The sequence below is a fragment of the Trematomus bernacchii genome, unplaced genomic scaffold (assembly GCF_902827165.1).
Source record: "Trematomus bernacchii unplaced genomic scaffold, fTreBer1.1, whole genome shotgun sequence".
NCBI classification, from domain to species: domain Eukaryota; kingdom Metazoa; phylum Chordata; class Actinopteri; order Perciformes; family Nototheniidae; genus Trematomus; species Trematomus bernacchii.
In genome coordinates, this window is record NW_022987728.1 from 35,441 (window position 1) to 107,065 (window position 71,625).

At 41.3% G+C, this 71,625-nt stretch overlaps 14 gene segments (V, D, J or C); 7 read left to right on the plus strand and 7 right to left on the minus strand.

The window, feature by feature from the left end:
• Positions 1 to 11,321: 11,321 nt before the first annotated feature.
• Positions 11,322 to 12,012, minus strand: LOC117494663. The segment is given in 2 exon segments: positions 11,322 to 11,727; positions 11,835 to 12,012. Coding segments are annotated over 2 exon segments (420 nt in total).
• Positions 12,013 to 12,619: 607 nt separating this feature from the next.
• LOC117494669 lies at positions 12,620 to 14,315 on the plus strand (the record flags this gene model as incomplete). The annotated part of the segment is given in 2 exon segments: positions 12,620 to 12,680; positions 13,834 to 14,315. Coding segments are annotated over 2 exon segments (390 nt in total), but the record flags the coding sequence as incomplete, so codon positions are not given.
• A 4,982-nt stretch (positions 14,316 to 19,297) lies between these two features.
• LOC117494662 lies at positions 19,298 to 19,929 on the minus strand. The segment is given in 2 exon segments: positions 19,298 to 19,644; positions 19,752 to 19,929. Coding segments are annotated over 2 exon segments (423 nt in total).
• A 600-nt stretch (positions 19,930 to 20,529) lies between these two features.
• LOC117494668 lies at positions 20,530 to 22,240 on the plus strand (the record flags this gene model as incomplete). The annotated part of the segment is given in 2 exon segments: positions 20,530 to 20,599; positions 21,759 to 22,240. Coding segments are annotated over 2 exon segments (399 nt in total), but the record flags the coding sequence as incomplete, so codon positions are not given.
• Positions 22,241 to 26,998: 4,758 nt separating this feature from the next.
• LOC117494667 lies at positions 26,999 to 28,182 on the minus strand. The segment is given in 2 exon segments: positions 26,999 to 27,459; positions 27,567 to 28,182. Coding segments are annotated over 2 exon segments (414 nt in total).
• Positions 28,183 to 28,356: 174 nt separating this feature from the next.
• On the plus strand, positions 28,357 to 29,604 carry LOC117494597 (the record flags this gene model as incomplete). The annotated part of the segment is given in 2 exon segments: positions 28,357 to 28,414; positions 29,204 to 29,604. Coding segments are annotated over 2 exon segments (387 nt in total), but the record flags the coding sequence as incomplete, so codon positions are not given.
• Positions 29,605 to 38,853: 9,249 nt separating this feature from the next.
• LOC117494664 lies at positions 38,854 to 39,559 on the minus strand. The segment is given in 2 exon segments: positions 38,854 to 39,271; positions 39,379 to 39,559. Coding segments are annotated over 2 exon segments (414 nt in total).
• A 606-nt stretch (positions 39,560 to 40,165) lies between these two features.
• Positions 40,166 to 41,864, plus strand: LOC117494670 (the record flags this gene model as incomplete). The annotated part of the segment is given in 2 exon segments: positions 40,166 to 40,226; positions 41,386 to 41,864. Coding segments are annotated over 2 exon segments (390 nt in total), but the record flags the coding sequence as incomplete, so codon positions are not given.
• A 4,993-nt stretch (positions 41,865 to 46,857) lies between these two features.
• On the minus strand, positions 46,858 to 47,486 carry LOC117494623. The segment is given in 2 exon segments: positions 46,858 to 47,201; positions 47,309 to 47,486. Coding segments are annotated over 2 exon segments (420 nt in total).
• Positions 47,487 to 48,093: 607 nt separating this feature from the next.
• Positions 48,094 to 49,726, plus strand: LOC117494626 (the record flags this gene model as incomplete). The annotated part of the segment is given in 2 exon segments: positions 48,094 to 48,154; positions 49,314 to 49,726. Coding segments are annotated over 2 exon segments (390 nt in total), but the record flags the coding sequence as incomplete, so codon positions are not given.
• Positions 49,727 to 58,333: 8,607 nt separating this feature from the next.
• On the minus strand, positions 58,334 to 59,018 carry LOC117494624. The segment is given in 2 exon segments: positions 58,334 to 58,733; positions 58,841 to 59,018. Coding segments are annotated over 2 exon segments (414 nt in total).
• Positions 59,019 to 59,618: 600 nt separating this feature from the next.
• Positions 59,619 to 61,323, plus strand: LOC117494625 (the record flags this gene model as incomplete). The annotated part of the segment is given in 2 exon segments: positions 59,619 to 59,688; positions 60,848 to 61,323. Coding segments are annotated over 2 exon segments (402 nt in total), but the record flags the coding sequence as incomplete, so codon positions are not given.
• Positions 61,324 to 67,331: 6,008 nt separating this feature from the next.
• Positions 67,332 to 68,022, minus strand: LOC117494657. The segment is given in 2 exon segments: positions 67,332 to 67,737; positions 67,845 to 68,022. Coding segments are annotated over 2 exon segments (420 nt in total).
• Positions 68,023 to 68,622: 600 nt separating this feature from the next.
• Positions 68,623 to 70,333, plus strand: LOC117494658 (the record flags this gene model as incomplete). The annotated part of the segment is given in 2 exon segments: positions 68,623 to 68,692; positions 69,852 to 70,333. Coding segments are annotated over 2 exon segments (399 nt in total), but the record flags the coding sequence as incomplete, so codon positions are not given.
• Positions 70,334 to 71,625: the final 1,292 nt, after the last annotated feature.

Consider the following 71,625-nt stretch of genomic DNA (forward strand, 5'->3'; position numbering starts at 1 on the left):
TCGAGTTTGCCCACAATACTCTTCCTACGGCAGCCACAGGTCTCTCTCCATTCCATTGTGTCAATGGTTTCCAGCCTCCATTTTTCCCTAACAACGAGGAAGAGGTGAGGGTTCCATCGGCTCATGCCATGATCAGACGTTGTCGACGAGTTTGGGCTGGTGCTCGCCAGGCTCTTCTCCGAAGTTCAGCTCGGATGAAGGCTGTTGCAGACGTCCATCGCAGGGTCGCTCCCTCCTACAGACCAGGCCAAAATGTTTGGCTTTCCACTAAGGACTTACCACTCCATGTCGCCTCAAAGAAACTGGCTCCGAGATTTGTGGGTCCTTTCCCGGTGTCCAGAGTCATCAACCCGGTGTCTGTACGCTTGCAACTCCCCAGAACTATGAGAGTACATCCGACGTTTCACGTCAGTAAAATCAAGCCGGTGTGCGAGAGCACACTTGTTCCCGCCTCCAAGCCCCCTCCACCGCCCGAGTTCTTTGAAGGGGGTGAGGTTTACAAGGTCCGTAAGCTACTGGAGGTCCGTAATAGGGGGAGGGGGAAGCAATTCCTGGTAGACTGGAAGGGTTACGGTCCTGAGGCTAGAAGCTGGGTAGCTGCGTCATTTATCGTAGACAAGACGCTTATCCACGATTTTTACAATCAGCCTGGGCCATCAGGAGTTGGCCCTAGAGGGGGGGGTACTGTTGTGCACCGACAGAAATGCTAGAGAGATGCATGTTATTTACGTTTGCTTTCTCTCATTCCAGGCTTCCTGATTATTTTCACCTGTGTCTCCTGTGCTCATCAATGTCAGCCCCGCCCCTGATTGGTCCCACCTGTGTCTAGTTACCCTGTGCTTATATTCCCCTGTCTCCCAAGTGTTCTTTGTCAGTTCGTATTGTCTCTTGCTATGGTCAGGTCTATGCTCTTTGTACTCTTGTAAAGTTTGATTCCTCACTACGTGAGCGCTTTCATTTTGTTCCTCTATTTTTGTCATCTCGGTTAGAGATTTGATAGTTACCTTTTTTGTTGTTCATTGCTGTATTTTGGAAAATAAAGTATCTTACTAATACTTTACCTCTGTCTCCCGGGTCGTGCAATTGGGTCCTACATCCTAAGTGTCTGAGTTCGTAACAGATGACCTTGTATGTGTGTATATATTTTTTTCTTTGTGGGGGTCTGCCCCCAAAAAACAGTTTTAAGTCCTGAGAAAGTAAAATAAGACGTAAAACTTCACTGCCCAGCCAAAAAAAAGTAACCACTTTGATTTAACTAGGCCAGTAGGTAAGGACTTTCCGCTGGATAATAACTGCAGCGAGCGATGTATATGTTTTAGCTGAATACACGTTTTTTAACCCTAGCTGATGCAGTTAGTCACTTCTTTAATGTTTGTTCTTTATGATGTAAAGTCAAGGTTGTAACTGTTTGCAGTAAAGTCGTGGGGCGCTGAACTGTTCGTTTGAATCTTTTGAAACATGATATAATTACTTGTCTTTCAAATTTGAAGGAGGGTGAGCAAGCATCTTGAGGAACATTCATCAATAGGCGCGTTCCCACCGGAGTACTTTTCCCACAATAGTTCATCAGAACTACGATATATTTGCGTTCACACCAAAAAGCCCCAGGAACTAAAGTAGTTCAAATGAGTTCATCTGACCCGCTTTTCAGTCCCTGCTCTGGAGCACGGACTGTCGTGGGAGAAAATAGTTCATACGTCTGATTGGCTGTGCGGAATGCAAACAACGCCCCGTGAATCTCTAGAATCTTTTTTGAAGGCCGCCATATATTTGCTCACATTAAGCTCAGCACAGCGCACCAACGAGTGGATTACTTTTGTGAAAGCAGTTATTATGGCAACACTAAATAAATCATCGGAGCGGGGGAGTGATCAGGATGTGTCGGCGCTTCTGGCGATTTACTCGGAGCAAGCGAAGCGCCGCATTCAGAAGCTTCTACTGAATGCAGTTTCCGTGGTTCAGCAAAGTTAGCAGACCTGGCAAAGTCATGTCGGGACGAAGGTAAACTAAAATACATGCACTGCACTGTTTTAATCTGCACAATACTGGTCTCAGATGTACTTTTATTTGCTCAGTAGATCGAGCTAGCCATGCTAGAACTGGCTAACATAGGTCCACGCTGGCTAACAACATCTAGCTAGCTAGCTATTCTCAGCCGTGCCCGCTATGAACACGTTTTGACTTGTGAATAAGTGTGCAATGTTCTGTAATTGCTTCACTAACTCATGGCACTAATCGTGTGTTTCAGGCGAGGTGTTTCTCTCTGGATTGGAAACTAGTTAGCTTTTCCCTCCGGTATAAAACGGTAATATAACGTTAGCAATTAGCATGCTAGCTGGACATAATGCTACCTCTAACAATACATTGTAGTTGCTATAATTTCATAATTTGCAACATTCATTCTACATGTTAATGGTAAAAGCTTAAAAAGTTGATTACCTGCATGCCACAAAGACTGATGTTCTAATATTTTTGCACATTTAAACAAAAATGTAATTGAAATTCAATTTATTTTTCCTTTTTTTTATTGATTGTTATAATTGTACTCAGCCATGTTATGTTAGATGTCAATCCACTTACACTGTAACTACTCTGGCCTTGAAAGAAGGCTACGCATCTAACTGATGTCCACTAATCCCTATAAAACAAAGTTCAAGCATACAATAAGCACAAAACAATAAATAAGGGCACTTTGATATTTATTTGATCCTATCTTATCTTCTACTTTACACCTGCATTTTGTACACTGTCCCTGCCTGCACCATGTCCAATGTTGTCTCTGTTGACAACCTACTGGGCGATTAAACTGATCTTGTATCTTGCTTATTTCTCCTCTTAGGAAAGCGGGCACGGGATGACAGCTTCCTTGACACCATCATGGCGATGGACCGCCGTGCCATGGTCAGCAAGGAGAATGAGGACCTGCGTGCCAAGGAGATGCACGACGAACGGTTGCTGCATTCACACAAGGCCCAGGAATCGGACGACCAGCTGCTCATGGTGATGCCGCGCCATGCTGACTCGGCGGCGCGCCAGGTGGAGGTGTCGGCGCGCCAGGTGGAGCAACAAAATACCTTTCAGGCTGGGCTTCTGGCAGTGCTAAGCGAGCTGATTAAATCCAACAGGCCTTCAATAAAAAAATAAAAAAATACTTGTCGTCGTTGATAAACTGTACAATGACTTGTTGGGAGGCGTGTGGTGCAGTGGTCTGGTGCGTTGGTGTTCGGATCAGGGGAGCACAGGTTCAAACCCCACTGCAGTCAGCATGTCGTTGTGTCCCTGGGCAAGATGCTTCACCCCAAATTGCCTACACCTGGGACAGTTCATTTTGTATTATTGTGATTATATATATATGCCACTGTTATTAATACTGACACTTCACTTTGCACTAAGGTGTGTCTGCTGAGCCTACCTATCAGAGGTGGGAGTAAGTCCTACATGTGCAAGTCATGAGCAAGTCTCAAGTCTTGACCTACAAGTATCAAGCAAGTCCCAAGTCACTGTGGTGAGAGTCAAGCAAGTCAAGTCAAGTCATTGCTCAGGTCAAGCAAGTCAAGTCAAGTCATACGAAATTCTGATGAATAAGCCCAGTTTCCGCATTTAAATCAGTTAAAAGACAGTGGTTATGAAAATGGATTCAACCCACACTATGATCTTCATTACATACACAGTTAATCATTTGAAATCTAATTTAGACCGATGACAATCATATTAGATTAATATTAACCCTAGAACTGCAGACAATATAGCTAGGACTCAGTCAAAAAGGCTGTTCAAAAAGGCAGAATTCCAGGTAAGAAAATCATATATGGCATTTGCCATTACACAGATTTAATTTAAATGTCTGTTAACACTAGAACCGCCAACAGCGTCAGCACCTACATAGATATCATTTTCAAATCATTTAATTTGTTCCTCTTCATTATTTCCTTATAAACTAAGTAGGACGATTTAAAACTCACTTAATTGGGTTAATTTAGAAATTGCTTCAGTTTATCATCATAACAGATCAAAAAGTTCAGATTCATTTTACAATAAATCAAGGAATGATGCACTTCTACAAACACAACATAATTAAAACATTTAAACAAACTACTAAAAGTAGATGAACTACATTATTCAACAGTTTACAGTAACTTCTGATAATAACACAGGGGGAATAAACGAGGCATCTCTTTTCCTCTCTCTCTCTCTCCCTCTCCTGACAGCACGTCAGTATCAGGGTTAGTCAAAATGAATCCCTTGGAGGTTCTAGTGTTCATTTACCGTTTTGTCTTCTCTTTGTAATGCTTAATCGATTTGAAACCAAGTCTAACGTAGCTTAAACTTAACGTTAGCTTTCTAGCTAACACAACACATTCACGCACCTTTCTCTGTGGGTTTTTTTGTAGTGACGAATGAAGTTGGATGTTGTGGTGGTCGTGTCACTGATCTTTATGCTGCAGACCAGGGGCGTCGCCTGGACCTGAAAACATTCGGGGCTTAGCCCACAGTGGCATTTTTTACTGCAACACTCCCCACACGCACACACACAGTACACCCGCGACTGTTACAATGAAGGCTCGATAATCAGCTCACGGCATATAGGCAGGGGTAAAGTGCTATTTATGAGTGGGGGGCTCACCTCCTCTAGGGGGTCCGGGGGCCCCCCGGGAAGATTTTTTTTAAATATTGAAGTTAAAAGCATCAATCTGGTGCACTTTGAGAGCAACATTAAGAGATCTATGGATACCTCTCTCAACACCCATATGAAGCAGAACTGTAAACAGATGTACTTTTTCTTTATGGATATTTTACTAATCACTCCCCTTTTAAACTCTATTCTTGTTTTACTGCCATATAGTATTTCCTAACTGTTTTTTCTTTATTCTCTTTTTTTTAATAACTATAATGATCATATGAAGGTGTGCCGCGGAAATAATCTTTTGAATAATTTATGACCAAACCGTTTGAGACCCACTGAGATAACTGAGACTAAAGTTAACTATCTAAACAATCATACCCCTTTCACACCAAGGCTTTTCCCCTTCTAGCTCCGTGCTAGAGCTTTTCTGGTTCAGAACCGGTTCTTCGGTTTAGCGCCGGCTCTTTTCACACCGCTCAGAGCCCGACTGGTGCTGCCGCTGCTGCGTCATGACGTCACAGTTTACGTCGCTGAGTTTCTCCCCAACGGAGCTCACCTCACAACAACAACAGGCCGGGGACTGCGTCGGGTCGATGATCGTGTTGCTTTTAATCATACGAAGCCAGATTAAATTAAATAACGACTTCTCCAACCTTATACTTTTCTCCAGAGTGCCGTGGTTCATTGTTTATTAATGTGTTTCAGCGGCATTTACCGACCGCTGCAGTGCTGCTCGTCCACCGGAGTTTATTCTCCCGTTAGCTCCGGGTTAGCTCACACGGCTCTAAAGTATTCACTGTCTGACTGTCACACAAGCAGCTGATACATATCCCCAGTTCCCCTTAAGTGAATGTGTGTCAGTCTGAATTGACGCTGTTTGGCATCACAACGCTGTTATGAAAGTTTCTCTGGTATAACATGGGTGATGTTAGCATAGCAACCGAAGCTAAACTGACTACTTGCTAAGCCGTTTTATACAGGCACTTTTTACCGGCGTATTTTTCATTATGATTCTACTTGTGATAGTCGGACATGACAACCTGTGCAGCCCATGTATTGATTCCATCCGATAGCTGCTATAATAACAAACAAAACGTCTGCCTGCTCTCCACAATGATCAATAACAGCGAACGGATGGTCAAAGTAAGGTACAAATAAACAGAATCACACGAAGCCTGGTTAGTGTTGCCTGACTTTATAAAGTGTGTTTTTTTTTTACAAGTGTGTGGTTGCGTTCTAGTCACTTTGCTCAGCACTACTGCTGGTTACAACTTGTATTTGCCGTACTCGCCTTAACTGTTATCTCAGGTTAATCTCGCCCCCCTCCGACGTAAGCGTGACGTATGCGGTTCTTGCTTCTAGACGGACAACTTTTTGGTGCTCGAAACGAACCGGATTCCGGAGCTTAGAGGCTGCTCCGCTGCGGTGTGAACAGGAAAACCCGGTGCTTTTCAAGCTCCAGCTCCGAACGGCCCTGAAACACCGTTGGTGTGAATGGGGTATCAGAGAGTCCTTTAGCTCACCTGAGTCTCTCAGTCTGTCAGCAGAGGACTCTCCTCCAGCTTCTTGTGGAACAAACAGCTCCTTATGTCCGTTAGTGCAGCTAGCTAACCAGATGCTAACAACACGGTCCATGCTGACATCGGTCCCTCCCTCCCCTCTCTCTCTCTATCACACTAAATGCGCTATTGCCACACGCACACACACAGAGCCGAGCTTGAATGACACAAGCACACGTTTATTTCCATGCAACTCTCTGATTGGTCTGGTGTCATGCCTCTGTTGCATTCACTGAACACGGGAAATTACAGTGCTGCCGTCCTCTCTTGTGTCATGATGAGGTTCACGTAAAGCACGGTTAATGTATTATATTATTGAGGGAGAATTGTCCGGGGCTACAGAAAAAACATTCGGGGCTAAAGCCCCGGATGCCCAGGCCAGGCGACGCCACTGCTGCAGACCCTGCATACCGCTGTTCTCTTATTATTATCGTCATCGACAACATAATCCTTGAATCCAAACTTCACTATTTTTGGAGTAACGCTAGCCGCTGCCATGTTAACTGACGTTCCTGCCGTCTAGTGGGTTGCCAGGTTTGCGCGCACGGCGCTATAATCACCCAATCACATTTTTCGAAAAAACTAAACGTAATATCTCACTACAAAAACAAACGCAAATATTTAATTGTAAACAGACAAGTCCTTTCAAGTCATCCGTCTCAAGCTTAAGTCAAGTCTCAAGTCATGAATACCAAGTCAAAGTCAAGTCAAGTCTTTTATCAATGTTAGTCAAGCAAGTCTCAAGTCAAAAAATATGCGACTCGAGTCTGACTCGAGTCAAGTCATGTGACTCGAGTTCCCACCTCTGCTACCTATTGTTATTATACCTATATATATATATATATATATATATATATATATATGTTTTGATACTACTGACACTTTATTTGATATTGAAAATGTTAACTTCTATTTACATGCATACGACACACATGGGACAGCGTGATGCTGTTATTGATATTGTCTTGAGTGTGCAATAAAAGAGAACCTACATGGCGACTAAACAGAGCCTGTATCTTACATTTTTCATTACATTTCATGTAACTAAGCTTGCTTATTTCTCCTCTGACACTTTATCTTTACAGTGACCTGTGTAGCATCCTATACATCACATGCAGTGGCGTTTTTATATGTACAAAAGTGATGGGGCACAAAAAACTTAGATGTCTATATATAAGCTTCTGCAGTGACGTGCAGTGAGGTTCATGGCTGGTGAGGCACTGGCACTGACTCTTCAGGTTTACAAATATTATATTTTGACCTAAACCAAAATATTATATTATTTTCAAAAGCTTTTTTTGTCTGATGCTTCGATTAATTTTAAACAGACAGTTCAACAAAAGGATACCCAAAAAATGTAATTTTATCATTTAAATATTGAATTGTTCTCTCTTAGTAAGATCCCATTTTCAAAAAATTGCGGTCTTACCTTGACTTGAAGATGAAGTCCATTTGCCTATCCTTCTGGACAAAAATTTCTATAACTTTTTTGTAAAAGTCCTCCTTATCTTCTTGTAGTTTCAAAAGTCTATCATAAATCTAATCGAAAGATTTGTGATAAAAAAATGATAAAAGTAGGGTAGACATGTGGATGTTATCCGGCTAATCAAAACGTGCATTTATCTAACAGGTACGTTTCCCACAGATCTTATTTCGAGCTATTTTCTAAAATCCTATGGAGAAACCTCAGTGCTTTTTTACAGCTTACTTCCTGGTTTTAGGACGCGTCACTGCAGCTCTCTCGTCTCCTCTTCACACACCACACTTTTCGCGGCACACATACTTACAGCCAATCAGCTCTGAATGATGTGAGATGATGTATGGTGGGGATGGCAGCTCTGTGCCCCTATGGTCTTTTTTTTTTGCCACACACATTACATTGAAAAATACTCTGAGCATGCACAGTGTAGTTTTTACAGTCACCGTTCACTTTGACAGTAACGGGCCGTCTCCACGGCAGCGTTAAAAAAATCTTGGAGGTGGGCGTATCTGAGGCTTGGGGATTTTTTTGCGATCAACCAATCACATGAATCTCCCGCCCGCGACATATGAAGCCAAAAAGCCCGAAGTAAACTGGATATAAACTCCCCAAAACAGGCGAAAACATACCACTGTCTCTGCCACCTCCCTCCATGCCTGGCTCCTCCGGTTTATATCCCGGTAGGTCTGGTCATAAAGCACCGGGTGATTGATTCGCTACCGCTAATTTCTCCTCCATGTTTTGGAATATGAGGAAATGACCTGCGGTCTGTCTCTCCCAGCATACACGCCGTTTGATTGGCTAGAGCTTGAACTGTCAGATTTGCGTACACGGGATTTGATTGGCTGACGCTTCCTCCTCAGCTTCAAAAGTTGAACATTGTTCAACTTTGGATCTTGAAAATCCTGAGAATCTCCGCTCGCCTGCCCACAATGCATTTCGGCGAAAGCGAAAAATAGTGACGTCACCCCATTCAAAGTGAATGGGCAGAAGCGTTTCAAGATTTTTTAACGCTGCCGTGGAGACGGCCCGTAAGAGGGTGGGGCATGATCAGGTTTTGTCCCACATGGCTCAAAACGGCACTGTAGACACTAATTAGAAGAACACAGACTAAAACAGCAATGTACAGACGAATCAGATGATTAAACATGATCTTAAAATATATTTTATATTTTTTTTTATTTCTTTTTTTGCAGCTCTTTGCATTTTTTGTAATCATTATGTGTAATACTTTCTGCTGACACTAGGTGGGGCTGTGCCCCACCTGCCCCTAATGACCAGTCGCCACTGATCACATGTAAGTGATTATTCTGATACCATCATGTTTCATCGGTTATAAACTGGCGAAGCTATATTTATTGTGGCTTTCAAAAAGATCATTTCATTGTATTTCAAAATGGCGTCCAACACAAGCACTATTTATTTATAGAAAGATAAATGGTTAAGTTTGTTATTACCAGTGCTGTGAGTTCAATATTTTTAATTAATTATAGTAAGGGAACATCTTAGGAGTTAGTGTAGTGAGTTTCAGAGCAGTGTAATAATTATTTGACCTAAAACTAAATGTTTTTATGAACATGACATGGGGATTTGCTAACTTTTGATTTCCCCCATTTTACACGACACAAATGGAGGCCACTATGGGCCACAACTAACACGTAGGTTTCTGTAGGGTTCATGGCAGACGGATGCAGTTGCTCTCAGGAGGATATATAATAAAGGTGTGTTAGCTGCTGAGCCTATTTAGTGTGCATACGACACACCTGGCACAGTTTATTCATTTCACACGTAGCGTAGCGCGTGCATGTCGTCGTCCAATCCTTTTGTCAATCCTTCTTAACCGCCTTCGCCTCCGAATCAGCATTGCTATTGCATTTGACTGGTCGACGATCTGTATTTGTGTTTGCTTAAATAACTCAGACGAAGCTCATGTCTGAGGTCGGAAGGTAAACAGACGCCTCATTTACAGCAAGTGGGCGCGGGAGGTTTTTCTTCTTCTTTTTCTCTCGTTTTTTTGGCAGATTGCAACTTTAAGGTGCATACCGCCACCTACTGTACTCGCCGTGAAGTTGTTTGCGGCCTGCCAGTAAAGCCAAAGCAGAAGAAGAAGAAGTGACGTCAGCGGTTCATTTGCCTAATCCACCCCCAGGAACTCATTTTGGTGTGAACGCGATCTGCTTTAGTTCATCAGAACTAAAAGAGCTCTCATGAACTAAAGTTCTCATGAACTATTGTGGGAAAAGTACTTGGTGTGAACGCGCCTATTAACTCCTCCAAAGAATATAGTTTATTCAATAATAAATGAATATGTGAATCATAACAGTGATTGACAGCTGATAGGAATAATATGATTGCTAATATTATCATATTAATTCAGACACACACCGATGAGACAGTTAATTAATGTACTTATTGCAGCAGTCTGCATAGATTTGGTACCTCTGCTGGTCTAAGAGTGAAACAAACTCATTCAGTTATTGTTCAGTTAAAATTCATTAAATGATGTCTGCCACCTTATATATCTCTATTTAAGGCTTTACTGATGAGCCACAATAATGTCACCAAATGTTATTGAGTTAAAATATAAATATAGTGGCTTTCCAAGTTAACATTGATTGATATGACTGCGATTAAATCAGCATATACTTCTGCCAGGGGATGCCACCCCTCAAAATCTCCTGCCACCCTCTGGCCACACCATGAATATTTTTCTAGATCCGCCCCGGCATTTAAACATGTATTGTATACCTGTTGTGTTTATTTGATTATCTGTATTTACCCCCCTCCTCCTGAAGGAAGGGACCCTCATTTACTGTATCTGTGGGTTTGACTACAGACAGAGTTCACTCAGTCACAGAGTGGGAGTGGGTAGGGTGTGGTTTGGAACTGGGCCTTTGGAAAGTATTTGTTGTGTGTGGAGGAAGGTGGAGGAAGAGGAGGAGGGGAGCCTGGCAGCTTGTCAGAGGGAATTTGGGAAGCATCCAGCTCTTCATGTGGGGTTTCCTCAATTTGATTTCAATGAAATTGGATTTACTCTGTTTACCGGGTTATTCAGCCGCTTTTCAAAGATTGTTTTTTGAGTTGGACAATTCCTGTGGACTTGAACATTTCTCCAGTTATTTTAGTTTGTGCTTGATTTTGAGTTATTTCAAAACAAATTGTATTCCTACGTGTGTTTTAGCACTCTACATGGCCAGACAGCCTCCTTTCTCTCTGATCTTCTGCAGGGCTGTATCACTAGGAGGTCAGGAACGTCTCATGATCAGGGCATGCTGGAGTTACCTCACTGCAGACTTTAAAGTGAAGGTGATGTTTGATTTGAAGTCTGGACTTTTGATCTTTGGGAGTCACTCCAGTGAGACAGAAGTGAACACTGTTCAAAAAGAAGCTGAGGACCAATGAGTTTAGTGTGGCTTTTACAGATTTACTATTTTACTATTGTGTGTATGAGTTCATTCTTTTAATATATTATTAGAAATATTTCAGAAGTCTTTGCTTGAAAAAGAAAAAAGTGACACGCTTAATGGAGATGAATGTGTGTGTGTGTGTGTGTGTGTGTGTGTGTGTGTGTGTGTGTGTGTGTGTGTGTGTGTGTGTGTGTGTGTGTGTGTGTGTGTGTGTGTGTGTGTGTGTGTGCTCAGTGAAGTGTATCAGTCTCTGCAGTAGCTTCCAGCTGCAGCAGTCAGTTCAGTTCCTGTTCAGTCTGACTGAGGGAGGTTTTTGTACGACGCTTTTTCACTGTGTGAACACCCACTGTCTGTTGATGACATGGAAACTCTGACAGTAGTAAACTGCTGCATCATCAGTCTGGACTCCACTGATGGTCAGAGTGAAGTCAGAGTTTGATCCACTGCCTGTAAAACGGTCTGAAATCCCTGATTCTCGAGTGCTAGCATAGTAAATGAGCAGTTTAGGAGTTCCTCCATCTCTCTGTTGGTACCAGAATAAATAGTGGTTGCCATTATAATAAACCTTCGGACTGGTCGCACATGTGATGGAGACGGAGCGTCCCGGAGCAGAGCTCACTGCTCCAGACTGAGTCACTGTGACCTGGCCTCTGGACTCTGAGGATACAGAGACAAAGACATAAAGCAGCGTCATGGTTTTGTCCGCTTCATTTCAGAGGGACGGATGTTCACAGAGGAGAGGACTTTGATTCTCTGGACTTTACCTGTGAAGCAGCAGCAGAGGAGAGTCCAGATGAGGACGCAGATCAAAGTCATGTTCTTGATGAGGAGGATTCCTGTGGCTTCTGTTGTCATGAAGGACAGCTGTCAGTCATCCAGTGTTCAACTCTCAGGACTATAAAGTGTCCCAGAGCACTGGAGCATGGTGCTGCTGATGCAAAGTGTCTCTCTATGGAAATGCTCTGACTGACTCCAACAGGGACCTGGATTATTGATCACCAAGAAGAAGATGAAGAAGATGGACCTCCCCTGGGGGAACATTCAGTTTCCACTCTGTTTTCTTTACACACACACCTTACAAGTACATAGGTGCACAGGAGCATGTGCCAGGGAGCACTTGGGGGTTCGGTGTCCTGCTCAAGGGCACTGCCGCCCGGAATGGGTCAGGGCTCACTTGCTCTTTCCAAAGAATATTTAAAACTGTCCTATAATTCACTCCCACTCGAATCAATGCTCTCTTCCTCGACAACAATCTAAAATAAAGCTTTATAAAATGACAATGATTTACATTTTGCCCGATTGATTGCAGAGTTTTTCTTAAGAAATAACGTCATTACATGTACTTCATTCAATATGAGTATTTTGCTTTTTAAATGTATAACAGCTCATAAAAAAAGATTCAATACTTCTCCATAGTTTGTGAATCTGTTTCAAACATTGTAAGCAGTTATTATATAAAGTGGGTAAACCGTGGATGTGTTTGGTGAGTTTGTTTGTGTCAAAGTCAGAGAGCCGTGTCTCTCTACAGTGAGAGGTTTTTGTACGGCGGCTCAATGACTTTGTATCACTGTGGTACACGTTCGGTGGAGGAACCAGACTGGATGTTGGAAGTAAGTCAAATGTTAATTTATAAGAGCAATTTCTCTTTCGTTGTACTTCAGCTTACTAGGAGAAATAGTTGCCTCTCCATGTTATTGTATACATACTTTTATAAATATGTTGAACTAAGAGGCTAACTTTACTCCAGCAAAAGACGTTTAAATGTTTTTATGAGAGTTAAACATTGAACAGAGAATACATCCTTATTTCCACCTGTAATGGTGAAGTAGCATCTTGAGGGCTGGTAGGTTTAGTTCAGTGAGTCAAAGTCAGAGAGCCGTGTCTCTCTACAGTGAGAGGTTTTTGTACGGCGGCTCAATGACTTTGTATCACTGTGGTGGACTTTTGGTGGAGGAACCAGACTGGATGTTGGAAGTAAGTTTCTGCACAAAAACTAAATATGATGTTTTAATTCTGTGTTAGAATGTTTGAGAGATAGATATATATTATTTGAATTGTAATGTTTAGATAGTATTAGTATTCATGTCTTTATTTCTCTTCATCATTGAGCCTAAGTCGGAGCAGCTTTTCCTGAAATGTCTTTATACATTCCCAACATGCTGTCATTTAAACAGCTTCAAATGTGAAATGATGAAACTGCTAATGTTTCATTCACTTATTCTTCACTTTTTCTCCATTCTCCCGTCTGTTTTCAAATAAATTACGAATACAGTTTTTAAATATGGTTGAACAGAGTAAAGATAACGATGGATATTTAAAAAATGTGTTGAATTCTTTCAAACATTATTTTAAAGTTTGTAAAACTGGGTAATTATTGAGATTCACATTCAGCACAATTGATTGTTTCATTTCCCGTATTTGTTCATTTATCCACTAAATAATTTAATGATGGTTTGTAGAGTTCAGGTTTTGGATGATTTAGACCACAACTATTTAAAATGTGTCCTAATGTTGTACTTTATTTCCAGTGTAGTGTGACATATTTCAGGTGGTTCTGTATGAAGTGTCTCCGTGCTGATTTGCATGAGAGGCTTCTTAAAGGGAAGTGAAACAATGTGTGAGTGAGAGACTGATGGAGCAGAACCAACATCTGACAGAAACTCCTTAAAGGAGAAACACTCTCACAGTAAAGGTGTCCCAGTGTCTGCTGGTTGATCGACAACTGTGTGCTCCCTGTCCTCTAATCTGATTGGTGTCTCCTAGGTGATGCCCGTCCCACCCTGACGGTGCTGGCCCCCTCCACAGAAGAGCTGCAGCAGGGGAAGGCCACGCTCATGTGCCTGGCCAACAAGGGCTTCCCCTCAGACTGGAGTCTGGCCTGGAAGGTGGACGGCAGCAGCAGCAGCAGCAGCTGGGAGGAGAGCAGGAGCCCCGGGGTGCTGGAGAAGGACGCCCACTACAGCTGGAGCAGCACCCTGAGGCTCTCTGCAGATCAGTGGAGGAAGGTGGGCTCTGTGACCTGTGAGGCCACCCAGGGCTCCCAGACTGCGCTCTCAGAGACACTGAGGAGAGACCAGTGTTCCCAGTCCTGAGCCGACTCACTGGGACTCTGCTTTCTCTCTCACACTGCTCTCAGTCTGCTCTCTGGCTCTCAGGACATGTTTCAACATCAACCTGTTTTTGCTTGTGTCGATGGTTTCAACATTTTAAAATAATAAAGATTAATGTGTGTATTATAAAAGTGACATGTCTTCTGATTACATTTCTGTGAGATATTATATATAAAAGTAACCTTATTCACATTCATTCACAAAAGTCAAAACATTACCAAGTCAATATTTCCCATATTACTTTTTAATGATCTTTGGGTTTGGTTATACTTCTGGAATCATTCTAGTTTTATCTTTGTTAATACAAATTGGTTCCAATAAATATAGTATGAACATCATGGTAAACCACAAAGCTCTCTCTTATCACTAATGTTTAAGTACATCCATGTGTGATTTTCATGTGTTGTTAAACTTGAATCTTACAACATATGAATTAAATATTCTACTTAAAAATATGTTCAGGACCAGAAATAAAAGCAGGGTGTCATCTGCTGAAGTCATATAACATCAATCTAAATTAAGATGACCTTAAATATTATTGAATGGACACAGTACAACTGCGGAATTATTCAATGAAAATATTTGTTGCTGATTGAATTAAAACTGATATTATATGAAAACAAAGACTATTTATCACCTTAGCTGTGTCAATGCCACAAGGCGCATGACGTGTGTGGTTGTGCTCTGCTCAGCTCTGAGTGTGTTTTGTTTATTTAACCAGGTGAAAATCCCATTGAGATCAACGATCTCTTTTTCAAGGGAGACCTGCAGCACATTGGTTACACATAAAAACAACAGAAAACAAAAAGGACATCATACAACACAATTACAGGGGTATACATTAGCAACCTATTCACAATGACAGATATCTAATAACATTTCATCCAGCTGAGCTTAAAATGATGCAGGGGAACCAAAATGCTCAGTTTAAAAAAAAAATGGCATAGTGTTCCAAGCTAGAGGAGCAGCGCACATGAAAGCTTTAGCACCTAAAACAGTCCTAGCACTTGGCACATGTAATAAAAACACATCCTGGGATCTCAGGCAATAGCTACTTGCAACTCTCTGTGAGATCAGAGAGCAGATATAAGAAGGTAGTTTACCCAGCATGGCTTTGTAGATGAACATGTACCAATGACTGAGCCTCCGTACAGTAAGTGAAGGCAGACCTGCCCTGGCGTACAGGGTACAGTGATGAGTAAGTACTTTACAGTTAGTAACAAATCTCAGAGCGCTGTGATAGGCGGCATCTAACCTTTCCAGGCAATGGGCAGGTGCATTCATATAGATCAAATCACCATAGTCCAGCACAGGTAAAAAGGTCACAGTGACTAGCCTTTTCCTGGCTTCAAAAGAGAAACAGGACTTGTTTCTGAAAAAGAAACCTAGCCTAATCCTCAGCTTTCTAAGCAGATTAATGACCTGAAGTTTAAAAGTAAACAATCATCAAGCCAGATACCAAGGTATTTATAACAGCTAACCACTTGGAGTACTTGTCCTTGCATAGTAACAATATCCAAAGCAGTCTCTTGAGTCTTTTTAGCTTTAGAAAAGAGCATTACCTTGGTTTTCTCAACATTTAAAAGAAGCTTAAGTTCAGCGAGCTGATTCTGAATAATGTTAAAAACAGCCTGTAATTTAACACCAGCCTCCTTAATGGAGGGACCTGCACAGTACATCACGGTATCATCCGCATAAAAATGTAAAGTAGCTTCATCCACATTTTCACCTAAACTGTTGATGTAGATGGAGAATAAAAGTGGACCTAAAACAGAACCTTGAGGAACACCATTAGTAATGTTTAACCACTCAGAAGTGAGCCCATCAAAGTGAACACATTGGGACCTTTCAGAGAGGTAGTTCACAAACCACCCCACTGCATGGCTGGATAAGCCAATACTGAGTAGCCTCTGCTTTAAGATGCGATGATCGACGGTGTCAAACACTTTGGAAAGGTCAATAAATAGAGCTGCACAACTCTGCTTATTATCTAAAATACTCGTAATGTCATTCACCACTTTCATTGTGGCAGTGATGGTGCTATGTTTCTTTCTGAAGCCTGACTGATGTTTAGACAGGATATCATTTTTACATAAAAACTCCTTTACCTGTTCACTCACTAGGCGTTCAAGCACCTTGGCCAGAACTGATAATTTAGAGATAGGCCTATAGTTATTTAATAAGGTTGCCTCCCCTCCTTTTAGTAAAGGCAGGACATAAGCTGACTTCCAGACTTTTGGAATTGCATTTGTGCTGAGGGAGAGGTTAAAAAGAGAAGTGAGAGGTGGAGCAATACAATCTGCAGCTATCTTTAAAAAGAAAGGTTCTACGTTGTCCGGGCCAGCCGGTTTCTTAGGATCTAACTTAGATAAAGCTTCATGAACAACATTAACAGTAAAAGGAGTAAAACTGAAAGGGTTTTCCAGACCACATTGTTCAGAGTCACAGACTGTGGTGTTCACAGAAGCAGAGTTAGTCACAGAATCACAGTGTGTGTGTGTGTGTGTGTGTGTGTGTGTGTGTGTGTGTGTGTGTGTGTGTGTGTGCGTGCGTGCGTGCGTGCGTGCGTGCGTGTGTGTGTGTGTGTGTGTGTGTGTGTTTGTGTATGTCCGACACCAGCATTTGTTTTCAAATGACCATGAACAGTAATTCACACACATCTGGCCAACTCCATAGGTATATGTGTGTGTTCCCAAATGAAATAAATGTGTGTAATCTTAATCTCGATGTAGTGCTCAGTGCTGTCGGAGTGCAGGGGAACACTGCGGTCAACTCAGCCGTCTCTCGCGTTTGCTTGGTCAAATCAGCAGCTCTTCATCTTTGAGTGCGCGATTAATAGCGCCTTTACGGTAATCGGCCGAGAAGCGGTACTGACCCAAGTACAAGAATAATTTAAGATACAAAGTTCTACAATATGACAAAAACAGTGGAGGCCTTAATGTTCCCAATCTCGAGCTCTATTATTATTCCTTGACGCTTCGAGCCTTGAAAAACTGGATTGATGAAAGCACCAATGTACCTTGGATTAAAATTGAAAGAAGTATAGTCCATCCCCTTAAACTTGGTGATGTCTTATTTTCTGCCATGTCGCCATATGACTGTATTCAAACATTTGGACCAATTATTGGCCAAGCTGTGAAAGTGTGGAAACATGGAGAGACATTGTGCAATTGGTCTGTAGATTGGCATAGTAACATAACAATGTTTCATAACCTGTTACTACGTATTGGAAAAAAAGCAATCTAATTCCCACAATGGCAAACTCGAGGAATACATTATCTTTCTGACATAACCAACGACAACGGCTTGATGTCCTTCCAAGAATTGAAAGACACGTATAATGTGCCTGGCTCTTCTTTCTTTTTCTACGTACTGCCATGCGCACATATGGAGTTCCTTGGAATCAACCTCTGCCAACACATCAATTAGTTAAGGTCATATTAAGTCCAAACAGTGTGAGCAGCACTACATATATATATAAAAAGCTGCAAGATAAATTAACCGGACATATTGGCATCTCTGCAGTATGGAACGCAGATCTAAAAAATGATACGCAGACTATTGATTGGAAGAGAATATGGAATAATATCTCTTTAACATCGCGTAACCACAATCACCAATTGATACAGTACAACATGATACACAGATATTACCTGTCAACCAGAAAATGCTGTCAATTAAGGATGATTCCAAGCCCCATATGCCTTCTCTGTAACCAACAGACTATTGGCACATATGTACACATGGTTTATGAATGTACTGCAGTAAGAACGTTCTGGAAACAAGTTATTGACATTGTATCTGAGATTATTGGAGTTCACATACCCTGTCTCCCAAATATTGTATTGTTGAATGATGATTCTTCTCTTGACCTACAGAAACATCAGAAAAGGGTGCTTTTCGCTGGTCTAACAGCAGCCAAAAAAATAATTGTAATACGATGGAAACCCCCACATATTTTATTTATTAAGCAATGGATATCATCCTTCCATGACCTACTGATCTCAGAGCTGTCAATCGCTTCTGCTAATAAGGCTAAGGGGGAAACATTAGAGGCTATTCAAAGAGCTGCTGATCTGGTCATATCATTCATGTAAATTATGATTGTACATATATGCACACCTTGGTGCATTTGTAGATTATTAGGAGTCAATCTCAATTCAGCTTAAACAGATGAAATGTTATGTGGAAAAAAAAAGGTATGAATGTATTTTATGTGGATAAATTGTTATGCTATAATATAAATAATATATATAATATAATAGATAGACAAACTCAGACGATTGCTAACAAACATCAGGTAGGATTTTCTGTGAAATGGCAAGATGGGTGTGAAGGGGGAGGGACGGGGTGGCATGGGAAAGGGATAAAATGATTTTTAGCCATAAATTCTTAATAAAATTGGTACTGTTGGACTCAGTATTTGTTAAACTACTAGCACAAGTACAATCAAGTATTTTTACTCTGTACTTTTTGAGTACTACTTGGTTAAACTCCTGTCCTGAGTACAATAATTCATAGTTCATATACAATACAGGAATTATTGTACTCAGGACGGGAGTTTGACCGAGTATTAATCAAAAAGTACACAGTAAAAGTACTTGATTGTACTTGTGCTAGTAGTCCAAGTAGTACTGAGTCCAACTTCAATTTCATGTAGAACCTTTTGCAAAAAATCATTTTATCCCTCATCAAATATACCAGAATACATGAATTATTGTACTCAGGACGGGAGTTTGACAGAGTATTGCTCAAAGAGTATAGTAAAAGTACCTCATTGTATTTGTGGTAGTAGTCTAACAAGTACTGAGTCCAACAGTACCAATTTTATTAAGAACTTATGGCTAAAAATAATTTGATCTCTCATTAAATGTAGAAGAAGTGGCTTGATTTTGTTCTCAGGAGGGGACTTTGAGAGAGTATATTGTGTGTGTGTGTGTGTGTGTGTGTGTGTGTGTGTGTGTGTGTGTGTGTGTGTGTGTGTGTGTGTGTGTGTGTGTGTGTGTGTGTGTGTGTGTGTGTGTGTGTGTGTGCTCAGTGAAGTGTATCAGTCTCTGCAGTAGCTTCCAGCTGCAGCAGTCAGTTCAGTTCCTGTTCAGTCTGACTGAGGGAGGTTTTTGTACGACGCTTTTTCACTGTGTGAACACATGCTGACTGTTGAGGTAATGGAAACTCTGACAGTAGTAAACTGCTGCATCATCAGTCTGGACTCCACTGATGGTCAGAGTGAAGTCAGAGTTTGATCCACTGCCTGTAAAACGGTTTGAAATCCCTGATGCTCGAGTGCTAGTATGCTTAATGAGCAGTTTAGGAGTTCCTCCATCTCTCTGTTGATACCAGGCGAAATGGTGTTTGCCACCATATACATAAACATCCTGACTGGTCGTACATGTGATGGAGACGGAGCGTCCCGGAGCAGAGCTCACTGCTCCAGACTGAGTCACTGTGACCTGGCCTCTGGACTCTGAGGATACAGAGACAAAGACATAAAGCAGCGTCATGGTTTTGTCCGCTTCATTTCAGAGGGACGGATGTTCACAGAGGAGAGGACTTTGATTCTCTGGACTTTACCTGTGAAGCAGCAGCAGAGGAGAGTCCAGATGAGGACGCAGATCAAAGTCATGTTCTTGATGAGGAGGATTCCTGTGGCTTCTGTTGTCATGAAGGACAGCTGTCAGTCATCCAGTGTTCAACTCTCAGGACTATAAAGTGTCCCAGAGCACTGGAGCATGGTGCTGCTGATGCAAAGTGTCTCTCTATGGAAATGCTCTGACTGACTCCAACAGGGACCTGGATTATTGATCACCAAGAAGAAGATGAAGAAGATGGACCTCCCCTGGGGGAACATTCAGTTTCCACTCTGTTTTCTTTACACACACACACCTTACAAGTACATAGGTGCACAGGAGCATGTGCCAGGGAGCACTTGGGGGTTCGGTGCCCTGCTCAAGGGCACTGCCGCCCGGAATGGGTCAGGGCTCACTTGCTCTTTCCAAAGAATATTTAAAACTGTCCTATAATTCACTCCCACTCGAATCAATGCTCTCTTCCTCCACAACAATCTAAAATAAAGCTTTATAAAATGACAATGATTTACATTTTGCCCGATTGATTAGAGAGTTTTTCTTAAGAAATAACGTCATTACATGTACTTCATTCAATATGAGTATTTTGCTTTTTAAATGTATAACAGCTCATAAAAAAAGATTCAATACTTCTCCATAGTTTGTGAATCTGTTTCAAACATTGTAAGCAGTTATTATATAAAGTGGGTAAACCGTGGATGTGTTTGGTGAGTTTGTTTGTGTCAAAGTCAGAGAGCCGTGTCTCTCTACAGTGAGAGGTTTTTGTACGGCGGCTCAATGACTTTGTATCACTGTGGTACACGTTCGGTGGAGGAACCAGACTGGATGTTGGAAGTAAGTCAAATGTTCATTTATAAGAGCAATTTCTCTTTCGTTGTACTTTTTATTCAGCTTACTAGGAGAAATAGTTGCCTCTCCATGTTATTGTATACATACTTTTATAAATATGTTGAACTAAGAGGCTAACTTTACTCCAGCAAAAGACGTTTAAATGTTTTTATGAGAGTTAAACATTGAACAGAGAATAAATCATTATTTCCACCTGTAATGGTGAAGTAGCATCTTGAGGGCTGGTAGGTTTAGTTCAGTGAGTCAAAGTCAGAGAGCCGTGTCTCTCTACAGTGAGAGGTTTTTGTACGGCGGCTCAATGACTTTGTATCACTGTGGTGGACTTTTGGTGGAGGAACCAGACTGGATGTTGGAAGTAAGTTTCTGCACAAAAACTAAATATGATGTTTTAATTCTGTGTTAGAATGTTTGAGAGATAGATATATATTATTTGAATTGTAATGTTTAGATAGTATTAGTATTCATGTCTTTATTTCTCTTCATCATTGAGCCTAAGTCGGAGCAGCTTTTCCTGAAATGTCTTTATACATTCCCAACATGCTGTCATTTAAACAGCTTCAAATGTGAAATGATGAAACTGCTAATGTTTCATTCACTTGTTCTTCACTTTTTCTCCATTCTCCCGTCTGTTTTCAAATAAATTACGAATACAGTTTTTAAATACGGTTGAACAGAGTAAAGATAACGATGGATATTTAAAAAATGTGTTGAATTCTTTCAGACATTATTTTAAAGTTTGTAAAACTGGGTAATTATTGAGATTCACATTAAGCACAATTGATTGTTTCATTTCCCGTATTTGTTCATTTATCCACTAAATAATTTAATGATGGTTTGTAGAGTTCAGGTTTTGGATGATTTAGACCACAACTATTTAAAATGTGTCCTAATGTTGTACTTTATTTCCAGTGTAGTGTGACATATTTCAGGTGGTTCTGTATGAAGTGTCTCCGTGCTGATTTGCATGAGAGGCTTCTTAAAGGGAAGTGAAACAATGTGTGAGTGAGAGACTGATGGAGCAGAACCAACATCTGACAGAAACTCCTTAAAGGAGAAACACTCTCACAGTAAAGGTGTCCCAGTGTCTGCTGGTTGATGGACAGCTGTGTGCTCCCTGTCCTCTAATCTGATTGGTGTCTCCTAGGTGATGTCCGTCCCACCCTGACGGTGCTGCCCCCCTCCACAGAAGAGCTGCAGCAGGGGAAGGCCACGCTGATGTGCCTGGCCAACAAGGGCTTCCCCTCAGACTGGAGTCTGGCCTGGAAGGTGGACGGCAGCAGCAGCAGCAGCAGCTGGGAGGAGAGCAGGAGCCCCGGGGTGCTGGAGAAGGACGCCCACTACAGCTGGAGCAGCACCCTGAGGCTCTCTGCAGATCAGTGGAGGAAGGTGGGCTCTGTGACCTGTGAGGCCACCCAGGGCTCCCAGACTGCGCTCTCAGAGACACTGAGGAGAGACCAGTGTTCCCAGTCCTGAGCTGACTCACTGGGACTCTGCTTTCTCTCTCACACTGCTCTCAGTCTGCTCTCTGGCTCTCAGGACATGTTTCAACATCAACCTGTTTTTGCTTGTGTCGATGGTTTCAACATTTTAAAATAATAAAGATTAATGTGTGTATTATAAAAGTGACATGTCTTCTGATTACATTTCTGTGAGATATTATATATAAAAGTAACCTTATTCACATTCATTCACAAAAGTCAAAACATTACCAAGTCAATATTTCCCATATTACTTTTTAATGATCTTTGGGTTTGGTTATACTTCTGGAATCATTCTAGTTTTATCTTTGTTAATACAAATTGGTTCCAATAAATATAGTATGAACATCATGGTAAACCACAAAGCTCTCTCTTATCACTAATGTTTAAGTACATCCATGTGTGATTTTCATGTGTTGTTAACTTGAATCTTACAACATATGAATTAAATATTCTACTTACAAATATTTTCAGGACCAGAAATAAAAGCAGGGTGTCATCTGCCGAAGTCATATAACATCAATCTAAATTAAGATGACCTTAAATATTATTGAATGGACACAGTACAACTGCGGAATTATTAAATGAAAAGATTTGTTGCTGATTGAATTAAAACTGATATTATATGAAAACAAAGACTATTTATCACCTTAGCTGTGTCAATGCCACAAGGCGCATGACGTGTGTGTTTGTGCTCTGCTCAGCTCTGCTCTGCTCTGTGTGTGTGTGTGTGTGTGTGTGTGTGTGTGTGTGTGTGTGTGTGTGTGTGTGTGTGTGTGTGTGTGTGTGTGTGTGTGTGTGTGTGTGTGTGTGTGTGTGTGTGTGTGTGTGTGTGTGTGTGTTCAGTGTGTTTGTGTATGTCCGACACCGGCATTTGTTTTCAAATGAACAGGGGAAAACTGGGGTCAAATCAGCAGCTCTTCATTTTTGAGTGCGCGATTAATAGCGCCTTTACGGTAATCGGTCGAGAAGCGGCACTGACCCAAGTACAAGAGTACAATAATTTAGTTGGAATGCTGATACAGCATTTCAACTATCTGTTATGCTACGCACGAAATTCTTTATTATTCCGCCGGGTTATTTTGCGCTGCTTCTTCTCTCACATTGAACATCGCAGAAACTCCATTCAAACATCAAAACGTTCAGCTCGGTCGGGCTGATCAATGGCTATTACTTTTATCATTCATAACTTTCATAATTCCAGAGATACATCCCATTTTTAACATGGAAGTCAATGGAGAACTCTTCAGACTCCAACAATCTTCATGCAACTTCAACTGCTAACTGCTCCTTCTTCAACTGCTAACTGCTCCTTCATACTTTCACTCAGAAACCTCATTCTAACTTTAAAATGTTACACATCTTTCTGACATTATTCGTGTAACACAACTTTTAAATCTGATTCGTACTTTTAGAGATATTAAACATTGTTCAGACCTTGGTAAAGAGGCCTTCTTCAGATTTTAGAGTGTGTGATGTCACAGCTAGAGTGGAGGAAATCTTGAAATTTGCCTTCATATTTTCTTTTAAACCTGCCATAATTCCCAAACCCTACATTCCTGAGACATCATTTTTCATGACAAACGTAGGAAAACATCTCGTAGCTTGAAAGATTAAAAAAAATTAAGCTAAATAATTAAACAAAATGCCTCTTGAGGGCATGAAGTGACAAAAACTTTCAACATGTCTCCATTAAAATCCATTGTAAATTCTGCCTCACCTTTCCCCACCACACCCACACCTTAAGTTAATCTGCCAAAAAGGCCACATTATTAACCCGAAAGTACACAAAAAGTACACTTCAGATGCTCAAGTTCCTTGACATTCGTCACGCTTTGAAATTTCACCGATATCTGTTACGGTTCTCCAACAAAACGTTCACATGTAACAGGTTTATCTCTCATTCAGAACAATGAAAATGCTTTCCTCTCACTAATCACCATGGAAACCTTTGATCTCTGGACACGTCGTTAGCTCAAATATAAACACTTGTGTCATGGAACACGATGATGTCATAACTCCAATTGACATAATTAGAGCAGCAGACTAATGACGTGGTCACTGGAGTTTAACAGACTGTCTCAGCCTATTCTTTTCCGTCTGATGGAGACTTCATACTGACTTCAACATGTTCCACATATTTTAGACATTATTGGTGACGTATGCTTTTAGTTCTAAAGTTTTCAGTTAAAATATTCTGCTGCTTTTTCATGCATTCAGACTTTTATTTTCTTGTTCTTATTTCATATTCAAGTCCCCTCTATTCATGAACCCTTTAAAGTACTCAGCCACACCACTTATATACCACGTGCGACTGTTGCTATGTCAGTTAATCTTTCAAATACAAGGTTGCTTGTTTGATTCAAGCTCTTGTAGTCAATATGTCAAGGTATTTATCCCTAACATTTTATCAGCTAACTAATGACACACACTCAGAGGATCTTTATAAACATTTCAAGTATTGCACATCTTTAAACATGACTCTTATAAATCACTTTTAAAACCAGCGATGCACTACAGTGTCAGCTTTTCTAAAATAGAAACTTCAATGTTCACATCTTTCTAAATGATTCTACTTTTCAATGACCTACAAATAATCCTAATAATAATCCCATTTTCAATCTTCCAACTGTTCATATTTTTTGGTCAATTAACAAACCTGTTACAAATGTGTTGTTTGAGCCTTTGCCACATTTATTTGAATTATTTATATAATTCCTACATAATGGGGAAGCTTCCCACTCTATGTTATGTAAATACAAGTCTTTGACAAGAAAATATGTGAATTTCTAAATATTTAATGTCAATCCCTGGTTTTGGTTCTAGTATGTTCACTGTACTGTAGGTTATTTAGTGGGAATGCTGATACAGCATTCCAACTATCTGTTATGCCACGCACAAAATTCTTTATTAATATGATATCACCATGGAAACCTTTGATCTCTGGACACGTCGTTAGCTCAAATATAAACACCTGTGTCATGGAACACGATGATGTCATAACTCCAACTGACATGCTCAGAGCAGCAGACTTCAGATAATGTTTAACGGTCCAGCCCTCAACAGCTCTACGTCAATTATGGGGTGTCATCATATGCCGTTTCCATGGAAACGCATCCCTCGCCATAAAAGACGATGTCGCTATAAATTAACTCCTATGAAAATGTTCAAAAAGTGCTCAAACTTCACATGCGTGCTAACAGTCCAGCCGTGAAGACATCTACCGGACAGTTTTGAGATTTCTTCAAATGCCGTTGCCATGGCAACACAATGCTCACCATGAAAAACGGTTTTCTCATAACTTCAGTGAAAATGCTCCAAACGGCCCAAAACTTCACAGGTTTGGTAACGATGCAGCCATCAACACATCTAAGCGTATTATGGGATGTCATCAAATGCCGTTGGCATGGCGACAGATCATTCGCCATCAAGTTAGTTCAAAAGTTTGCAGTTCAAATATTCTGCTGCTTTTCCAAGCCTTTTTACTTTCTTTTCTTCTCTCATCACACATTCAAGCCCCCAGTGTTCATGTATCATTTCAATCTAAATTCTTCACTTTCTTCTTACACATTACATTTCAGCATAGCAGTTCAGCGTCAGCTTTTCAGCATAAAGCATTCCCACTAGCAATTTCTTTAGGAAATGCATTCTCTAGTGCATGTTTTTGTGCTATATTTGCGATAAAAATATGTTTTACCATAAGTTCTTAATAAAACTGACACTGATGGACTCAGTAGGCTACTTGTTTGTTCTACCAACAATAAAATGAAGTACTTTTACTGTGTACTTTTTCAGTTATTCTCTGTCAAAGTCCCTCCTGAGAACAAATTCAAGCCACTTCTGCTATAATTGATGAGGGATAAAATGATTTTTAGCCATAAGTTCTTAATAAAAATTGGTACTTTTGGACTCAGAACTTGTTAAACTACTACCACAAATACAAAGTACTATTGCTAGTTTTTAAATCTCTAAAAGGTTTAGGACCAAAGTATATTAACGATCTCCTACATAATTATGAACCATCAAGGAGTCTCAGGTCTTCTGGGTCGGGTCTGCTCTCTGTTCCGAGAGTAAGAACAAAACATGGAAAAGCAGCGTTTAGCTATTATGCCCCGACAATCTCGAACAAAGTACCCGAATCGTGCACGTCTGCAGAAACTCTTACTATTTTCAAATCGAGACTGAAAACATATCTTTTTGCCGCTGCTTTTAATTGAGCTGTTCATATTCGCACTGCAGTATGCCATTTAAACATGTATTGTATACCTGTTGTGTTTATTTGATTATCTTTGCCTTTTAATGCCTGTTGTAAAATGCCATTATATAATGTGTTTTTACTGTATTTATTCTTAAAATGTCTTTTAATTTATTTTGTAAAGCACTTTAAATTGTCACGTGCTGAAAAGTGCTATATAAATAAACTTGCCTTGCCTTATTATTTTGTGTCCAAGAGATGCTGATTTCAAACCGTTGTTTCATTTGCTGTTTCTTCCGGAATGAGAGGAGTTCGTCCCAAAGCGTGCTGCTGTATGTACCCCCTCCTCCTGAAGGAAGGGACCCTCATTTACTGTATCTGTGGGTTTGACTACAGACAGAGTTCACTCAGTCACAGAGTGGGAGTGGGTAGGGTGTGGTTTGGAATTGGGCCTTTGGAAAGTATTTGTTGTGTGTGGAGGAAGGTGGAGGAAGAGGAGGAGGGGAGCCTGGCAGCTTAGTGTGTGTGTGTGTGTGTGTGTGTGTGTGTGTGTGTGTGTGTGTGTGTGTGTGTGTGTGTGTGTGTATGTGTGTGTGTGTGTGTGTGTGTGTGTGTGTGTGTGTGTGTGTGTGTGTGTGTGTGTGTGTGTGCGTGTGTGTGTCTGTGTGTGTGTGTGTGTGTGTGTGTGTGTGTGTGTGTGTGTGTGTGTGTGTGTGTGTGTGTGTGTGTGTGTGTGTGTGTGTGTGTGTGCTCAGTGAAGTGTATCAGTCTCTGCAGTAGCTTCCAGCTGCAGCAGTCAGTTCAGTTCCTGTTCAGTCTGACTGAGGGAGGTTTTTGTACGACGCTTTTTCACTGTGTGAACACATACTGACTGTTGATCTCATGATAACTCTCACAGTAGTAAACTGCTGCATCATCAGTCTGGACTCCACTGATGGTCAGAGTGAAGTCAGAGTTTGATCCACTGCCTGTAAAACGGTTTGAAATCCCTGATGGTCGAGTGCTAGTATGCTTAATGAGCAGTTTAGGAGTTCCTCCATCCCTCTGTTGGTACCAGAATAAATAGTTTCCACCATAAACCTTCGGACTGGTCGTACATGTGATGGAGACGGAGCGTCCCGGAGCAGAGATCACTGCTCCAGACTGAGTCACTGTGACCTGGACTCTGGACTCTGAGGATACAGAGACAAAGACATAAAGCAGCGTCATGGTTTTGTCCGCTTCATTTCAGAGGGACGGATGTTCACAGAGGAGAGGACTTTGATTCTCTGGACTTTACCTGTGAAGCAGCAGCAGAGGAGAGTCCAGATGAGGACGCAGATCAAAGTCATGTTCTTGATGAGGAGGATTCCTGTGGCTTCTGTTGTCATGAAGGACAGCTGTCAGTCATCCAGTGTTCAACTCTAAGGACTATAAAGTGTCCCAGAGCACTGGAGCATGGTGCTGCTGATGCAAAGTGTCTCTCTATGGAAATGCTCTGACTGACTCCAACAGGGACCTGGATTATTGATCACCAAGAAGAAGATGAAGAAGATGGACCTCCCCTGGGGGAACATTCAGTTTCCACTCTGTTTTCTTTATACACACACACCTTACAAGTACATAGGTGCACAGGAGCATGTGCCAGGGAGCACTTGGGGGTTCGGTGCCCTGCTCAAGGGCACTGCCGCCCGGAATGGGTCAGGGCTCACTTGCTCTTTCCAAAGAATATTTAAAACTGTCCTATAATTCACTCCCACTCGAATCAATGCTCTCTTCCTCCACAACAATCTAAAATAAAGCTTTATAAAATGACAATGATTTACATTTTGCCCGATTGATTAGAGAGTTTTTCTTAAGAAATAACGTCATTACATGTACTTCATTCAATATGAGTATTTTGCTTTTTAAATGTATAACAGCTCATAAAAAAAGATTAAATACTTCTCCATAGTTTGTGAATCTGTTTCAAACATTGTAAGCAGTTATTATATAAAGTGGGTAAACCGTGGATGTGTTTGGTGAGTTTGTTTGTGTCAAAGTCAGAGAGCCGTGTCTCTCTACAGTGAGAGGTTTTTGTACGGCGGTTCAATGACTTTGTATCACTGTGGTACACGTTCGGTGGAGGAACCAGACTGGATGTTGGAAGTAAGTTTCTGCACAAAAACTAAATATGATGTTTTAATTCTGTGTTAGAATGTTTGAGAGATAGATATATATTATTTTAATTGTAATGTTTAGATAGTATTAGTATTCATGTCTTTATTTCTCTTCATCATTGAGCCTAAGTCGGAGCAGCTTTTCCTGAAATGTCTTCATACATTCCCAACATGCTGTCATTTAAACAGCTTCAAATGTGAAATGATGAAACTGCTAATGTTTCATTCACTTATTCTTAACTTTTTCTCCATTCTCCCGTCTGTTTTCAAATAAATTACGAATACAGTTTTTAAATACGGTTGAACAGAGTAAAGATAACGATGGATATTTAAAAAATGTGTTGAATTCTTTCAGACATTATTTTAAAGTTTGTAAAACTGGGTAATTATTGAGATTCACATTAAACACAATTGATTGTTTCATTTCCCGTATTTGTTCATTTATCCACTAAATAATTTAATGATGGTTTGTAGAGTTCAGGTTTTGGATGATTCAGACCACAACTATTTAAAATGTGTCCTAATGCTGTACTTTATTTCCAGTGTAGTGTGACATATTTCAGGTGGTTCTGTATGAAGTGTCTCCGTGCTGATTTGCATGAGAGGCTTCTTAAAGGGAAGTGAAACAATGTGTGAGTGAGAGACTGATGGAGCAGAACCAACATCTGACAGAAACTCCTTAAAGGAGAAACACTCTCACAGTAAAGGTGTCCCAGTGTCTGCTGGTTGATCGACAGCTGTGTGCTCCCTGTCCTCTAATCTGATTGGTGTCTCCTAGGTGATGCCCGTCCCACCCTGACGGTGCTGCCCCCCTCCACAGAAGAGCTGCAGCAGGGGAAGGCCACGCTCATGTGCCTGGCCAACAAGGGCTTCCCCTCAGACTGGAGTCTGGCCTGGAAGGTGGACGGCAGCAGCAGCAGCAGCAGCTGGGAGGAGAGCAGGAGCCCCGGGGTGCTGGAGAAGGACGCCCACTACAGCTGGAGCAGCACCCTGAGGCTCTCTGCAGATCAGTGGAGGAAGGTGGGCTCTGTGACCTGTGAGGCCACCCAGGGCTCCCAGACAGCGCTCTCAGAGACACTGAGGAGAGACCAGTGTTCCCAGTCCTGAGCTGACTCACTGGGACTCTGCTTTCTCTCTCACACTGCTCTCAGTCTGCTCTCTGGCTCTCAGGACATGTTTCAACATCAACCTGTTTTTGCTTGTGTCGATGGTTTTAACATTTTAAAATAATAAAGATTAATGTGTGTATTACAAAAGTGACATGTCTTCTGATTACATTTCTGTGAGATATTATATATAAAAGTAACCTTATTCACATTCATTCACAAAAGTCAAAACATTACCAAGTCAATATTTCCCATATTACTTTTTAATGATCTTTGGGTTTGGTTATACTTCTGGAATCATTCTAGTTTTATCTTTGTTAATACAAATTGGTTCCAATAAATATAGTATGAACATCATGGTAAACCACAAAGCTCTCTCTTATCACTAATGTTTAAGTACATCCATGTGTAATTTTCATGTGTTGTTAAACTTGAATCTTACAACAAATGAATTAAATATTCTACTTAAAAATATTTTCAGGACCAGAAATAAAAGCAGGGTGTCATCTGCTGAAGTCATATAACATCAATCTAAATTAAGATGACCTTAAATATTATTGAATGGACACAGTACAACTGCGGAATTATTACATTACATTACATTTCATTTTGCTGACGCTTTTATCCAAAGCGACTTACAATAAGTGCATTCGACCAACAAGATACAAACTTGAAGAAAACAGAATCATATAAGTACATCAGGTTTCATAGAACTAAAACATTTCAAGTGCTACTCAACTCGCTTTAGATAAGCCAGTCCTTTATTAGTATATAAGTGCTTTGTTAGCAATTCTTTGTTAGGGCTTCTATCGCTCGAAGCGGAGTCGAAAGAGATGAGTTTTCAGTCTGCGCCGGAAGATGTGTAAGCTATCTGCAGTCCTGATTTCAATGGGGAGCTCATTCAACCATTTTGGAGCCAGGATAGCAAACCGACATGTTTTTGCTGATGGGAACTTGGGTCCCCCTCACAGTGCTGGTGCAGCGAGCCGTTTGGCCGATGCAGAGCGGAGTGCACGTGCTGGGGTGTACAGTTTAACCATGTCCTGGATGTAGGAAGGGCCAGATCCATTCACAGCATGGTCCGCAAGTACCATTGTCTTGAAGTGGATTCTAGCAGTAACTGGAAGCCAGTGAAGTGAGCGGAGGAGCGGCGTGGTGTGGGAACATTTTGGAAGGTTGAAGACCAGGCGAGCCGCTGCATTCTGGATGAGCTGCAGAGGTCGGATGGCACATGCAGGTAGACCAGCCAGGAGGGAGTCGCAGTAGTCTAGGCGTGAGATGACGAGAGCCTGGGCCAGAATCTGCGTCGCTTTCTGGGTCAGATGGGGACGTATCCTCCTGATGGAGGAGGGGACCAAGAACAGAGCCCTGAGGGACCCCTGTAGTTAATTGCAGGGGAACACTGCGGTCAACTCAGCCGTCTCTCGCGTTTGCTTGGTCAAATGTTTTACCATAAGTTCTTAATAAAACTGACACTGTTGGACTCAGTAGGCTACTTGTTTGACTGCTACCAACAATACAATGAAGTACTTTTACTCTGTACTTTTTCAGTTATTCTCTGTCAAAGTCCCTCCTGAGAAGAAATTCAAGCCACTTCTGGTATATTGGATGAGGGATAAAATGATTTTTAGCCATAAGTTCTTAATACAATTTGTACTGTTGGACTCAGTACTTGTTAGACTACTACCACAAATACAATGAACTACTTTTAAGGTGTACTTTTTGAGTAATACTCTGTCAAACTCCCATCCTGAGTACAATCATTCATGTATTTTGCTATATATGTTGAGGAATAAAATGATTTGTTACCATAAGTTCTACATGAAATTTATATTGTTGGACTCAGTACTACTTGGCACAAGTACAATCAAGTATTTTTACTCTGTACTTTTTGAATAATACTTGGTTAAACTCCTGTCCTGAGTACAATAATTCATAGTTCATATACACCCTGTCTCTATGCTGATTAACACACCTGTTCCCAGTTCAGTTAATCAGTGCCCATGCAGGCGCATTCACATCACACTATTACCCGAAAAGTACACATTCAAAGTACTTCATTTTATTGTTGGCAGCAGTCAAACTAGGACTGAGTCAAACAGTGTCAGTTTTATTAAGAACTTATGGTACAAATTATTTGTATCGCAAATAAAGCAGAAAAAGCATGCATTATTTTACTCTTGTTGCCTATACTAGCTTCAGTGCCGCTTCTCGGGCACGATTAATTGAGCTGCTGATTTGACAAAGCAAACGTGAGAGACGGCTGAGTTGACCGCAGTACCGGTGTTGTGTCAAATTATGCACCCCATCATGAAATGCCCCCCTTGTCACGGGAACGCGCATTTCTAAATGACACGTTTACACCTTAAAACGATGTTTAAAACGAAATGTAAACGTTCAGGGTTTTTATTAATGGTAATTTTCAGACTGTGAGTTGTTTAGTGGTAGCTCATATAGTCTTGATTCTTGTGGTTAAACTTTTCGCTCCGTATTTGATGGAAGTGGTGTCGAAATTCATTCGTCACTTCCTTTTCAGTTTTTGTTTTTCTTATTATTGTTACGTCCTGTCTGAATACACATGCTTTAAAATGTATTGTTTAATTTTACATATTTGTCATATAATAATCAAAATATATGTTTACAAATGTTACATAGTCTTTGTCAGCATATTTTTGCCACGTTATGCACCCCTTGCTATCTTACAAAATAAAAGTGTCACATTCATGAAACTTGCTCCATTCATTGGTACTAGTCCTACAACTATACCCTGAGAAATGCTTGAGGGTGGGATTAATAGAAACATCTTTTGGGGGGGGGGTGCATTTTATGACAGGCCTGGTTTATCATCCGAGTCAGAAATAAAACAAATATGGAGTGAGGGCTAGTCCTGCAATTGTCCAACACATTTACATACACACAGTAATTAATAATACATGTTGAATTAAATAAAGAAGTGACATATTATCCATACTAAAATTGTGTACATTATCACACATAAAATAAACATTAATTTTAGAAGATTAGAGTCCAGTGACATGGTAAGCAATCAAAGTCAGTGTGAACAACATGTCATATTCATCTTTAACCCTTGTGTTGTGTTCGAAAGCTGTTACCGTTCATGGTGTTCGCGTGTCAATTTTGACCCATGATTTATCTCAGTCCAAAACACTCCAAAATAATGACTATCATCCAATTGTTTTAACTCCATCATAACCTTTAAATTACAACAGGATTGTTTGGTCATTATTTGAGTGTTTTGGAGATGGAGATAAATCATGGGTCAAAATTGACCCGCGAACACCATGAACGGTAACAGCTTTCGAACACAACACAAGGGTTAAAGATGAATATGACATGTTGTTCACACTGACTTTGATTGCTTACCATGTCACTGGACTCTAATCTTCTAAATGAATGTCTATTTTATGTGTGACAATGTACACCATTTTAGTATGGATAATATGTCACTTTATTTCTTTATTTAATTCAACATGTATTATTAATTACTGTGTGTATGTAAATGTGTTGGACAATTGCAGGACTAGCCCTCACTCCATATTTGTTTTATTTCTGACTCGGATGATAAACCAGGCCTGTCATAAAATGCACCCCCCCACCAAAAGATGTTTGTATTAATCCCACCCTCAAGCATTTTTCAGGGTATAGTTGTAGGACTAGTACCAATGAATGGAGCAAGTTTCATGAATGTGACACTTTTATTATGTAAGATAGCAAGGGGTGCATAACGTGGCAAAAATATGCTGACAAAGACTATGTAACATTTGTAAACATATATTTAGATTATTATATGACAAATATGAAAAATTAAACAATACATTTTAAAGCACGTGTATCCAGACAGGACGTAACAATAATAAGAAAAAAAAAACTGAAAAGGAAGTGACGAATGAATTTCGACACCACTACCATCAAATACGGAGCGAAAAGTTTAACCACAAGAATCAAGACTATATGAGCTACCACTAAACAACTCACAGTCTGAAAATTACCATTAATAAAAACCCTGAACGTTTACTTTTCGTTTTAAACATCGTTTTAAGGTGTAAACGTGTCATTTACAAATGCGCGTTCCCGTGACAAGGGGGGCATTTCATGATGGGGTGCATCATTTGACACAACAAGGCAAGGCAAGGCAAGGCAAGTTTATTTATATAGCACCTTTCAACACAAGGTAATTCAAAGTGCTTTACAAAAATGGAAGACATTTTAAAAATGGCATTTAAAATCAGTCATTAAAAAGGAAAGATAATAAAATAAACATTAAAAGAAAAAATACATGGATAAAAGTTAAAAGTTACAGTGCAGTTTAAGATGTGAATAGTTCAATTAAAAGCAGCGGCAAAAAGAAAAGTCTTCAGCCTGGATTTAAAAGTAGTAAGAGTTGCAGCGGACCTGCAGGTTTCTGGGAGTTTGTTCCAGATATTCGGAGCATAATAACTGAATGCTGCTTTACCATGTTTAGTTCTGACTCTGGGGACAGAAAGCTGACCAGTCCCTGAAGACCTGAGGGTTCTGGATGGTTCATAATTTAGCAGTAGGTCAGACATGTATTTTGGGCCTAAACCATTCAAAGCTTTATAAACTAGCAACAATATTTTGAAATCTATTCTTTGACACACAGGAAGCCAGTGTAAAGACTTCAGAACAGGAGTGATGTGATCCACTTTCTTAGTGTTAGTGAGGACTCGAGCAGCGGCGTTCTGAATTAGCTGCAGCTTTCTAATAGATTTTTTAGTGAGGCCTGTAAAGACACCATTGCAGTAGTCGAGTCTACTGAAGATAAAAGCATGGACAAGTTTTTCCAAATCCTGCTGTGACATTAGTCCTTTAATCCTAGATATGTTCTTTAGGTGATAGTAGGCTGATTTAGTAACTGTTTTAATGTGACTGTTGAAACTCAGGTCAGAGTCCATGACTACACCTAGATTTCTGGCTTTATCTGTTGTTTTGAACATTGCAGACTGAAGCTCAGCGCTAACTTTTATACGTTCTGCCTTGGCTCCAAAAACCATTACCTCAGTTTTATCTTTGTTTAATTGGAGAAAGTTCTGACACATCCAGTCATTGATTTGTTCAATGCACTTACTCAGTGTTTGAATTGGAGCATAATCTCCTGGTGAAATTGTTACGTAAATTTGTGTGTCATCCGCATAGCTATGGTAACTTATTTTGTTGTTTTTCATTATCTGAGCCAGTGGTAGCATGTAGATGTTAAAGAGAAGAGGCCCCAAGATGGAGCCTTGAGGTACCCCACATGTCATATTTGTCAACTCAGATGTGTATTTACCTATAGAAATAAAGTTTTTTCTGTCCTTTAAGTAGGACTCAAACCAATTTAGAACTGTTGCCGAAAGTCCCACCCAGTTTTCTAGTCGGTCTAGTAATATGTTGTGGTCAACAGTGTCAAATGCAGCACTGAGATCTAATAATACTAACACTGAAGTTCTGCCACTGTCTGTGTTTAAGTGGATGTCATTGAAGACCTTTACAAGAGCAGTCTCAGTGCTGTGGTTTGGACGAAATCCTGACTGGAACACATCCAAACAGTTATTTAAATGCAAGAAGTTACTCAACTGTTGAAATACTACTTTTTCAATGATTTTACCTAGAAATGGCAGGTTTGATATTGGCCTGTAATTGTTCATTACTGAGGCATCTAGATTATTCTTTTTTAAGAGCGGTTTAATGACTGCAGTTTTCAGGGCCTCTGGAAAAATACCTGAGTGAAGAGATGTGTTTACTATATGAAGTAGATCTGAGGCCATGCAAGGAAAAACATCTTTGAAAAATCCTGTTGGAATAATATCAAGGCAGCAGGAGGAGGATTTCAGAAGTTGAATAATGTCCTCTAAGTTTTTACCATTAATCTGATGGAATTGTGTCATGGTGTTTGAATTGATATTAGGTGGACATAGTGACAACACATTTGCTGTACCTGATGTAGAGGCACTGACTGCTTGTCTAATTTTCTGAATTTTGTCAGTGAAGAAGGAGGCAAAATCATTGCACGCCCTGGTGGATAGAAATTCAGAGGCTACTGACACTGGGGGGGTTAGTTAGTCTGTCGACGGTAGCAAACAAGGCACGTGCGTTGTTTTTGTTTTTGGTAATGATGTCAGAGAAGAAAGACTGTCGTGCGTTTTTCAATTCCAAATTATAAAGGCCAAGTCTCTCTTTATAGATTTCAAAGTGAGCCTGGAGATTTGTTTTTCGCCACCTACGTTCAGCTTTTCGACACTCTCTTTTTTCTGTTCTCACGGTCATGGCCTTTCTCCATGGAGATATTTTCTTGCTAATCACTTCCTTTACCTTAGTTGGAGCAATGGTATCTATAACATTTTTAATTTTTGAATTAAAATGATCTACTAGCTCATTTACTGAGATGTTAGCAGGGGCAAGTGTGGATGAGAAATTCTGAGTAAACATTTCCCTAGTATTTTCAGTTAAATATCGCTTTGTGGTTACCTCTTTCTGAACATTTTTGTGAACAGAAATAGAGCTCTCAAAGAAAACACAGGAATGATCAGAGAGTGCAACATCAGTCACCACAACCTTTGAGATATTCAGACCCTTTGAGATAATTAAGTCCAGAGTGTGCCCCTTATTGTGCGTGGGCTCCTCCACATGCTGAGTCAGTCCATAGTTATCAAGAACACAAAACAGTTCTTTAGCCCCTCTGTCCTGGGGGTTGTCAACATGGATGTTAAAATCACCAACAATGACTAAACGGTCAAAGTCAATACACACTATAGACAGCAGTTCAGTAAAATCATCAAAAAAGCTTGCACAGTATTTGGGTGGTCTATAGATATTTAGGAACAGAGCTCGAGAGGAGCATTTCAGCTGAAGGGCCACATATTCAAAAGAAGCAAAGTCCCCATACGATGTCTTCCTGCATTGAATGGAATCATTGAACAAAATAGCAACTCCACCCCCTTTCTTATGCATTCTTTCCTGACTCACAAAACTAAAGTTGGGAGGGGTTGATTCGATAAGAACAGCTGCACTGTTATTTTGTTCAATCCAAGTTTCCGTTAAAAACATAAAATCGAGATTGTGCTCAGTGATAAAATCATTGATTAAAAATGTTTTTCCTGCCAAAGACCTGACATTTAATAAAGCTAGTTTAAGTTTGTTAAATACACTATCAGTAAAAAATGTTGTGACAAGCTGTGGCTGACATGGAATCACTGCTAAATTTGATAACCTCACACAAACGTTTGAGCACTTCCTGTTTCTAAGCTGATTTACCGCTCTTAATCTATTACCTATCAACACAGATATCGGCAAAGCTACTGGCAGGCAGGGCCCCGGCATGTGCTGGAAAGAGTTGAGAGTGCCATATGCCCTTGAGCCTGGACCCAGCACATATCAGTAAAAGTTTGTTGCGTTTTGTACACACACATCCTTATCAGGCTTCGGAGACTGCAGATGCTTTCTTGAAGGGATGGGAGGTGGTTGACATAGGCACAGTGATGAAGACGGGGGAGATGGTGCGCGTCTCTGCTTCGGTGATTTTGGTGGGCGTCGTTGAGGGGCGGGGGTAAAGGACATGCTGCCAACCCTGCATCTCGCCTTCATGCGGTCATCAAACTCCAGGGGGGAGGGCGAGGGTGAAAGGGTGAGCGGAGAGTAGAGAGAGCTGGGAGATGAATGAAGAGTATCCTCCAAGGCGTTGACAGGGGGGGGTGACGGGCAGTGGAGACTCCTCCATTTGTGTCATAGGTCTCCCATAATCAGAACATTCCTCAGGCGGGTGCAGTGATACTTCTTCAGGGTTTTCTGCGCAATGTGTTGTGTCTTTCTCCTGTTTTGATTCCTCTTGCCGCTTGTCCTTGGCAGAGGGAACAGATTGCTGACGCAGGCAGTTGAATATGTTAGAGATAAACAATTTCACTCCTGACTTGTTCAGGCAAACTCCATCTGCCTTAAAAAGATGTCTGCGATCCCAGAAAAAGTTAAAATTGTCAATAAAATGGACAGAATGGTCAGTGCAGGCAGCTGAAAGCCACGTGTTCAGTGCAAACAATCTGCTGAACAACCTACCTCTGTACAACACAACTGATGGCCTCAAACACATTAAGAAGGCAAGTCATTCCACAAATGTACTCTTGACAAGGCACACGTGTTAATTACATTACATGTCATTTGTTAGACGCTTTTATCCAAAGCGACTTACATACACTCAGTACTGTGGACAATCCCCACAGGAGCAATTTGGGGTGAAGTGTCTTGCCCAAGGACACAACGACATGCTGACTGCAGTGGGACTCGAACTTGCTATCCCCTGATTCGAAGTCCATCATACTATCCACTGAGCCACAGCCTCCAATTCAATTCAAAATCATTCCAGGTGACGACCTCATGACTGAGAGAAGCCAAGAGTGTGCAAAGCTGTCATCAAGGCAAAAGGGGGCTACTTTGAAGAATCTAAAATATGAATCATATTCTGGATTTTTTAACACTTTCCCATTCCATGTGTTCTTTGATAGTTTTGATGTCTTCAGTATTAATCTACAAAGTAGAAACATTTTTAAATAAACAAAAACCATTGAATGAGAAGGTGTGTCCAAACTCTTGACCGGTACTGTATATTTTACAGTGACAAATTGGTTTAACAAGTCAGCCAGGTCAACCCTTGTTCTACTAAAATATAACACCATGTAATGTTTGTTGCATTTTAGGAGCATTTTCATGTTTATGTCATTTAAAATGTGTTTAACCTTTAGTGCTTCTCTTCACACAGATACCTGTCCAAAGTCATCGTCCTGAACTGAATACCAAAGTACCTCTGAAAGACATCCTGACTCCATCTGCTGGTGAATAAATGACATAGCAGCATTTCCTGCTGTTGATAATTCATCCTGTGACAGAGGTGAGAGAAGAGGATTTTGACATTGTGGAACAGAGCTGAGACGCCATTACAGGGTGTGAGATCTCTGCCGGTACACAGTAAGAAGTAACGGTACGCAGATGGGTACAAACTGAGTAAACTGTGGATGTGTTTGTTGAGTTTGTTTGTGTCAAAGTCAGAGAGCCGTGTCTCTCTACACAGAAGATACTTTTACAGTTGTGTTACTCTGAGAAGAGGCTTGAGACTCTGATCTTTCTTCCTCAAGGGTTAGGGTTAGGGTTAGGTTAGGGACGCATGGCAGCTTGTGTGTGTGTGTGTGTGTGTGTGTGTGTGTGTGTGTGTGTGTGTGTGTGTGTGTGTGTGTGTGTGTGTGTGTGTGTGTGTGTGTGTGTGTGTGTGTGTGTGTGTGTGTGTGTGTGTGTGTGTGTGTGTGTGTGTGTGTGCTCAGTGAAGTGTATCAGTCTCTGCAGTAGCTTCCAGCTGCAGCAGTCAGTTCAGTTCCTGTTCAGTCTGACTGAGGGAGGTTTTTGTACGACGCTTTTTCACTGTGTGAACACATACTGACTGTTGGGGTAATGTCCACTCTGACAGTAGTAAACTGCTGCATCATCAGTCTGGACTCCACTGATGGTCAGAGTGAAGTCAGAGTTTGATCCACTGCCTGTAAAACGCTCTGAAATCCCTGTTTCTCGAGTGCTAGCATAGTAAATTAGCAGTTTAGGAGTTCCTCCATCTCTCTGTTGGTACCAGAATAAATGGTCTCTATTATGAACCTTCTGACTGGTCCTACATGTGATGGAGACGGAGCGTCCCGGAGCAGAGCTCACTGCTCCAGACTGAGTCACTGTGACCTGGCCTCTGGACTCTGAGGATACAGAGACAAAGACATAAAGCAGCGTCATGGTTTTGTCCGCTTCATTTCAGAGGGACGGATGTTCACAGAGGAGAGGACTTTGATTCTCTGGACTTTACCTGTGAAGCAGCAGCAGAGGAGAGTCCAGATGAGGACGCAGATCAAAGTCATGTTCTTGATGAGGAGGATTCCTGTGGCTTCTGTTGTCATGAAGGACAGCTGTCAGTCATCCAGTGTTCAACTCTCAGGACTATAAAGTGTCCCAGAGCACTGGAGCATGGTGCTGCTGATGCAAAGTGTCTCTCTATGGAAATGCTCTGACTGACTCCAACAGGGACCTGGATTATTGATCACCAAGAAGAAGATGAAGAAGATGGACCTCCCCTGGGGGAACATTCAGTTTCCACTCTGTGTTCTTTATACACACACACCTTACAAGTACATAGGTGCACAGGAGCATGTGCCAGGGAGCACTTGGGGGTTCGGTGCCCTGCTCAAGGGCACTGCCGCCCGGAATGGGTCAGGGCTCACTTGCTCTTTTCAAAGAATATTTAAAACTGTCCTATAATTCACTCCCACTCGAATCAATGCTCTCTTCCTCCACAACAATCTAAAATAAAGCTTTATAAAATGACAATGATTTACATTTTGCCCGATTGATTAGAGAGTTCTTCTTAAGAAATAACGTCATTACATGTACTTCATTCAATATGAGTATTTTGCTTTTTAAATGTACAACAGCTCATAAAAAAAGATTCAATACTTCTCCATAGTTTGTGAATCTGTTTCAAACATTGTAAGCAGTTATTATATAAAGTGGGTAAACCGTGGATGTGTTTGGTGAGTTTGTTTGTGTCAAAGTCAGAGAGCCGTGTCTCTCTACAGTGAGAGGTTTTTGTACGGCGGCTCAATGACTTTGTATCACTGTGGTACACGTTCGGTGGAGGAACCAGACTGGATGTTGGAAGTAAGTCAAATGTTAATTTATAAGAGCAATTTCTCTTTCGTTGTACTTTTTATTCAGCTTACTAGGAGAAATAGTTGCCTCTCCATGTTATTCTATACATACTTTTATAAATATGTTGAACTAAGAGGCTAACTTTACTCCAGCAAAAGACGTTTAAATGTTTTTATGAGAGTTAAACATTGAACAGAGAATAAATCATTATTTCCACCTGTAATGGTGAAGTAGCATCTTGAGGGCTGGTAGGTTTAGTTCAGTGAGTCAAAGTCAGAGAGCCGTGTCTCTCTACAGTGAGAGCTTTTTGTACGGCGGCTCAATGACTTTGTATCACTGTGGTGGACTTTTGGTGGAGGAACCAGACTGGATGTTGGAAGTAAGTTTCTGCACAAAAACTAAATATGATGTTTTAATTCTGTGTTAGAATGTTTGAGAGATAGATATATATTATTTTAATTGTAATGTTTAGATAGTATTAGTATTCATGTCTTTATTTCTCTTCATCATTGAGCCTAAGTCGGAGCAGCTTTTCCTGAAATGTCTTTATACATTCCCAACATGCTGTCATTTAAACAGCTTCAAATGTGAAATGATGAAACTGCTAATGTTTCATTCACTTATTCTTCACTTTTTCTCGATTCTCCCGTCTGTTTTCAAATAAATTACGAATACAGTTTTTAAATACGGTTGAACAGAGTAAAGATAACGATGGATATTTAAAAAATGTGTTGAATTCTTTCAGACATTATTTTAAAGGTTGTAAAACTGGGTAATTATTGAGATTCACATTAAGCACAATTGATTGTTTCATTTCCCGTATTTGTTCATTTATCCACTAAATAATTTAATGATGGTTTGTAGAGTTCAGGTTTTGGATGATTTAGACCACAACTATTTAAAATGTGTCCTAATGTTGTACTTTATTTCCAGTGTAGTGTGACATATTTCAGGTGGTTCTGTATGAAGTGTCTCCGTGCTGATTTGCATGAGAGGCTTCTTAAAGGGAAGTGAAACAATGTGTGAGTGAGAGACTGATGGAGCAGAACCAACATCTGACAGAAAGTCCTTAAAGGAGAAACACTCTCACAGTAAAGGTGTCCCAGTGTCTGCTGGTTGATGGACAGCTGTGTGCTCCCTGTCCTCTAATCTGATTGGTGTCTCCTAGGTGATGCCCGTCCCACCCTGACGGTGCTGCCCCCCTCCACAGAAGAGCTGCAGCAGGGGAAGGCCACGCTCATGTGCCTGGCCAACAAGGGCTTCCCCTCAGACTGGAGTCTGGCCTGGAAGGTGGACGGCAGCAGCAGCAGCAGCAGCTGGGAGGAGAGCAGGAGCCCCGGGGTGCTGGAGAAGGACGCCCACTACAGCTGGAGCAGCACCTTGAGGCTCTCTGCAGATCAGTGGAGGAAGGTGGGCTCTGTGACCTGTGAGGCCACCCAGGGCTCCCAGACTGCGCTCTCAGAGACACTGAGGAGAGACCAGTGTTCCCAGTCCTGAGCTGACTCACTGGGACTCTGCTTTCTCTCTCACACTGCTCTCAGTCTGCTCTCTGGCTCTCAGGACATGTTTCAACATCAACCTGTTTTTGCTTGTGTCGATGGTTTCAACATTTAAAAATAATAAAGACTAATGTGTGTATTATAAAAGTGACATGTCTTCTGATTACATTTCTGTGAGATATTATATATAAAAGTAACCTTATTCACATTCATTCACAAAAGTCAAAACATTACCAAGTCAATATTTCCCATATTACTTTTGAATGATCTTTGGGTTTGGTTATACTTCTGGAATCATTCTAGTTTTATCTTTGTTAATACAAATTGGTTCCAATAAATATAGTATGAACATCATGGTAAACCACAAAGCTCTCTCTTATCACTAATGTTTAAGTACATCCATGTGTGATTTTCATGTGTTGTTAAACTTGAATCTTACAACATATGAATTAAATATTCTACTTAAAAATATGTTCAGGACCAGAAATAAAAGCAGGGTGTCATCTGCTGAAGTCATATAACATCAATCTAAATTAAGATGACCTTAAATATTATTGAATGGACACAGTACAACTGCAGGATTATTAAATTAAAAGATTTGTTGCTGATTGAATTAAAACTGATATTATATGAAAACAAAGACTATTTATCACCTTAGCTGTGTCAATGCCACAAGGCGCATGACGTGTGTGGTTGTGCTCTGCTCAGCTCTGAGTGTGTTTTGTTTATTTAACCAGGTGAAAATCCCATTGAGATCAACAATCTCTTTTTCAAGGGAGACCTGCAGCACATTGGTTACACATAAAAACAACAGAAAACAAAAAGGACATCATACAACACAATTACAGGGGTATACATTAGCAACCTATTCACAATGACAGATATCTAATAACATTTCATCCAGCTGAGCTTTAAAATGATGCAGGGGAACCAAAATGCTCAGTTTAAAAAAAAAAATTGCATAGTGTTCCAAGCTAGAGGAGCAGCGCACATAAAAGCTTTAGTACCTAAAACAGTCCTAGCACTTGGCACATGTAATAAAAACACATCCTGGGATCTCAGGCAATAGCTACCTGCAACTCTCTGTGAGATCAGAGAGCAGATATAAGAAGGTAGTTTACCCAGCATGGCTTTGTAGATGAATATGTACCAGAGACTGAGCCTCCGTACAGTAAGTGAAGGCAGACCTGCCTTGGCATACAGGGTACAGTGATGAGATCGTGCTTTACAGTTAGTAACAAATCTCAGAGCACTGTGATAGGCAGCATCTAACTTTTCCAGGCAATGGGCAGGTGCATTCATATAGATCAAATCACCATAGTCCAGCACAGGTAAAAAGGTCACAGTGACTAGCCTTTTCCTGGCTTCAAAAGAGAAACAGGACTTGTTTCTGAAAAAGAAACCTAATCTAACCCTCAGCTTTCTAAGCAGATTAATGGCGTGAAGTTTAAAAGTAAACAATCATCAAGCCAGATACCAAGGTATTTATAACAGGTAACCACTTGGAGTACTTGTCCTTGCATAGTAACAATATCCAAAGCAGTCTCTGGAGTCTTTTTAGCTTTAGAAAAGAGCATTACCTTGGTTTTCTCAACATTTAAAAGAAGCTTAAGCTCAGCGAGCTGATTCTGAATAATGTTAAAAACAGCCTGTAATTTAACACCAGCCTCCTTAATGGAGGGACCTGCACAGTACATCACGGTATCATCCGGATAAAAATGTAAAGTAGCTTCATCCACATTTTCACCTAAACTATTGATGTAGATGGAGAATAAAAGTGGACCTAAAACAGAACCTTGAAGAACACCATTAGTAATGTTCAACCACTCAGAAGTGAGCCCATCAAAGTGAACACATTGGGACCTTTCAGAGAGGTAGTTCACAAACCACCCCACTGCATGGCTGGATAAGCCAATACTGAGTAGCCTCTGCTTTAAGATGCGATGATCGACGGTGTCAAACGCTTTGGAAAGGTCAATAAATAGAGCTGCACAACTCTGCTTATTATCTCAAATACTCGTAATGTCATTCACCACTTTCATTGTGGCAGTGATGGTGCTATGTTGCTTTCTGAAGCCTGACTGATGTTTAGACAGGATATCATTTTTACATAAAAACTCCTTTACCTGTTCACTCACGAGGCGTTCAAGCACCTTCGCCAGAACTGATAATTTAGAGATGGGCCTATAGTTATTTAAAATAGTTGCCTCCCCTCCTTTTAGTAAAGGCAGGACATAAGCTGACTTCCATACTTTTGGAATTGCATTTGTGCTGAGGGAGAGGTTAAAAAGAGAAGTGAGAGGTGGAGCAATACAATCTGCAGCTATCTTTAAAAAGAAAGGTTCTACGTTGTCTGGGCCAGCCGGTTTCTTAGGATCTAACTTAGATAATGCTTCATGAACAACATTAACAGTAAAAGGAGTAAAACTGAAAGGGTTTTCCAGACCACATTGTTCAGAGTCACAGACTGTGGTGTTCACAGAAGCAGAGTTAGTCACAGAATCACAGTGTGTGTGTGTGTGTGTGTGTGTGTGTGTGTATGTGTGTGTGTGTGTGTGTGTGTGTGTGTGTGTGTGTGTGTGTGTGTGTGTGTGTTTGTGTATGTCCGACACCAGCATTTGTTTTCAAATGACCATGAACAGTAATTCACACACATCTGGCCAACTCCATAGGTATATGTGTGAGTTCCCAAATGAAATAAATGTGTGTAATCTTAATCTCGATGTAGTGCTCAGTGCTGTCGGAGTGCAGGGGAACACTGCGGTCAACTCAGCCGTCTCTCGCGTTTGCTTGGTCAAATCAGCAGCTCTTCATTTTTGAGTGCGCGATTAATAGCGCCTTCACGGTAATCGGCCGAGAAGCGGCACTGACGCAAGTACAAGAATAATTTAAGATACAAAGTTCTACAATATGACAAAAACAGTGGAGGCCTTAATGTTCCCAATCTCGAGCTCTATTATTATTCCTTGACGCTTCGAGCCTTGAAAAACTGGATTGATGAAAGCACCAATGTACCTTGGATTAAAATTGAAAGAAGTATAGTCCATCCCCTTAAACTTGGTGATGTCTTATTTTCTGCCATGTCGCCATATGACTGTATGCAAACATTTGGACCAATTATTGGCCAAGCTGTGAAAGTGTGGAAACATGGAGAGACATTGTGCAATTGGTCTGTAGATTGGCATAGTAACATAACAATGTTTCATAACCTGTTACTACGTATTGGAAAAAAAGCAATCTAATTCCCACAATGGCAAACTCGAGGAATACATTATCTTTCTGACATAACCAACGACAACGGCTTGATGTCCTTCCAAGAATTGAAAGACACGTATAATGTGCCTGGCTCTTCTTTCTTTTTCTACGTACTGCCATGCGCACATATGGAGTTCCTTGGAATCAACCTCTGCCAACACATCAATTAGTTAAGGTCATATTAAGTCCAAACAGTGTGAGCGGCACTACTACATATATATATAAAAAGCTGCAAGATAAATTAACCGGATATATTGGCATCTCTGCAGTATGGAACGCAGATCTAAAAAATGATACGCAGACTATTGATTGGAAGAGAATATGGAATAATATCTCTTTAACATCGCGTAACCACAATCACCAATTGATACAGTACAACATGATACACAGATATTACCTGTCAACCAGAAAATGCTGTCAATTAAGGATGATTCCAAGCCCCATATGCCTTCTCTGTAACCAACAGACTATTGGCACATATGTACACATGGTTTATGAATGTACTGCAGTAAGAACGTTCTGGAAACAAGTTATTGACATTGTATCTGAGATTATTGGAGTTCACATACCCTGTCTCCCAAATATTGTATTGTTGAATGATGATTCTTCTCTTGACCTACAGAAACATCAGAAAAGGGTGCTTTTCGCTGGTCTAACAGCAGCCAAAAAAATAATTGTAATACGATGGAAACCCCCACATATTTTATTTATTAAGCAATGGATATCATCCTTCCATGACCTACTGATCTCAGAGCTGTCAATCGCTTCTGCTAATAAGGCTAAGGGGGGAAACATTAGAGGCTATTCAAAGAGCTGCTGATCTGGTCATATCATTCATGTAAATTATGATTGTACATATATGCACACCTTGGTGCATTTGTAGATTATTAGGAGTCAATCTCAATTCAGCTTAAACAGATGAAATGTTATGTGGAAAAAAAAAAGGTATGAATGTATTTTATGTGGATAAATTGTTATGCTATAATATAAATAATTTATATAATATAATAGATAGACAAACTCAGACGATTGCTAACAAACATCAGGTAGGATTTTCTGTGAAATGGCAAGATGGGTGGGAAGGGTGAGGGACGGGGTGGCATGGGAAAGGGATAAAATGATTTTTAGCCATAAGTTCTTAATAAAACTGGTACTGTTGGACTCAGTATTTGTTAAACTACTAGCACAAGTACAATCAAGTATTTTTACTCTGTACTTTTTGAGTACTACTTGGTTAAACTCCTGTCCTGAGTACAATAATTCATAGTTCATATACAATATAGGAATTATTGTACTCAGGACGGGAGTTTGACCGAGTATTAATCAAAAAGTACACAGTAAAAGTACTTGATTGTACTTGTGCTAGTAGTCCAAGTAGTACTGAGTCCAACTTCAATTTCATGTAGAACCTTTTGCAAAAAATCATTTTATCCCTCATCAAATATACCAGAATACATGAATTATTGTACTCAGGACGGGAGTTTGACAGAGTATTGCTCAAAGAGTATAGTAAAAGTACCTCATTGTATTTGTGGTAGTAGTCTAACAAGTACTGAGTCCAACAGTACCAATTTTATTAAGAACTTATGGCTAAAAATAATTTGATCTCTCATTAAATGTAGAAGAAGTGGCTTGAATGTGTTCTCAGGAGGGACTTTGAGAGAGAATATTGTGTGTGTGTGTGTGTGTGTGTGTGTGTGTGTGTGTGTGTGTGTGTGTGTGTGTGTGTGTGTGTGTGTGTGTGTGTGTGTGTGTGTGTGTGTGTGTGTGTGTGTGTGTGTGTGTGTGTGTGTGTGTGTGTGCTCAGTGAAGTGTATCAGTCTCTGCAGTAGCTTCCAGCTGCAGCAGTCAGTTCAGTTCCTGTTCAGTCTGACTGAGGGAGGTTTTTGTACGATGCTTTTTCACTGTGTGAACACCCACTGACTGTTGAGGTAATGGACACTCTGACAGTAGTAAACTGCTGCATCATCAGTCTGGACTCCACTGATGGTCAGAGTGAAGTCAGAGTTTGATCCACTGCCTGTAAAACGGTTTGAAATCCCTGATTCTCGAGTGCTAGCATTCTTAATGAGCAGTTTAGGAGTTCCTCCATCTCTCTGTTGGTACCAGGCTAAACGGTGGTTGCCATCATAATAAACCTTCGGACTGGTCGTACATGTGATGGAGACGGAGCGTCCCGGAGCAGAGCTCACTGCTCCAGACTGAGTCACTGTGACCTGGCCTCTGGACTCTGAGGATACAGAGACAAAGACACAAAGCAGCGTCATGGTTTTGTCCGCTTCATTTCAGAGGGACGGATGTTCACAGAGGAGAGGACTTTGATTCTCTGGACTTTACCTGTGAAGCAGCAGCAGAGGAGAGTCCAGATGAGGACGCAGATCAAAGTCATGTTCTTGATGAGGAGGATTCCTGTGGCTTCTGTTGTCATGAAGGACAGCTGTCAGTCATCCAGTGTTCAACTCTCAGGACTATAAAGTGTCCCAGAGCACTGGAGCATGGTGCTGCTGATGCAAAGTGTCTCTCTATGGAAATGCTCTGACTGACTCCAACAGGGACCTGGATTATTGATCACCAAGAAGAAGATGAAGAAGATGGACCTCCCCTGGGGGAACATTCAGTTTCCACTCTGTGTTCTTTATACACACACCTTACAAGTACATAGGTGCACAGGAGCATGTGCCAGGGAGCACTTGGGGGTTCGGTGCCCTGCTCAAGGGCACTGCCGCCCGGAATGGGTCAGGGCTCACTTGCTCTTTCCAAAGAATATTTAAAACTGTCCTATAATTCACTCCCACTGGAATCAATGCTCTCTTCCTCCACAACAATCTAAAATAAAGCTTTATAAAATGACAATGATTTACATTTTGCCCGATTGATTAGAGAGTTCTTCTTAAGAAATAACGTCATTACATGTACTTCATTCAATATGAGTATTTTGCTTTTTAAATGTATAAGAGCTCATAAAAAAAGATTCAATACTTCTCCATAGTTTGTGAATCTGTTTCAAACATTGTAAGCAGTTATTATATAAAGTGGGTAAACCGTGGATGTGTTTGGTGAGTTTGTTTGTGTCAAAGTCAGAGAGCCGTGTCTCTCTACAGTGAGAGGTTTTTGTACGGCGGCTCAATGACTTTGTATCACTGTGGTACACGTTCGGTGGAGGAACCAGACTGGATGTTGGAAGTAAGTCAAATGTTAATTTATAAGAGCAATTTCTCTTTCGTTGTACTTTTTATTCAGCTTACTAGGAGAAATAGTTGCCTCTCCATGTTATTGTATACATACTTTTATAAATATGTTGAACTAAGAGGCTAACTTTACTCCAGCAAAAGACGTTTAAATGTTTTTATGAGAGTTAAACATTGAACAGAGAATAAATCATTATTTCCACCTGTAATGGTGAAGTAGCATCTTGAGGGCTGGTAGGTTTAGTTCAGTGAGTCAAAGTCAGAGAGCCGTGTCTCTCTACAGTGAGAGGTTTTTGTACGGCGGCTCAATGACTTTGTATCACTGTGGTGGACTTTTGGTGGAGGAACCAGACTGGATGTTGGAAGTAAGTTTCTGCACAAAAACTAAATATGATGTTTTAATTCTGTGTTAGAATGTTTGAGAGATAGATATATATTATTTGAATTGTAATGTTTAGATAGTATTAGTATTCATGTCTTTATTTCTCTTCATCATTGAGCCTAAGTCGGAGCAGCTTTTCCTGAAATGTCTTTATACATTCCCAACATGCTGTCATTTAAACAGCTTCAAATGTGAAATGATGAAACTGCTAATGTTTCATTCACTTATTCTTAACTTTTTCTCCATTCTCCCGTCTGTTTTCAAATAAATTACGAATACAGTTTTTAAATACGGTTGAACAGAGTAAAGATAACGATGGATATTTAAAAAATGTGTTGAATTCTTTCAGACATTATTTTAAAGTTTGTAAAACTGGGTAATTATTGAGATTCACATTAAACACAATTGATTGTTTCATTTCCCGTATTTGTTCATTTATCCACTAAATAATTTAATGATGGTTTGTAGAGTTCAGGCTTTGGATGATTTAGACCACAACTATTTAAAATGTGTCCTAATGTTGTACTTTATTTCCAGTGTAGTGTGACATATTTCAGGTGGTTCTGTATGAAGTGTCTCCGTGCTGATTTGCATGAGAGGCTTCTTAAAGGGAAGTGAAACAATGTGTGAGTGAGAGACTGATGGAGCAGAACCAACATCTGACAGAAAGTCCTTAAAGGAGAAACACTCTCACAGTAAAGGTGTCCCAGTGTCTGCTGGTTGATGGACAGCTGTGTGCTCCCTGTCCTCTAATCTGATTGGTGTCTCCTAGGTGATGCCCGTCCCACCCTGACGGTGCTGCCCCCCTCCACAGAAGAGCTGCAGCAGGGGAAGGCCACGCTCATGTGCCTGGCCAACAAGGGCTTCCCCTCAGACTGGAGTCTGGCCTGGAAGGTGGACGGCAGCAGCAGCAGCAGCAGCTGGGAGGAGAGCAGGAGCCCCGGGGTGCTGGAGAAGGACGCCCACTACAGCTGGAGCAGCACCCTGAGGCTCTCTGCAGATCAGTGGAGGAAGGTGGGCTCTGTGACCTGTGAGGCCACCCAGGGCTCCCAGACTGCGCTCTCAGAGACACTGAGGAGAGACCAGTGTTCCCAGTCCTGAGCTGACTCACTGGGACTCTGCTTTCTCTCTCACACTGCTCTCAGTCTGCTCTCTGGCTCTCAGGACATGTTTCAACATCAACCTGTTTCTGCTTGTGTCGATGGTTTCAACATTTTAAAACAATAAAGATTAATGTGTGTATTATAAAAGTGACATGTCTTCTGATTACATTTCTGTGAGATATTATATATAAAAGTAACCTTATTCACATTCATTCACAAAAGTCAAAACATTACCAAGTCAATATTTCCCATATTACTTTTTAATGATCTTTGGGTTTGGTTATACTTCTGGAATCATTCTAGTTTTATCTTTGTTAATACAAATTGGTTCCAATAAATATAGTATGAACATCATGGTAAACCACAAAGCTCTCTCTTATCACTAATGTTTAAGTACATCCATGTGTGATTTTCATGTGTTGTTAAACTTGAATCTTACAACATATGAATTAAATATTCTACTTACAAATATTTTCAGGACCAGAAATAAAAGCAGGGTGTCATCTGCTGAAGTCATATAACATCAATCTAAATTAAGATGACCTTAAATATTATTGAATGGACACAGTACAACTGCGGAATTATTAAATGAAAATATTTGTTGCTGATTGAATTAAAACTGATATTATATGAAAACAAAGACTATTTATCACCTTAGCTGTGTCAATGCCACAAGGCGCATGACGTGTGTGGTTGTGCTCTGCTCAGCTCTGCTCTGTGTGTGTGTGTGTGTGTGTGTGTGTGTGTGTGTGTGTGTGTGTGTGTGTGTGTGTGTGTGTGTGTGTGTGTTTGTGTGTGTGTGTGTGTGTGTGTGTGTGTGTGTGTGTGTGTGTGTGTGTTCGGTGTGTTTGTGTATGTCTGACACCGGCATTTGTTTTCAAATGACCATGAACAGTAATTTACACACATCTGGCCAACTCCATAGGTATATGTGTGAGTTCCCAAATGAAATAAATGTGTGTAATCTTAATCTCAATGTAGTGCTCAGTGCTGTCGGAGTGCAGGGGAACACTGCGGTCAACTCAGCCGTCTCTCGCATTTGCTTGGTCAAATCAGCAGCTCTTCATTTTTGAGTGCGCGACTAATAGCGCCTTTACGGTAATCGGCCGAGAAGCGGCACTGACCCAAGTACAAGAGTACAATAATGCATGTTTTTGTGCTATATTTGCGATACAAATATGTTTTACCATAAGTTCTTAATAAAACTGACACTGTTGGACTCAGTACTTGTTAAACTACTACCACAAATACAAAGTACTATTGCTAGTTTTTAAATCTCTAAATGGTTTAGGACCAAAGTATATTAACAATCTCCTACATAATTACGAACCAGTGACGTGCGGTGAGGTTGATGGCTGGTCAGGCACTGACTCGTTCAGAGTCAGATTTACAAATATTATATTTTGACCTTAAAGGTGGGGTAGGTAAGTTTGAGAAACCGGCTCGAGATCGCTAGAATTTGAAAATACACAACCGGAGAAAATCTGCCATTTCCTTACAGAGCCCCTCCTCCAACACACACGAACGCGCACATGACCAATGAGGGCACGAGATAAGTTTGTGCACAGATGGAAGGCTGACAGGCAGGTAGGCCATCCAGTTATTTAACCGGGCCGGCTCAGATGATTGGTCGTGCTTTTTACAGTACCACGGCTTCCACAGATGACATTTTTTTATGGATTTTTAGTCAAAGCACTTCAGATATTCATTGCTATCGGGATGTTAAGAGCATTCCATGGAATATAACAAAAAGTGTATCTCGAGCCGGTTTCTCAAACTTACCTACCCTACCTTTAATCGAAATATTCGGTTATTTTCAAAAGCTTTTTTAGTCTGATGCTTCGATTCATTTTAAACAGACCGTTCAACAAAAGGATACCCAAAATCTAAATATTGGATTGTTCTTTCTTAGTAAGATCCCATGTTCATTACAATTGTGGTCTTACCTTGACTTGAAGATGAAGTCCATGCTATCCTTCTGGACAACAATCTCTATTACTTTTTTGTAAAAGTCCTCCTTATCTCCCTCTAGTTTCAAAACAAAAGTTTCGGTTGCGGTCGAATAGTCCATTTAGCTTAGGAACCTTCCTAACGGAGTGAAATGACCCGGAAGTCCCTCAGTGGCAGCCATGATAAGTGCCCTTCGAATTCTCTAAATGAAAGGAAAGGAGGTTTCAAACTTCCTTTATAACCTCCTTTAGCTTAGGAACCACTGGACCTCCCTAACCTAAAGGAGAGGAGAAAATGCTGCCCCACAATGCCTTGCGGCCGCGGCATTTGCCGTCACACAACAGTCGGCCGTTCACGGAAACAACCGATTATGAACGAGAAATGATATCATGAAAGTTACGGTGCTTATTAAGCATTTTAAAACGTATGTGGTAAGTTGCCAAAGTGCTTTGTTTTGAACGTTCATCAGTATTATAATCAAAAAGAGAAATATGAACGTTACTTTTACTGAAATGATCAAATAAAGTCAACATTTCACAGTCTTTACTGAGCTGTGTGGGGTTTGTTAAACTTTTAAAAGATGTTTGAATGGTGATATACACAGTGATAGATGTTAAGGACTAACGTTTATAATAAATACATTTGTATTGATTTTAAGATCTTTTCATACAATCATACGTATTGGGATCATTTGTATTAATGTGGACCGGAGGGAGAGGGTGATGAGCATAAGTTTCACTTTCCTTTTTTATTTCAATTCCAACTTTGGTCATGAAGAATATGTTTCTCTGTTGTCCCCGTTCATAAAGCATAACAGCATCAGAGCACGGTGCAGAGTCTCTAGATGAGTTTACAGTAGTCCCTCGTTCTTATTAAACATCCATGTTGTAGTCCGCTGTATAGAAAACTGTAGTTTCCATAGTTTCCCCACAGCAGCAGACGCACATTTATGACCTCCGCTGGCGCATCATAAACACGTCGGATAGTGAAAGTGCAGTCGGATTCTCTAAAGTACCGCAGTCTCTTCTCCTAAGTCCTTTTGAATTCTCCTATCCACTATCCCTTAACCCCGTGACGTTTCACTCCGAGGTCAAGGAATAGACGATAGGGATAGACGTTAGGAGCTGATTTTTGGACTATTCGACCGCAACCCTAGTTTGTTGTTTGCGTCTACCGTCTCTGTGTAGAATAACAGTAGCAACAAGAACCTGTGGGCTCACGTGCTCCCCCTTCAGTGCGGCAGAGGTTATGGCTGCCTCCCCTGGTGCTTTTTTCATTGCCGTTGTATGATGAGACCAGCGGGCCTAAATATCATATATACGTGAAATAAGTTATTTAGAGACTATGGATGGCGAGGATAAATGTAATAAAGGGATCTACAAACATTACATTGGTGACCTACAGTGAGATGGGAACAGGCATGCGCTTAGGGCCCGCTTTCCAGACAGTTTCTGTGGGGTGACGCATTCTGAGGTGAGGCAGATCTCATCTGTGCCTCACCTCACCCCACAGTAAGCAAATGAGCCTGGCTTGAGCGCATTCACAAAATAAGTGCCCGCGCTCCAGTCAGTTACTGTGGGCTTACGTGAGGCAGAGCTCGTCCCGGGCTTACGTGAGGCAGAGCTCGTCCCGGGCTTACGTGAGGCAGAGCTCGTCCCGGGCTTACGTGAGGCAGAGCTCGTCCCGGGCTTACGTGAGGCAGAGCTCGTCCCTGCCTCACTCCTCATCGCTCCCATGTAGTTGTAGCGGAGCTCGGCCAATTTGCTGATTTTGACTATAAAAAGCGATTGGAATCAAACAGAAATCACACTTACAACACAGATCAGTGGAGACATTTTATTATTATTACTATTTAGTTTTTCTTTAGTTGTTTTTTTGTTACATTAGAGTATGACAGGGGCTCTGCCTCCCCTGCCTCCTCTGACTGCACATCGCAATAAGAACCATCCAGGAGTCTCAGGTCTTCTGGGACGGGTCTGCTCTCGGTTCCGAGGGTAAGAACAAAACATGGAAAAGCAGCGTTTAGCTATTATGCCCCGACAATCTGGAACAAACTACCCGAATCGTGCACGTCCGCAGAAACTCTTACTATTTTCAAATTGAGACTGAAAACATATCTTTTTGCCGCTGCTTTTAATTGAGCTGTTCATATTCGCACTGCAGTATGCCATTTAAACAGGGGCGGATCTACCGGGGTGGCAAGGCTATTTTTTAGGGTGGCACTTGCCACCCCAGCTGCCACCCCAGTTGGCATATTTGTTTTGAAAGAAAAGTTGTGGCTCATCGGACATTTATGAGAGAAAATCTCTAATGTCCGAGTGCAAGTGAATGCAGCACAAGACGCGAGTCTTATAACCCCTCCCCTGGCCCTGGCGCGAGCTTGGAAATATGATTGGCGGCGATTTCATTTGAACGGGGGGACGGCGCAAAACGAGAAGCATTCGGACCCAAGTAGACGGAAGGAATGAGGTGCGGTCGACAATGACAGAGAAGAGACTGTCAAGTGTGGCTGTACTCAGCATTGAATCAAAACGCACTAAAGCTTTGGATCTTAATCAGTTTGTGAGGCGTTTTGCTGAACAACATGGTAATCGCCGCATTCAACTGTTATAGGCATGCCAACTTGATGCTCTGCTCACGGATGACTCGATGAGCATAAAAAACTGTTAAGATGATGACCTTGTGTGTATATATGTTTTTTCTTTGTGGGGGTCTGCCCCCAAAAAACAGTTTTAAGTCCTGAGAAAGTCAAATAAGACGGTGTGTAAAACGATAGTTTAGAACTACGGTTCTATGAGTCCCGGATGACCGCCAGAGGCGGTGCTTTTAGCACTGGATATGTCCATCGTGCGCATGCGCAGCTCGAGTACCAATAACAACAAAGTCACCTGTGACCCACGTGACACCGGCTATATCAGCCGGTGTCGTCAGAGGATCTGTTCCCAGAATCTTCTCGCGAGCACACAAGAGTTCTGAGTGACAGGAAACTCTGGCGGTCATCCGGGACTCATAGAACTGTAGTTACAGCCGTAACTATCGTTCTATTTCGTCCCTACTGACCGCCAGAGGCGGTGCTTTTAGCACTGGATGACTTATACCAACCATGTCATGAAGAATCCAAGCCCTGGCTCACTACTGGAAGCAGCGGAGCTCGGCAAAAGGACCACGGGTGTTGAGAGGGTGTCCCACATTGTCCCACACAAACATACTCCTTGTCCCACATTTGGTTTGTTGGGACCTGGTCACCCTAACCAGGAGCGGGGGCGCCAGAGTGATACGTTACAGGGCAACGTTACCGGGAGCGGGAGCGAGAGCACTGCCTTCACCAGCTGAGTTAAATAATGAAGCTAAACGGTCTATGCAAGGTGTTAGTCAAGCGGCTGCTGCTAACAATCAAGCAAAATCAAGTCAAAAAACACAATGTTTAAGACCAGATAACCAGCTTCCAAAGAAGAGAACAACACAGAGCTGTAGTTACAGTAGTAACCATGGCCAGCCTACACGGCCTAGAACCGTAGTTACAGTAGTAACTATGGACAGTACTTGCACGGCTTAGAACCGTAGTTACAGTAGTAACTATGGCCAGTACTTACACGGCTTAGACCCGTAGTTACAGTAGTAACTATGGCCAGTATTTACGCGGCGTAGAACCGTAGTTACAGTAGTAACCATGGCCAGCACCTACGCGGCTTAGAACCGTAGTTACAGTAGTAACTATGGCCAGTACTTACGCGGCTTAGAACCGTAGTTACAGTAGTAACTATGGCCAGTACTTACGCGGCTTAGAACCGTAGTTACAGTAGTAACTATGGCCAGTATTTACACGGCGTAGACCCGTAGTTACAGTAGTAACTATGGCCAGTACTTACGCGGCTTAGAACCGTAGTTACAGTAGTAACTATGGCCAGTACTTACGCGGCTTAGAACCGTAGTTACAGTAGTAACTATGGCCAATACTTAAACGGCTTAGAACCGTAGCTACAGTAGTAACTATGGCAAAAGTAACCGTGGCCGGTGAATGGCCACACATGCGGAGCACACAGCACACACAGTGAAGATTGTTCTCCGCATCTACTCATCCTAGTGCTAGGAGACTAGCACTAGGAGTGGTAAATACAACAATATAGCGCTACTGCAGTCGCTGAGAATGAAGCTAATTAGCTTCTAAGGAATAGAACAGCCCGCAAGAACCATAGGCCATGGTTACAGCAGTAACCATGCCGTAGTTGCATGGCCTAGGACCGTAGTTACAGTAGTAACTCTGGCCAGAACTTACCTTACTCTCTGCACCTAACAAAAAACAGGCAAATTATGGCACTGTGGGCTTTCCATACAAATTAAATGAGACGCAGCGAAAGCTGGGAACTCAAATGCTAAAGATAGCTCGGGCACAACGCCACAAGCAGAACTTTCAAAAGAGCATCATAAGGGCAACTTTATGGGAGAGGAGGCGAGAACACTGTCGTCACCAGAAAGTAGCCCGACAATAACAAGACAGCAATCAGGACAACTTAGCTGGGAGAGGGTGCGGGAACACAGCCATCACCACAAGTTGACACGAACATGTCCGTCGAGGCTCTGCACGGCGCACAGCCGGCCACAGCTCCTGGAGGACGCGTTAACAACTCGTAGCTCCGACTATCAGTCGCGAAGCAGCACGCGGCCAGCTGTATGCAGAGAAATCCCTCAGATCAAACGTTCAAACCTGAACGCTGTAGGCTGCAAGAATGCAGCCACGGTACTCTCGCGCAGCGAGAAGATGAAAGGAACAGATCCTCTGACGACACCGGCTGATATAGCCGGTGTCACGTGGGTCACAGGTGACTTTGTTGTTATTGGTACTCGAGCTGCGCATGCGCACGATGGACATATCCAGTGCTAAAAGCACCGCCTCTGGCGGTCAGTAGGGACGAAATAGAACTACACTGCCCAGCCAAAAAAAAGTAACCACTTTGATTTAACTAGGCCAGTAGGTAAGGACTCTCCACTGGATAATAACTGCAGCGACCGATGTATATGTTTTAGCTGAATGCACGTTTTTTAACCCTAGCTGATGCAGTTAGTCACTTCTTTAATGTTTGTTCTTTATGATGTAAAGTCAAGGTTGTAACTGTTTGCAGTAAAGTCGTGGGGCGCTGAACTGTTCCTTTGAATCTTTTGAATTTTGATACATGATATAATTACTGGTCTTTCAAATTTGAAGGAGGGTGAGCAAGCATCTTGAGGAACATTCATCATTAACTCCTCCAAAAAATATAGTTTATTCAATAATAAATGAATATGTGAATCATAACAGTGATTGACAGACAGCTGATAGGAATAATATTATTGTTAATATTATCATATTAATTCAGACACACATCGATGAGACAGTTAATTAATGTACTTATTGCAGCAGTCTGCATAGATTTGGTACCTCTGCTGGTCTAAGAGTGAAACAAACTCATTCAGTTATTGTTCAGTTAAAATTCATTAAATTATGTCTGCCACCTTATATATCTCTATTTAAGGCTTTACTGATGAGCCACAATAATGTCACCAAATGTTATTGAGTTAAAATATTAATATTGTGGCTTTCCAAGTTAACATTGATTGATATGACTGCAATTAAATCAGCATATACTTCTGCCAGGGGATGCCACCCCTCTAAATCTCCTGCCACCCTCTGGCCACACCATGAATATTTTTCTAGATCCGCCCCGGCATTTAAACATGTATTGTATACCTGTTGTGTTTATTTGATTATCTGTATTTACCCCCTCCTCCTGAAGGAAGGGACCCTCATTTACTGTATCTGTGGGTTTGACTACAGACAGAGTTCACTCAGTCACAGAGTGGGAGTGGGTAGGGTGTGGTTTGGAACTGGGCCTTTGGAAAGTATTTGTTGTGTGTGGAGGAAGGTGGAGGAAGAGGAGGAGGGGAGCCTGGCAGCTTGTCAGAGGGAATTTGGGAAGCATCCAGCTCTTCATGTGGGGTTTCCTCAATTTGACTGCGAGTGAGTCAATCATTGTTTTGGATCTTTGTGATCTCTTTGCAGGGCAGTGCTTACTTTAGATTAAATGTTTGCCTTTATGTCAATGACATTGGATTTACTCTGTTTACCGGGTTATTCAGCCGCTTTTCAAAGATTGTTTTTTGAGTTGGACAATTCCTGTGGACTTGAACATTTCTCCAGTTATTTTAGTTTGTGCTTGATTTTGAGTTATTTAAAAACAAATTGTATTGAAGTTTCCATTCAGATTCCTACGTGTGTTTTAGCACTCTACATGGCCAGACAGCCTCCTTTCTCTCTGATCTTCTGCAGGGCTGTATCACTAGGAGGTCAGGAACGTCTCATGATCAGGGCATGCTGGATTTACCTCACTGCAGACTTTAAAGTGAAGGTGATGTTTGATTTGAAGTCGGGACTTTTGATCTTTGGGAGTCACTCCAGTGAGACAGAAGTGAACACTGTTCAAAAAGAAGCTGAGGACCAATGAGTTTAGTGTGGCTTTTACAGATTTAGTATCGTACTATTGTGTGTATGAGTTCATTCTTTTAAGATATTATTAGAAATATTTCAGAAGTCTTTGCTTGAAAAAGAAAAAAGTTACACGCTCAATGGAGATGAAAGTGTGTGTGTGTGTGTGTGTGTGTGTGTGTGTGTGTGTGTGTGTGTGTGTGTGTGTGTGTGTGTGTGTGTGTGTGTGTGTGTGTGTGTGTGTGTGTGTGTGTGTGCTCAGTGAAGTGTATCAGTCTCTGCAGTAGCTTCCAGCTGCAGCAGTCAGTTCAGTTCCTGTTCAGTCTGACTGAGGGAGGTTTTTGTACGACGCTTTTTCACTGTGTGAACACCCACTGACTGTTGATGTGATGTCCACTCTTACAGTAGTAAACTGCTGCATCATCAGTCTGGACTCCACTGATGGTCAGAGTGAAGTCAGAGTTTGATCCACTGCCTGTAAAACGCTCTGAAATCCCTGATTCTCGAGTGCTAGTTTGCTTAATGAGCAGTTTAGGAGTTCCTCCATCTCTCTGTTGGTACCAGGCTAAATAGTTTGAATTAGCAATATTCTGACTGGTCGTACATGTGATGGAGACGGAGCGTCCCGGAGCAGAGCTCACTGCTCCAGACTGAGTCACTGTGACCTGGCCTCTGGACTCTGAGGATACAGAGACAAAGACATAAAGCAGCGTCATGGTTTTGTCCGCTTCATTTCAGAGGGACGGATGTTCACAGAGGAGAGGACTTTGATTCTCTGGACTTTACCTGTGAAGCAGCAGCAGAGGAGAGTCCAGATGAGGACGCAGATCAAAGTCATGTTCTTGATGAGGAGGATTCCTGTGGCTTCTGTTGTCATGAAGGACAGCTGTCAGTCATCCAGTGTTCAACTCTCAGGACTATAAAGTGTCCCAGAGCACTGGAGCATGGTGCTGCTGATGCAAAGTGTCTCTCTATGGAAATGCTCTGACTGACTCCAACAGGGACCTGGATTATTGATCACGAGGAAGAAGATGAAGAAGATGGACCTCCCCTGGGGGAACATTCAGTTTCCACTCTGTTTTCTTTACACACACACACCTTACAAGTACACAGGTGCACAGGAGCATGTGCCAGGGAGCACTTGGGGGTTCGGTGCCCTGCTCAAGGGCACTGCCGCCCGGAATGGGTCAGGGCTCACTTGCTCTTTCCAAAGAATATTTAAAACTGTCCTATAATTCACTCCCACTCGAATCAATGCTCTCTTTCTCCACAACAATCTAAAATAAAGCTTTATAAAATGACAATGATTTACATTTTGCCCGATTGATTAGAGAGTTTTTCTTAAGAAATAACGTCATTACATGTACTTCATTCAATATGAGTATTTTGCTTTTTAAATGTATAACAGCTCGTAAAAAAAGATTCAATACTTCTCCATAGTTTGTGAATCTGTTTCAAACATTGTAAGCAGTTATTATATAAAGTGGGTAAACCGTGGATGTGTTTGGTGAGTTTGTTTGTGTCAAAGTCAGAGAGCCGTGTCTCTCTACAGTGAGAGGTTTTTGTACGGCGGCTCAATGACTTTGTATCACTGTGGTACACGTTCGGTGGAGGAACCAGACTGGATGTTGGAAGTAAGTCAAATGTTAATTTATAAGAGCAATTTCTCTTTCGTTGTACTTTTTATTCAGCTTACTAGGAGAAATAGTTGCCTCTCCATGTTATTGTATACATACTTTTATAAATATGTTGAACTAAGAGGCTAACTTTACTCCAGCAAAAGACGTTTAAATGTTTTTATGAGAGTTAAACATTGAACAGAGAATAAATCATTATTTCCACCTGTAATGGTGAAGTAGCATCTTGAGGGCTGGTAGGTTTAGTTCAGTGAGTCAAAGTCAGAGAGCCGTGTCTCTCTACAGTGAGAGGTTTTTGTACGGCGGCTCAATGACTTTGTATCACTGTGGTGGACTTTTGGTGGAGGAACCAGACTGGATGTTGGAAGTAAGTTTCTGCACAAAAACTAAATATGATGTTTTAATTCTGTGTTAGAATGTTTGAGAGATAGATATATATTATTTGAATTGTAATGTTTAGATAGTATTAGTATTCATGTCTTTATTTCTCTTCATCATTGAGCCTAAGTCGGAGCAGCTTTTCCTGAAATGTCTTTATACATTCCCAACATGCTGTCATTTAAACAGCTTCAAATGTGAAATGATGAAACTGCTAATGTTTCATTCACTTATTCTTAACTTTTTCTCGATTCTCCCGTCTGTTTTCAAATAAATTACGAATACAGTTTTTAAATACGGTTGAACAGAGTAAAGATAACGATGGATATTTAAAAAATGTGTTGAATTCTTTCAGACATTATTTTAAAGTTTGTAAAACTGGGTAATTATTGAGATTCACATTAAGCACAATTGATTGTTTCATTTCCCGTATTTGTTCATTTATCCACTAAATAATTTAATGATGGTTTGTAGAGTTCAGGTTTTGGATGATTTAGACCACAACTATTTAAAATGCGTCCTAATGTTGTACTTTATTTCCAGTGTAGTGTGACATATTTCAGGTGGTTCTGTATGAAGTGTCTCCGTGCTGATTTGCATGAGAGGCTTCTTAAAGGGAAGTGAAACAATGTGTGAGTGAGAGACTGATGGAGCAGAACCAACATCTGACAGAAACTCCTTAAAGGAGAAACACTCTCACAGTAAAGGTGTCCCAGTGTCTGCTGGTTGATCGACAGCTGTGTGCTCCCTGTCCTCTAATCTGATTGGTGTCTCCTAGGTGATGTCCGTCCCACCCTGACGGTGCTGCCCCCCTCCACAGAAGAGCTGCAGCAGGGGAAGGCCACGCTCATGTGCCTGGCCAACAAGGGCTTCCCCTCAGACTGGAGTCTGGCCTGGAAGGTGGACGGCAGCAGCAGCAGCAGCAGCAGCTGGGAGGAGAGCAGGAGCCCCGGGGTGCTGGAGAAGGACGCCCACTACAGCTGGAGCAGCACCCTGAGGCTCTCTGCAGATCAGTGGAGGAAGGTGGGCTCTGTGACCTGTGAGGCCACCCAGGGCTCCCAGACTGCGCTCTCAGAGACACTGAGGAGAGACCAGTGTTCCCAGTCCTGAGCTGACTCACTGGGACTCTGCTTTCTCTCTCACACTGCTCTCAGTCTGCTCTCTGGCTCTCAGGACATGTTTCAACATCAACCTGTTTTTGCTTGTGTCGATGGTTTCAACATTTTAAAATAATAAAGACTAATGTGTGTATTATAAAAGTGACATGTCTTCTGATTACATTTCTGTGAGATATTATATATAAAAGTAACCTTATTCACATTCATTCACAAAAGTCCAAACATTACCAAGTCAATATTTCCCATATTACTTTTTAATGATCTTTGGGTTTGGTTATACTTCTGGAATCATTCTAGTTTTATCTTTGTTAATACAAATTGGTTCCAATAAATATAGTATGAACATCATGGTAAACCACAAAGCTCTCTCTTATCACTAATGTTTAAGTACATCCATGTGTGATTTTCATGTGTTGTTAAACTTGAATCTTACAACATATGAATTAAATATTCTACTTAAAAATATTTTCAGGACCAGAAATAAAAGCAGGGTGTCATCTGCTGAAGTCATATAACATCAATCTAAATTAAGATGACCTTAAATATTATTGAATGGACACAGTACAACTGCAGGATTATTAAATGAAAAGATTTTTTGCAGATTGAACTAAAACTGATATTATATGAAAACAAAGACTATTTATCACCTTAGCTGTGTCAATGCCACAAGGCGCATGACGTGTGTGTTTGTGCTCTGCTCAGCTCTGCTCTGTGTGTGTGTGTGTGTGTGTGTGTGTGTGTGTGTGTGTGTGTGTGTGTGTGTGTGTGTGTGTGTGTGTGTGTGTGTGTGTGTGTGTGTGTGTGTGTGTGTTCGGTGTGTTTGTGTATGTCTGACACCGGCATTTGTTTTCAAATGACCATGAACAGTAATTTACACACATCTGGCCAACTCCATAGGTATATGTGTGAGTTCCCAAATGAAATAAATGTGTGTAATCTTAATCTCGATGTAGTGCTCAGTGCTGTCGGAGTGCAGGGGAACACTGCGGTCAACTCAGCCGTCTCTCGCGTTTGCTTGGTCAAATCAGCAGCTCTTCATTTTTGAGTGCGTGATTAATAGCGCCTTTACGGTAATCGGCCGAGAAGCGGCACTGACGCAAGTACAAGAGTACAATAATGCATGTTTTTGTGCTATATTTGCGATACAAATATGTTTTACCATAAGTTCTTAATAAAACTGACACTGTTGGACTCAGTACTTGTTAGACTACTACCACAAATACAAAGTACTATTGCTAGTTTTTAAATCTCTAAATGGTTTAGGACCAAATTATATTAACAATCTCCTACATAATTACGAACCAGTGACGTGCGGTGAGGTTGATGGCTGGTCAGGCACTGACTCTTTCAGAGTCAGATTTACAAATATTATATTTTGACCTTAAAGGTGGGGTAGGTAAGTTTGAGAAACCGGCTCGAGATCGCTAGAATTTGAAAATACACAACCGGAGAAAATCTGCCACTTCCTTACAGAGCCCCTCCTCCAACACACACGAACGCGCACATGACCAATGAGGGCACGAGATAAGTTTGTGCACAGATGGAAGGCTGACAGGCAGGTAGGCCATCCAGTTATTTAACCGGGCCGGCTCAGATGATTGGTCGTGCTTTTTACAGTACTACGGCTTCCACAGATGACATTTTTTTATGGATTTTTAGTCAAAGCACTTCAGATATTCATTGCTATCGGGATGTTAAGAGCATTCCATGGAATATAACAAAAAGTGTATCTCGAGCCGGTTTCTCCTACCCTACCTTTAATCGAAATATTCGGTTATTTTCAAAAGCTTTTTTAGTCTGATGCTTTGATTCATTTTAAACAGACCGTTCAACAAAAGGATACCCAAAATCTAAATATTGGATTGTTCTTTCTTAGTAAGATCCCATGTTCATTACAATTGTGGTCTTACCTTGACTTGAAGATGAAGTCCATGCTATCCTTCTGGACAACAATCTCTATTACTTTTTTGTAAAAGTCCTCCTTATCTCCCTCTAGTTTCAAAACAAAAGTTTCGGTTGCGGTCGAATAGTCCATTTAGCTTAGGAACCTTCCTAACGGAGTGAAATGACCCGGAAGTCCCTCAGTGGCAGCCATGATAAGTGCCGTTAGAATTCTCTAAATGAAAGGAAAGGAGGTTTCAAACTTCCTTTATAACCTCCTTTAGCTTAGGAACCACTGGACCTCCCTAACCTAAAGGAGAGGAGAAAATGCTGCCCCACAATGCCTTGCGGCCGCGGCATTTGCCGTCACACAACAGTCGGCCGTTCACGGAAACAACCGATTATGAACGAGAAATGATATCATGAAAGTTACGGTGCTTATTAAGCATTTTAAAACGTATGTGGTAAGTTGCCAAAGTGCTTTGTTTTGAACGTTCATCAGTATTATAATCAAAAAGAGAAATATGAACGTTAGTTTTTACTGAAATGATCAAATAAAGTCAACATTTCACAGTCTTTACTGAGCTGTGTGGGGTTTGTTCAACTTTTAAAAGATGTTTGAATGGTGATATACACAGTGATAGATGTTAAGGACTAACGTTTATAATAAATACATTTGTATTGATTTTAAGATCTTTTCATACAATCATACGTATTGGGATCATTTGTATTAATGTGGACCGGAGGGAGAGGGTGACGAGCATAAGTTTCACTTTCCTTTTTTATTTCAATTCCAACTTTGGTCATGAAGAATATGTTTCTCTGTTGTCCCCGTTCATAAAGCATAACAGCATCAGAGCACGGTGCAGAGTGTCTAGATGAGTTTACAGTAGTCCCGCGTTCTTATTAAACATCCATGTTGTAGTCCGCTGTATAGAAAACTGTAGTTTCCATAGTTTCCCCACAGCAGCAGACGCACATTTATGACCTCTGCCGGCGCATCATAAACACGTCGGATAGTGAAAGTGCAGTCGGATTCTCTAAAGTACCGCAGTCTCTTCTCCTAAGTCCTTTTGAATTCTCCTATCCACTATCCCTTAACCCCGTGACGTTTCACTCAGAGGTCAAGGAATAGACGATAGGGTTAGAACTTAGGAGCTGATTTTTGGACTATTCGACCGCAACCCTAGTTTGTTGTTTGCGTCTACCGTCTCTGTGTAGAATAACAGTAGCAACAAGAACCTGTGGGCTCACGTGCGCCCCCTTCAGTGCGGCAGAGGTTATGGCTGCCTCCCCTGGTGCTTTTTTCATTGCCGTTGTATGATGAGACCAGCGGGCCTAAATATCATATATACGTGAAATAAGTTATTTAGAGACTATGGATGGCGAGGATAAATGTAATAAAGGGATCTACAAACATTACATTGGTGACCTACAGTGAGATGGTAACAGGCATGCGCTTAGGGCCCGCTTTCCAGCCAGTTTCTGTGGGGTGACGCATTCTGAGGTGAGGCAGATCTCATCTGTGCCTCACCTCACCCCACAGTAAGCAAATGAGCCTGGCTTGAGCGCGCTCACAAAATAAGTGCCCGCGCTCCAGTCAGTTACTGTGGGCTTACGTGAGGCAGAGCTCGTCCTGGGCTTACGTGAGGCAGAGCTCGTCCCGGGCTTACGTGAGGCAGAGCTCGTCCCGGGCTTACGTGAGGCAGAGCTCGTCCCGGGCTTACGTGAGGCAGAGCTCGTCCCTGCCTCACTCCTCATCGCTCCCATGTAGTTGTAGCGGAGCTCGGCCAATTTGCTGATTTTGACTATAAAAAGCGATTGGAATCAAACAGAAATCACACTTACAACACAGATCAGTGGAGACATTTTATTATTATTACTATTTAGTTTTTCTTTAGTTGTTTTTCTGTTACATTAGAGTATGACAGGGGCTCTGCCTCCCCTGCCTCCTCTGACTGCATGTCGCAATACGAACCATCCAGGTGTCTCAGGTCCTCTGGGTCGGGTCTGCTCTCGGTTCCGAGGGTAAGAACAAAACATGGAAAAGCAGCGTTTAGCTATTATGCCCCGACAATCTGGAACAAACTACCCGAATCGTGCACGTCTGCAGAAACTCTTACTATTTTCAAATCCAGACTGAAAACATATCTTTTTGCCGCTGCTTTTAATTGAGCTGTTCATACTCGCTCTGCAGTATGCCATTTAAACAGGGGCGGATCTACCGGGGTGGCAAGGCTATTTTTTTTGATTGGCGGTGATTTCATTTGAACGGGGGGACGGCGCAAAACGAGAAGCATTCGGACCCAAGTAGACGGAAGGAATGAGGTGCGGTCTACAATGACAGAGAAGAGACTGTCAAGTGTGGCTGTACTCAGCATTGAATCAAAACGCAATAAAGCTTTGGATCTTAATCAGTGTGTGAGGCGTTTTGCTGAACAACATGGTAATCGCTGCATTCAACTGTTATAGGCATGCCAACTTGATGCTCTGCTCACGGATGACTCGATGAGCATACAAAACTGTTAAGATGTTGACCTTGTGTGTATATATGTTTTTTCTTTGTGGGGGTCTGCCCCGAAAAAACAGTTTTAAGTCCTGAGAAAGTAAAATAAGACGTAAAACTTCACTGCCCAGCCAAAAAAAAGTAACCACTTTGATTTAACTAGGCCAGTAGGTAAGGACTTTCCACTGGATAATAACTGCAGCGAGCGATGTATATGTTTTAGCTGAATACACGTGTTTTAACCCTAGCTGATGCAGTTAGTCACTTCTTTAATGTTTGTTCTTTATGATGTAAAGTCAAGGTTGTAACTGTTTGCAGTAAAGTCGTGGGGCGCTGAACTGTTCCTTTGAATCTTTTGAATTTTGATAGATGATATAATTACTTGTCTTTCAAATTTGAAGGAGGGTGAGCAAGCATCTTGAGGAACATTCATCAATAACTCCTCCAAAATATATAGTTTATTCAATAATAAATGAATATGTGAATCATAACAGTGATTGACAGCTGATAGGAATAATATGATTGTTAATATTATCATATTAATTCAGACACACACCGATGAGACAGTTAATTAATGTACTTATTGCAGCAGTCTGCATAGATTTGGTACCTCTGCTGGTCTAAGAGTGAAACAAACTCATTCAGTTATTGTTCAGTTAAAATTCATTAAATTATGTCTGCCACCTTATATATCTCTATTTAAGGCTTTACTGATGAGCCACAATAATGTCACCAACTGTTATTGAGTTAAAATATAAATATTGTGGCTTTCCAAGTTAACATTGATTGATATGACTGCGATTAAATCAGCATATACTTCTGCCAGGGGATGCCACCCCTCTAAATCTCCTGCCACCCTCTGGCCACACCATGAATATTTTTCTAGATCCGCCCCGGCATTTAAACATGTATTGTATACCTGTTGTGTTTATTTGATTATCTGTATTTACCCCCTCCTCCTGAAGGAAGGGACCCTCATTTACTGTATCTGTGGGTTTGACTACAGACAGAGTTCACTCAGTCACAGAGTGGGAGTGGGTAGGGTGTGGTTTGGAACTGGGCCTTTGGAAAGTATTTGTTGTGTGTGGAGGAAGGTGGAGGAAGAGGAGGCGAGCCTGGGAGCTTGTCAGAGGGAATTTGGGAAGCATCCAGCTCTTCATGTGGGGTTTCCTCAATTTGATTTCAATGAAATTGGATTTACTCTGTTTACCGGGTTATTCAGCCGCTTTTCAAAGATTGTTTTTTGAGTTGGACAATTCCTGTGGACTTGAACATTTCTCCAGTTATTTTAGTTTGTGCTTGATTTTGAGTTATTTCAAAACAAATTGTATTGAAGTTTCCATTCAGATTCCTACGTGTGTTTTAGCACTCTACATGGCCAGACAGCCTCCTTTCTCTCTGATCTTCTGCAGGGCTGTATCACTAGGAGGTCAGGAACGTCTCATGATCAGGGCATGCTGGATTTACCTCATTGCAGACTTTAAAGTGAAGGTGATGTTTGATTTGAAGTCGGGACTTTTGATCTTTGGGAGTCACTCCAGTGAGAAAGAAGTGAACACTGTTCAAAAAGAAGCTGAGGACCAATGAGTTTAGTGTGGCTTTTACAGATTTACTATTTTACTATTGTGTGTATGAGTTCATTCTTTTAAGATATTATTAGAAATATTTCAGAAGTCTTTGCTTGAAAAAGAAAAAAGTTACACGCTTAATGGAGATGAAAGTGTGTGTGTGTGTGCTCAGTGAAGTGTATCAGTCTCTGCAGTAGCTTCCAGCTGCAGCAGTCAGTTCAGTTCCTGTTCAGTCTGACTGAGGGAGGTTTTTGTACGACGCTTTTTCACTGTGTGAACACCCACTGTCTGTTGATGACATGGAAACTCTGACAGTAGTAAACTGCTGCATCATCAGTCTGGACTCCACTGATGGTCAGAGTGAAGTCAGAGTTTGATCCACTGCCTGTAAAACGGTCTGAAATCCCCGATTCTCGAGTGCTAGCACGGTTTATGAGCAGTTTAGGAGTTCCTCCATCTCTCTGTTGGTACCAGGCTAAATAGTGGTAAGTGGACACATAAACATTCTGACTGGTCGTACATGTGATGGAGACGGAGCGTCCCGGAGCAGAGCTCACTGCTCCAGACTGAGTCACTGTGACCTGGCCTCTGGACTCTGAGGATACAGAGACAAAGACATAAAGCAGCGTCATGGTTTTGTCCGCTTCATTTCAGAGGGACGGATGTTCACAGAGGAGAGGACTTTGATTCTCTGGACTTTACCTGTGAAGCAGCAGCAGAGGAGAGTCCAGATGAGGACGCAGATCAAAGTCATGTTCTTGATGAGGAGGATTCCTGTGGCTTCTGTTGTCATGAAGGACAGCTGTCAGTCATCCAGTGTTCAACTCTCAGGACTATAAAGTGTCCCAGAGCACTGGAGCATGGTGCTGCTGATGCAAAGTGTCTCTCTATGGAAATGCTCTGACTGACTCCAACAGGGACCTGGATTATTGATCACCAAGAAGAAGATGAAGAAGATGGACCTCCCCTGGGGGAACATTCAGTTTCCACTCTGTTTTCTTTATACACACACACCTTACAAGTACATAGGTGCACAGGAGCATGTGCCAGGGAGCACTTGGGGGTTCGGTGCTCTGCTCAAGGGCACTGCCGCCCGGAATGGGTCAGGGCTCACTTGCTCTTTCCAAAGAGTATTTAAAACTGTCCTACAATTCACTCCCACTCGAATCAATGCTCTCTTCCTCCACAACTATCTAAAATAAAGCTTTATAAAATGACAATGATTTACATTTTGCCCGATTGATTAGAGAGTTCTTCTTAAGAAATAACGTCATTACATGTACTTCATTCAATATGAGTATTTTGCTTTTTAAATGTATAACAGCTCATAAAAAAAGATTCAATACTTCTCCATCGTTTGTGAATCTGTTTCAAACATTGTAAGCAGTTATTATATAAAGTGGGTAAACCGTGGATGTGTTTGGTGAGTTTGTTTGTGTCAAAGTCAGAGAGCCGTGTCTCTCTACAGTGAGAGGTTTTTGTACGGCGGCTCAATGACTTTGTATCACTGTGGTACACGTTCGGTGGAGGAACCAGACTGGATGTTGGAAGTAAGTCAAATGTTAATTTATAAGAGCAATTTCTCTTTCGTTGTACTTTTTATTCAGCTTACTAGGAGAAATAGTTGCCTCTCCATGTTATTCTATACATACTTTTATAAATATGTTGAACTAAGAGGCTAACTTTACTCCAGCAAAAGACGTTTAAATGTTTTTATGAGAGTTAAACATTGAACAGAGAATAAATCATTATTTCCACCTGTAATGGTGAAGTAGCATCTTGAGGGCTGGTAGGTTTAGTTCAGTGAGTCAAAGTCAGAGAGCCGTGTCTCTCTACAGTGAGAGGTTTTTGTACGGCGGCTCAATGACTTTGTATCACTGTGGTGGACTTTTGGTGGAGGAACCAGACTGGATGTTGGAAGTAAGTTTCTGCACAAAAACTAAATATGATGTTTTAATTCTGTGTTAGAATGTTTGAGAGATAGATATATATTATTTTAATTGTAATGTTTAGATAGTATTAGTATTCATGTCTTTATTTCTCTTCATCATTGAGCCTAAGTCGGAGCAGCTTTTCCTGAAATGTCTTTATACATTCCCAACATGCTGTCATTTAAACAGCTTCAAATGTGAAATGATGAAACTGCTAATGTTTCATTCACTTATTCTTAACTTTTTCTCGATTCTCCCGTCTGTTTTCAAATAAATTACGAATACAGTTTTTAAATACGGTTGAACAGAGTAAAGATAACGATGGATATTTAAAAAATGTGTTGAATTCTTTCAGACATTATTTTAAAGTTTGTAAAACTGGGTAATTATTGAGATTCACATTAAACACAATTGATTGTTTCATTTCCCGTATTTGTTCATTTATCCACTAAATAATTTAATGATGGTTTGTAGAGTTCAGGTTTTGGATGATTTAGACCACAACTATTTAAAATGTGTCCTAATGTTGTACTTTATTTCCAGTGTAGTGTGACATATTTCAGGTGGTTCTGTATGAAGTGTCTCCGTGCTGATTTGCATGAGAGGCTTCTTAAAGGGAAGTGAAACAATGTGTGAGTGAGAGACTGATGGAGCAGAACCAACATCTGACAGAAACTCCTTAAAGGAGAAACACTCTCACAGTAAAGGTGTCCCAGTGTCTGCTGGTTGATCGACAACTGTGTGCTCCCTGTCCTCTAATCTGATTGGTGTCTCCTAGGTGATGTCCGTCCCACCCTGACGGTGCTGCCCCCCTCCACAGAAGAGCTGCAGCAGGGGAAGGCCACCCTCATGTGCCTGGCCAACAAGGGCTTCCCCTCAGACTGGAGACTGGCCTGGAAGGTGGACGGCAGCAGCAGCAGCAGCAGCTGGGAGGAGAGCAGGAGCCCCGGGGTGCTGGAGAAGGACGCCCACTACAGCTGGAGCAGCACCCTGAGGCTCTCTGCAGATCAGTGGAGGAAGGTGGGCTCTGTGACCTGTGAGGCCACCCAGGGCTCCCAGACTGCGCTCTCAGAGACACTGAGGAGAGACCAGTGTTCCCAGTCCTGAGCTGACTCACTGGGACTCTGCTTTCTCTCTCACACTGCTCTCAGTCTGCTCTCTGGCTCTCAGGACATGTTTCAACATCAACCTGTTTCTGCTTGTGTCGATGGTTTCAACATTTAAAAATAATAAAGATTAATGTGTGTATTATAAAAGTGACATGTCTTCTGATTACATTTCTGTGAGATATTATATATAAAAGTAACCTTATTCACATTCATTCACAAAAGTCAAAACATTACCAAGTCAATATTTCCCATATTACTTTTTAATGATCTTTGGGTTTGGTTATACTTCTGGAATCATTCTTTATTTATTTTTTATTTTTACCATAAGTTCTTAATAAAATTGGTAATGTTGGACTCAGTACTTGTTAAACTACTACCACAAATACAATGAACTACTTTTACTTTGTACTTTTTGAGTAATACTCTGTCAAACTCCCCTCCAGAGAACAATCATTCATGTATTTTGCTATATTTGTTGAGGGATAAAATGATTTGTTACCATAAGTTCTACATGAAATTGATATTGTTGGACTCAGTACTACTTGGCACAAGTACAATCAAGTATTTTTACTCTGTACTTTTTGAATAATACTTGGTTAAACTCCTGTCCTGAGTACAATAATTCATAGTTCATATGCACCATGTCTCTACGCTGATTAACACACCTGTTCCAGTTAATCAGTGCCCATGCAGGCGCATTCACATCACACTATTACCCAAAAAGTACACATTAAAAGTACTTCATTTTATTGTTGGTAGCAGTCAAACTAGGACTGAGTCAAACAGTGTCAGTTTTATTAAGAACTTATGGTACAAATTATTTGTAACGCAAATAAAGCAGAAAAAGCATGCATTATTTTACTCTTGTAGCCTACTACTATCGTCAGTGCCGCTTCTCGGGCGCGATTAATTGAGCTGCTGATTTGACAAAGCAAACGTGAGAGACGGCTGAGTTGACCGCAGTACCGGAACGGACGACATTATCTTAATATCTTCTGAAAATAAATGCGAGTGACACACACACACACACACACACACACACACACGCCCTGGTGACCGGACATCTTCTTCATAAAACGAATAATAAGGCGTAATAATCGGGCCGTTCGGTGTAGGTGTGTGTGTCCCACTCATGCAGAAACCATCCGCTCACCTTCTCTGCGTCTCACAAAGACACGGAGAACATCTCAAATTTGGACCAAAGTAGAGATTTCCACTGGTCTACATTACATGTCATTTGTTAGACGCTTTTATCCAAAGCAACTTACATACATTCAGTACTGTGGACAATCCCCACAGGAGCAATTTGGGGTGAAGTGTCTTGCCCAAGGACACAACGACATGCTGACTGCAGTGGGACTCGAACTTGCTATCCCCTGATTTGAAGTCCATCATACAATCCACTGAGCCACTGCCCCCAATTAAATTCAAAACCATTCCAGG